Here is a 72,089-nt window from a genome sequence, read left to right on the forward strand (position 1 = left end):
AAAACAGGCTTCTATTTTTCTCCTTTCTTTTCGGTCATCCCTATTGAAATACGCTAATATTTTCATTGTAAGTCCTTTAACTAGTTGAACTGATAGTTTTGTTGACAGGGTGCCTGTCAATGCTTTTCTCAAATTGTTTCATTAAAAATGTGTCGACAATGGAAATGTCAGCGCCTCTTTGCAAAATTCGGTGACAATGGGAATTTCATCTCTCATATGTGCTCTTCTATGCCTAAACATTGATAGGTGCATGATCATTGATAGATAAAGACAATTCACTTTAATAATGAATAATCAAAAACCCAAAAAGGGTTACTAGCTTCCTAACCGAGGGAATTGATCGCTAAAAGAACTTCCACCTTATCCATCCTCTACCTCTTTCTATGTCTGGTTTCCATAGGGATTTTATTTTTAGTTGCCTTAACCTTTGACTTTTTAGAACCTGAATTTTTCCCTTTTTTTTTTATTAGGTCCTCTAATGGGACATTGTCCACATCTATTACTTCCTTGGTGAGGTTAGGATTTTGTTTCAAATTTATCTTCAGCCTCAATTTGTTTAAGGCCATGGTGTGAGGTATTTTACCCTCTTTGAACATTTCAAACAAGGAGGGTTATTCTTCATCATGGGTTTTAGTTTCAACTTTATTTCCTTCAATATTCTTTGGTAGATGATTTTCTGCAGGGGAACTCTCAGTGAGTGGCTTCTCAGCATGAGGGGAATTCATAGTAGGAGGCATATTTTCAGTGGGAGGGTTTTCAGCAGACTATATTTTCCTAAGCCTATCACTTCTTCTAGCATAAACCTTAGGAATTATAGGACCAAAAGAAGAGAGAATGTATTTGTCCTTTTGGATTTGGGTTTGCTCAATGGAGGTGCCCTGAGAGGAGGTACTTGCCCTAGTTTTATAACCCTATTTGGTACCCTTCTTCCTCCATCATTTAGTCTTAGGGGGTTTGGGTTGAAACCCTCCCAGAACTGGAAATGGCTCCACATTTTTCCAGCTTTGGCCAATTTATTTTCAATTAACAACTTAATTAAGGCTTTTTGATAAACAAAATGAGGGGATGGGTCTACCTTGGCCCAAAAATGAGAAACCATGTGCTTCAGACTTTCCAATAAATAAAAGAATATATTCATTCGTTCTTTTTGTTGGCTTGAGGGGGCCTGACCTAGGTTCATCATTAATTATCCAAAAAAATCCCTACACTACTGGCCCTTTTGGCACCAGCCTGCGGAGTGCGGACTGAAGTCTCACCCAAAGCAGTATGGGGGGATGTTGGAACCATGTTTCTGCACCCTGAGATGGTTGTGATGTTGTTTGATTCCATCTATCACTACCTCCATGCAGGTTTCTTCTCTCTAGGGCTTGCAACACGAGCCCTTTATTCCATCCTTTAATACCTCTACGAAAGGGTATGATCAACCTTCGCGTAGCCCTAGCTGCCAACTCAGGTACTTTCGCACTGGTATGGCAGCGTTCCATGCAAATTCCCCAATTATTCTTAGTGATTTGATTATCTTATCAAATAATTAAAGTTAACACCGCGTAAACAGATATCCTTGATCGCGTTCAGTTATCCAATGTATCTGTGTTCATTCGCGCATCATATAAACATAATAAAGGAAATTCATGTATAACATATCAAGATGCATCAACAGAACAAAGACACAGAAATTGCAGAATATATTTCTTTATTAATATCTTTCATGTGTTTACAAACTCCGTCCACCCTACGCACACATCTGCAGGGGTCCGTTCACTCAGCTGCAGAATTCTACCCTAGGCCTCTGCACACTCAGCTGCAGAGCCTCTACCTATGCTACGACCCAAGATTTAGACTTCTTACTTTAGAGCTACGACTCACTTACATTATTCATCATTCTATGTCTCCAAAACTACTTAGAGCTTAGCTCTTTTTATACAATCCCATGGTCCGCAGACCATGGGTAGAACTCTTATAGCCGACTTTACTTTACAAAACTAAGGGAGGACTACCCTTTATGACACATAATAGTACCTTTGCACTCCGCAACCACCAAATGCAGAGAATTTACCATTTTATTACAAAATTTAACTCAAGCATGGGCTTTTAGCCCCAAAAATGCCCTTGGGGGATCCCGCTTCCAATAGGTCCCCAACACAAACATCGTGACTCACCCTCGAGTCACTCGATAGGTGGGGATATCTTTGCATGAAGCCTATCCAGCTCAACCCGTATGACTATAACCGCGGTCATGCACTGAGCTACAGCATGCTTTGCATCTTCCACTATCTTCTCGGTCACTTCTCCTACGTTTTCAGCCTGAAGCTTTTGTTGCATTTCTTGTAGAGTCACAAGCTTGTCTTAAATATTTCCTATGAATATGTAAGCTTCCTCTAGCGAGGGCTTTAGTCATGCCTTTAGCACTGCTTCCTTGTGCAGCGCTGCGTCCACCTGTTCCTTCAGTTGCTTGCCTTCATGTAGCTTGGCTAGCCTCTGTGTCAGCGTGACGATTCACGTTGTGCCCTTGACCTCATCGTAGCACTTTTGTAGCTTGCGCACTTCCATCTCTAGCCTCTTTATATTTGGGTCCTCCTGCAAACTTGTCAGGACCTCAAATGATTGCTCGAACAACTGCGTGGAATCTGCTACTGCACTTTCCACCGCCGCGACTACCTCTGTGATAGCGGTCACCCACTGTTCCTTTACTTCTAGTAGTGTGGAGGGTTGGGCCCTCAACTGTAGTTTGGTAATATACAGTTTCAACTCCAACTGAACTCATGCCATCTCAGTCCAAGTGTCACGCAACCTTGTGGCCAACTTGCGGATGTGGACCTCGACTGGCTCTTCATCTGGAATGGCCAACTCTAGGACCATTCTACATTTTTCCTCAACAACCTGCATAATCTTCTTTCTCTGATCGATCGCCTTGGTCTCAACGACAATGGCAACATTTCTTTGTAGGGCCATATGTTCATTGTTGATCAGTTGTTCACTGATCACTTGGAGGGTACGGTGCTCTTGGGCCCTCATTTTTGCAATTACTCCATCCTGCAAGAGGTTGATTGGTTTGCACGGAAGCGATGCCAGGTTCAACCCAACTCCCTTCAAGGCGCTGACAGTGGGCCTGTCAGCCTCATTGTCCATGGTCAGTGCTCCATCTGGCAACACTATTGCACTGGAAGCCTTCATGTGCAGCATATCGGCAGCCTCTAAAGTGTCGATGGCCAAGCTGGTAGACACCGTACCAGCCTGCGATGCGCTAGTTTCCAACTCTTGCAACCTGGTCTGGATAGCCCCTAGTATGATTTGTTGCTGCTATTCAAATTGTTGCAGGGCCTCCGTGGTGACATCTCTGATTGTGTCACCGATATCATGTAAGTCACCCTCTGTCAATGTGATAGGGTCCAGCGAGGTCTTGGTCACCTTGGATTTCTTTCTGGACCCTCCCTTCTCTAGCTCTCTTGGGCACTTAATGCGGGCGGACGTCTCCTGAGGGTCTACGCCATGTTGTTATGTGTCTTCCTCTTCTATCACAAGCGAAGGTGACTGCGCGCCTTTGTTAGAGCCATGCTTTGTTCCGCTTGTCTACTTACCTGCCTGGTTTTCTGCCTGTTTTGCTTGGGCCTTCTCAGCGGCCTCATTTTTCCTCTTCTTAACCAGCTACACCATCTTCAGCTTGGCCTCCTCCTTCTTCTTCTACACGGCGGACTTGCTTCCACCCACCGCCAAGTCCGTGGTAGTGCGCAACTCCACCGGCCATTGATCAAGCATCGCATCAATGGCGTCATCCATGGACAGATACGGCAAGTTGTACAACTTCTGCGCAGGGTCCTTCCAAGCCCTGATTGATACTACTCGGAGTAGCCTTGCAGATTGGCATACACCATGGGCAATAATTGCAGCTTGCAATTGATGGCCATCCTAACATTCATTTCCATCGAGATCCAGAAGATCTTGTTGTCGCAAACTCGCTGCATGTCCTTGGTCACCCATAGTGAAGAGTACTTCGCTACTTTAGGGATGTCTGGCGTGACCTTTGGGAACTGGCTATCCTTTGGTAGCTCCCACGCTACTGTTATAGGACAAAATGACCTCCTCATCAACTCAGAGGTGAAAGACAAGATGACTGAAGCAAAGACCACAATTGTAGGCCTTGACTCCACACTAACACTCTCTGCACACTGTCAACCTGCTTTATAAAGCTTGTTACCAAGCATAAAAGAGCATTAGTCACCCTACTAACTCATGTTGTTAGACCAGGGGGAGTGTTAGTGAACCTAAGGGATGTTCAAAAGGTCAGACCAATGAATCTGCTCATAACTATCTAGATATTAAATCCCTAAATTTGCTCAAGAAAAGCAAGGAAACTCCAAAAATCAAGATATTTGGAGAAATTCCATTATGAGAATGAAGGAAAATGGGAAAAAGCTTGTAAACAGGGTAGGTTCATGGCTTTTGCCCTAATGAACTCTAGGAGGAGTTTGGTAGCCCTAATTCGATTGCTACATAAGCAGCGAGAGGGCCATTGAAAAAGGGTCAAAAGTATTTGGAAGGATAGCCCATAGAGCTGTTGTGAAATGTCATATTCTTGAAGAAGCTAGCTGAAAGAGGGAGAGAGAGAGAGAGGAAGAAGGGGTAAGGAATGTTGATACAATGGATGGTTGTAATCACTCTTCCATTCTGAATATAGAACTGCAGTTGTGTTCCCTATTCCATAGTGTCAGTAATGTTGTTCATTTATTTGTTCATTCTGATGCTTGTCGAGATGAGTAGTTAAGTTATACACTAATACATGTTTATTGTGCATTCTCACATTAGTTTTCAGAAGCGTATGTTGTGATTAGTTTTCCTTGTCCTTTGTGCAGGAATTGTCTTGGAGCCGGCCTTGAAGGAGTTCTTCTTGCCGCATAGAGAACCCCAAGCAAATCTAGAAGGAGCTAAAGTTGATCCTCTTTCCATACCCTATCAATTTATGTTTGATAAATGAACATGTCTGTAACTTGGTATCTTTTGCAAATAATCTTACAGTCTGTCGAAGGTCCCGGGAAGACCTTTGAGGGTAGTTTTCATCCCGTGCATTTTACCCCATAGCAGAATTGGTGACTCTGTTGGGGACTATACATCTAGTTCCCGGTCAACTTGGATTCCTCTCAGTTCTTCTCTTTCTTCTAAGAGCTTCCTACTTCAAATCCTTTTCTGATCTACCATCTATCTTATTACATCCTTCTAGTTTGCATTCTCCTTAGAAACTAATCCTAAAGGCCCTTTGTTTGAGCTATTTCCCTCACTAACGCAGGTTTCTAGTCTACACGAAGCTTTATAAAGCTCTTTGCCTGTGTACAGGGAGCGTTAGTGGCCCAACTAACTCTCTGTTTACATTTAAACAAAGCTTTAGTCTCCCATTTCCATGTTTTCCAGAAGATTTTGTGGACCAAAAGGTGGGGAAACTTGTCTCAGGGGCTAAAGTAAGATTTGCAACAGTATCATGTTAACAAATTTGGTGTCTTGAAAATTCATTTTTAAGAAGATGTTTTACTTTTTCTCTCTTAAAATACATTTTTTTGAAAGAAACACTGATAAATTGTATTCATCCTTCTGTCGAAATAGTTGTAAGCTGCTTCATTTTGGTTTTCAGTAGTTGTTAGGGAATATTGGGAAAAGGATATTTTTTTATGCAAGTGTTGAATGGATTTAGATGCATGGACTAATCCATGAATATGTGAAAAGATGAATGTGTAGAATAAGACTTGTTTGCATAAGAAATTGAAAAAAAAAAATTAGAGCATTGTTCTACATGGTTTATTGAGTCAAGAGTCTCACCATATTCATATGTCAACACCCATACCGAAGAAAAATAATCAAGTACACTAAAATTTACATTAAAATCAATCAGTTACTCTTTCTTAGCAAACCAACATTAGCTAGATTAGGACCTTGGGATAAGCATGTGAGTGAACTACCCAAGGTTGAAAATCAAAACTAGTGTCATTAACGAGTGAAAAATCCTTCTGCACTCATATTACCAGGACCACTCCACTAACAACGGAGCGAAATACGAGACAACATCAGACTGTAATTGAAGGTAGCCCACCTTCTCTTACAAATCCTTTGGGAATTCTGTGTATTGGGGGTCCCTTTGGGGATTTCGAAACTGAGTCGGGGACTCAGGTATCCTGCCCACACAGTGTGTTGTCTACGACTATGTCCCCCCTGGTAATGTCTGTGATTTGAGGTATCTCTAGTGGCCAAAACTTCTAGGTACTTACACAAGGTGACTAGGACAGGCTGTCTTAGTACCTAAAACGAACGGATCTACTTTGTCCTTAGTTTTTGGGAGGGTGCTCATCTTCATGAGAGTACTTGGCCCCTCAATCTGAGGTTCGGGTGAAGCTCAAAAGTAACCGTAACCGTACATTTGGCCATCCTTCTCTGTTATTCATTGAGAGACTGGGTTTCATCTCCAGTAATCGGTGCTTATCAGACGAGGTTATTTCCCTTTGTTTGCTGATTGATATATTTAGTGTATTTGTTCTTTTTAGGTACCCGAGTGCTATTATTTTCGAGACTTTAAAGAATATCACATTAAAATCTATTTGATAAAACTTAACAGTCACTGTGGCTACATCCGGTCCTCATTGTCAATCCAGACGATTGTTACGACTTCCTCCACTCATTGTGGAGGATCCGCCGAATTCCACTGACTCGGATTCCTTATCCTCGAGGAATTAGTCTCCTAAATCTCACACGGGATCTATGTGGATGACCGACAATTCTAGTTTGCCAGAGGATTTCTTCACGGAAGGATTTCTTCCTCACTTTAACACTCCGCTTACAAATCCATCAGATCTTATCGTTGCTCCCATGGTACCTGTACTTCCTTCTTCAGTAGGTGGAACTTTCCCATCTATCCAGTCGATGCCTCAAGGGTTGTGGAATTATAGAGACACTGTTGGTCCTCTACCACTTCCCCAGTCGACAGTCATCACAACACTGGTAATGTGGAATCCCGCTATCCCGTTTGTCCCAAGTACGGCAACTCACATAACACCCTCTATAAGTGGAACCCAACAGATTCCAGGTTCCACTCCTATGGTGCCACAATGCATACCTTCGAATAGTGCCACATATAGTGCTCCATATAACACTCAATGCGGCACTATGGGTGCGGTTCCAGTTTACCAATAACAAGGTCGGCTACCAATGTACAGTTCCAACCCCCAGATTCAGATATCTGGGGCGGTTCCCAATATGAACATGCTGGTGGGGAATGTCACAGTTCCCCCTCTGTTCTCAAGCATGCATGGACAGTCACTGATTGACATGAGTGTTCCCTCTGTCAATCAAAGCCATATGGTTAGTTCTGTGCCGGTTGGGAATCCACAAGGGATTTTCAACCAATCCATGGGGGCACCCTACTCATAGACTCAAATGAGTCAAGGGGGAACTGCTTATATTGGGGGCAATTTCATACCCCAGTATCAAAATCCTCATGGAAATCCACTCTACAACATCGTACCGCAAAGCAACTGCTACACCACACAACCCATGTACACTATGGGGAACCAAATGATGGGAGGAGCATAGAGCTCCTCAGGTCATCCGTCATCACCATGGTCCGAGTCGGGGCACCCAACAATCTACCGTTTTTTGCAACATTGGATATTCCCGAATTATACAAGTTGACAAATGACCCCATCTACCACAACTTACAATGGGCGTTGATCCCGCATAAAATACTGACGAACATTCCAAACTTCAACGGAAAACAAGGGGAGGATTTGGGCACCCATATCACCACCTACCATCTCTGGTGTGTTTCAAACTCTATGGTGGATGATAGTGTCCAGTTACGTCTTTTTCCCCGCACCCTCACTGGAAATGCTACAAAATGGTATATTGAGTTACCACGTGCGTCAGTGAATACCTTTGACGCTTTAGCGATGGAGTTCCTAAAGCACTTTCGGTTACCTATCCGGTATGAGATAGGGACAGAGTTCCTTACTTCATTTCGTCAGGATACCGCCACCCACATCTCCGATCATATTCATGAATGGAGACATAGGCGGAGGTTAGTTAAAGCTCCCATCCCTTATTTTCTCTTAACGGATTGGTTTTGTAAGTCCTTACTCCCACAAATCGCTAGAGATGTCACTCTAGGTGGTGCAGTCACAGAAGACCAATCCATACGTCGTGCCCAACACTTACATCTGATTTATTCACAGTCTAGCACTCTCTACGACATAATCCCCCATGCTCCTGGTAACCCCAATCCTCCCACCACTCAGCACCCTGGAGCACACGCCGATGGGATTGTTGGCGCAACCTCTAGGATCACTGTAAAACAACTCAATGGTTCCATTGCCAAGTTAGCAGTGGACCCCTCTACCAAAATGACTGCTCTTCCTGCCACTCCGATAAACTCTATGCAGTCTACATAGAAATCCGGTGGCAAGAACAAGAAGAATAAAAACAAGACCACTCCTTCTGAAGAGCAGTCACCTAAGCAGCCCAACCCCAAACAGAAGGCCGTTGCGCCTACTGATGAGGAAAAGGATAAAGGCGCCAAATATTCATGCAAACTCTATCTTGAAGCCCACGTAACCTGGCATTGTCTGCGTCTTCAAGAATGCACAAATTACCTTGCCAAGAGAGATTCTGGTAAGGCACCTACTGTCCTTAGAAATCCTTTTCCTACTCAACAACAACAAAATCTCGTTGCCAACCAACCGCAACCCACATCAGGGGGCAGCAACGGTTCGCAACATCCTTTAGCTGGTGAAGGAAGTTCTACCGTTTACACATTTGAAATGGTAGAACTCACCACAAGAGCCAAATCTTATGGAGCTCCTGTTACTCCGGCAGCAAAACCATCCTCAGGTCAAAACCCATCACCACCCAACGATCTGCATATCGAAAGGCTAGTTGAGGACTTTGTAATTCGACCCCCAAAGGGGGCACTTCGATGCACAATGCACAATACATCTTCATGTGCCACCCAACACTACAACATTGTAGAGGATTTGGCGCAAGCGCTGTCGGCTATGTCGGCACTTGAAGTATTACAAACATGCCCCAGCCAAAGGAAAGCTTTGCTTTCAGCTATCAGGGGTATTGACCCTATGGATTCCATGCTTGCTATTTTTGACATGGACAAGTGTAAACCTCCCCTTTCCCACCAGCTTGCATTTCAAGTGCACATCACTTCGAAAGGTAAAGGTATACACCAAACTATCATCGACGAAAGTGCTTCAACATGCGTCATGTCGGCTTAATGTTGGCTCGCCCTGGGTTCCCCAACCCTATCCTCGTCGTTGAACTCCCTTAAAGCTTTCAACGGCCACACCTTTGTCCCAAAAGGATACCTAGCAAGTTTTCCCTTCACTTTGGCTAGGAAAATAGTAACGGTGGACGTCGAAGTCATGGACAAGAAACTCAACTATAATCTATTGCCGGGTCGCAGTTGGACATATGCCATGATGGTCATCGTATCCACTATCTTTCGTATCATCCTATTTCCATTGGATGGAAAGGTCATTACAGTGGATCATTTGTCTTTCTACACCCCCGATTATTCACCATTACCAAGTGGCTCTGTACCCTTGCTATGTCAGTTTAGGTACTAGTCTGTTGAAGGCTTCCTCCTTATGGGTTGTTTTCCTCTTTAGCCACCGCAAGTTTCACAATCGGTCAACATGCTTTCATCAATTCCTCATGAACTGACTGATCCCTAGATCCTAATGGCACCTTCAGACCTTGACACATTCAAAGACCAGATGCTGTTGTCACCAGCTGAATCGGCCTACCAAGGCATTCAATCTACATCCACATCTCTGGTCATGTTGGCTATCGCTGACGGTACCACCCCCCTTCCCATAACCGCTCCTCCTTTAGATCCATTCAATCAACTCATACCTACAGACGAAGCCGTTCGAGAAATCATGAGTTTTGGAGAGCAACATTGGGAGGATTGGCATCTTTGGGGTCTGACATCTGATTCAGACATGATGCCTCTTCAAGTCATGTCCTCTAACACAAACAAAATCATTTCCCCACCCTATACAAGCATCCAAACTTTTTGGGTGGAGGAAAATATGGGCGACACTTCCAGGTCATTGCCCATAGATATTTTAGTCACGAAAGGCATCGTGGAAGACATCCAGATGTGAGCAGATTGTAGTCTTGAGGAAGTTGCAAGCTCCACCTGCCTACATGAGGAATTCCACAATGAATTTGTTTGTTCTCATGAGGAAATGCCCGACTTTAATCCGTCGTTTTTGGTGCATGAGGTCCAACTTTGCGATGAGGCAAAATGAAATGGGTGGCCAATCCCTTCCCTCGAAATAGCCGTTGAACCCATGCCTGGCCCTACTGCTGAAGAATGGGCTCTACCTAAAGAAGTAGTATGCCTAGTATTGCACTAGGCATATGCTGTGTAATTTTATGCAATAGAGCACTTTTGGAGACATTTTATTTCTCTTTAAAAAATATAAACATCTCCGATTTTTTTGTCGTGGGGCTCATTAAACATATATACCGCGATCAATAGAGCACTTTTGGAGACATTTTATTGCTCTTTACAAAATATAAGCATCTCCAAGTTTTTTGTCGTGGGGCTCGTTAAACATATATACACGATCCATAGAACACTTTTAGGGATATTTATTTCTCTTTAAAAAATATAAACATCTCCAAGTTTTCATCATTGAACTCGTTAAATATATGCGATGATGGTCAGAGAAATTTTTGTGATATTTTATTGCTCTTTCAAAAATAATAAACATCTCCAAGTTTTTCATCATTGCACTCATTAAATATATGCAACGATGCTTTGAGCAACTCTTTTTTGATATTTTTCCAGCTCATAAACTGAAAAAGAGCAAAGGAGCATTCTTTTTAGGCACTTTTTTCTCACTCTTTAAAAACCGACAAAATATCGAGCTATGTCTTGTTGCTCATTAAACTTGCTAAAGATGACCCGAGCATTCTTTTAGGTACTTTTTCTTGCTCATTAAAAACTGAAAAATCCTGAGTTTTGTTACTGGACTCATTAAAAAATCACAACAAAACACGAGTTTAGTCCATCGCCTCGTACTCATAACAAAATGAGGTCGACATCTATTGGAAAAAGGTTTCTCTTTATTTGGGTTCAATAGATTAAAAGATGGAAAAGTAACTGATCCGGGTATACTATTAACCTTTTGTCGCACTCGACTAACAACTATGACAAAGGGACCACCATGGAGTCTCTCTTTACGATCTTTTCAAACTCTCTAAATATGAAAAGACCACCGAGTTGTCTAGTCTGGACTCTTTAAATACATAGACAAGATATAAAGTCGTTCTTTTTACGATACTTTTCAGACTCTTAAAACATGAAAAAATCGATGAGTTTGCTTGTCTAGACTCATTAAACTAATCAGATAGGGAAAAGAGTCATTCTTTTTGCGATCATTTTCAGACTCTTTAAACATGAAAAGATCAATGAGTTTACCCATCTGGACTCATTAAAAAATCAGACGGGGAAAGTGGACAATACAACTGTATTCTGTATTTGAAAGCGTGGTTTGGCAGCAATCGTTCCCTTGAACATGGCACTCCCTTAGATAAACCTTCATTTTGATAGCCTCTCAATATGAATCCTACCAACCTATGAGTTTTTAGCTTGTATACCCTTATGTAATTGCATCTCCGTATCTTAAACACTCTGTAGTGTTCATGAATTTAGAGTTGTTTGGTTAAAATTGTTGTCGTGCCTTCTATTGTTCAAGCGTCCCCATTTGTTTCCTCTATCAACTAATCCTACATATCCTTTCATCATGCCCTTCGTTGTTTAGACCCAAATGCTCAAAATATTCCTCAAAAAACAAAATCATTCTTGTCCGGTTTCGTGTCGACTGATGTAGGACATGTCATTGCCTACCTTTCGACAGGTTTCTTCCTATCGACTTCAACACTCTATCTAGGAAGATAACCCAGAAACAAATTCAGTGCCTTGGTACTTGCAGACATTAGTGTTAGGTTACCTTGTGTTTGATCACGGGTTTTCATTATTGGCTCCTGGTTAAGCGATTCTACGAGTGATTGAAAACAAAGAAATTTTTCACACTCGCTAGTTTGCACTGTGCATCTTGGAGACCATCACCATTATCGGTGGCCTTCCTCGCATCTGTTAACAATCTCCATTATTGACTGGTAATCAGATGATTTCGTGCATGTTCGACGTCAACACATCTTATCACATGTACCGATCTATGTTGTTCGGTGAAGTGGGAATCAAGACCTTGGGTAGAGGCTTACATCATTCAACCTTGTTTCCTCTCCCAAGCTGCGGATATTGTTCTTTGGAGACAGCGATTTCAGGATGATCTATTATGACACTGGATCCACTCTATGCCATATTGGTGGCTAGCATTGTTATATCTTAGATGAGAAAATAACTCTGACATAGCTACTGAGCATGGAATGCCTGACTCAGGACATGATTTTAGCAGTTTATATATATGTATATGTTGTATCAGGCTTTCCTTGCCACCCGAAACTTCTCTCTCTCTCTACAAAAATTTTGACAACAAATTACAGTTTTTTTCATAAAGTATTTCGGCCATCGTCTCTGCCTCTGATCTCATACTTTAGGGGGCATCTGTTATAGGACAAAATGACCTCCTCATCAACTCAGAGGTGAAAGACAATATGACTAAAGCAAAGACCACAACTGCAGGCCTTGACTCCACACTAACGCTCTCTGCACACTGTCAACCTGCTTTATAATGCTTGTTACCAAGCATAAAGGAGTGTTAGTCACCCTACTAACTCATGTTGTTAGACCAGGGGGAGCGTTAGTGAACCTAAGGGATGTTCAGAAGGTCAGGCCAACGAATCTGCTCATAAATATCTAGATATTAAATCCCTAAATTTGCTCAAGAAAAGCAAGGAAACTCCAAAAATCAAGATATTTGGAGAAATTCCATTATGAGAATGAAGGCAAATGGGAAAAAGCTTGTAAACAGGGCAAGTTCATGGCTTTTTCCCTAATGAACTCTAGGAGGAGCTTGGCAGCCCTAATTCGATTGCTACATAAGCAGCGAGAGGGCCATTGCAAAAGGGTCAGAGCATTTGGAAGGATAGCCCATAGAGCTATTGTGAACTATCATATTCTTGAAGAAGCTAGCTGAAAGAGGGAGAGAGAGAGAGAGGAAGAAGGGGTAAGGAAGGCTGATACAACGGATGGTTGTAATCACTCTTCCATTCTAAATATAGAACTGCAGTTGTGTTCCCTACTCCATAGTGTCGGTAATGTTGTTCATTTATTTGTTCATTCTGATGCTTGTCGAGATGAGTAGTTAAGTTATACACTAATACATGTTTATTGTGCATTCTTACATTAGTTTTCAGAAGCATATGCTGTGATTGGTTTGCCTTGTCCTTTGTGCAAGAATTGTCTTGGAGCCGGCCTTGAAGGAGTTCTTCTTGCCGCATAGAGATCCCCAAGCAAATCTAGAAGGATTTAAAGTTGATCCTCTTTCCATACCTTGTCTATTTATGTTTGATAGATGAACATGTGTGTAACTTGGTAGCTTTTGTAGATAATCTTACAATTTGTCGAAGGTCTCAGGAAGACCTTTAAGGGTAGTTTTCATCCCGTGCATTTTACCCCATAGTAGCTACCAGCACAACCGACAGCAAGATCCATGCGTAGTGGAATGTCTTGCTAAGCTCTTATGCTTTGCAACTGTTGGGCAGCAGATCCCCACACAGCAGGTTTTGGGGCTTAAAGCCTAAGTTTTAGTCAATGTAATGTAAGACCCCACAAAATGTGGGCGCGGAGCATGAGAGTCTAGGGTTGTCCGCCCTAAAATAATGTAATTTAATATAGAATGTTTCGGCCTACCCATGGTCCGCGAACCATGGGATTGTATAAATAGAGTGAGGCTCTAAGTGTAAAAGGGAGTCTTGGTCTTAAGTCATATATTCTTTTGGATGAGGAATTCACTCTGAGTCTGTAAGTTTGAGTCTTGGGTTATAGTAGTAGGAAGAGGCTCTACAACTGAGTGCACAGAGGCCTGCTAAAGTCCACAGCTGTGTGCGCGGACCCCTACAGCTAAGTGCACAAGGCGGAGTTGGGATTGTATCTGAACAGAGGGTTGATAAAAGATAAGTTAATTATGGAACATTTTGTGTCTATGCTTCTATTATCTTTATGCATCTCTTTATAGTTTATGATTTCGCACACTTGTTATGAATGTTGAATGATTAATGAGAATATTGGGCCCACACAATTAAGTTAAGATCTATAATAAATGCACAGACAGGAATAAGGATCTAGACCACACACCTTCGTGCTCTTTACAGAGCTACGCGGAAGTAGTTGCACAAGTTGCGAAGGACAGATGGCTACAAGAAGCCACGCAAGCATGCAGGATTGGTTCGCGAACTTCCCAGCCTTCATCAAGACATCCCTAGGGTGTGGAAACCTGGTTCCAGCACCCTCCCATACTACCTCAGGTGAGACCTCAGTCCGTGCACTGCAGACTGTTGCAGAAAGGGCCGGTAGTTTCAGGATTTTTTTGTCTAAATCACTTCTGAACCTAGGTCAGGCCCCAACAAGCCAATAAATGGTTCTATTGTGCCCCAACAAGCCAACAAATGGTTCTATTGTCGGGACCAGGATCTACCTAAGGGATGTCTAATGTCGTGCCACTACAGACTGTTGCAGAAAGGGCCGGTAGTTTCAGGATTTTTTTGTCTAAATCACTTCTGAACCTAGGTCAGGCCCCAACAAGCCAACAAATGGTTCTATTTTCGGGACCAGGATCTACCTAAGGGATGTCTAATGTCGTGCCACTGGAACCCAACAAAGAGGGAGATTGAAGAGTGGTTGGACAAGAAGCTTCACGAGTTCATGACACAGGAAAACATAACTCCGCAGGTATCCAAGAAAAGATGGTTGGATCCCTACATGTATACGGAAATCCACGAGATCCTCTTCGCATCCTTTCCTTTTGAACTATACAAGTGGATTGCGAGGTTAGCCAACAGCCAAGGAAGGTGCAAGCTCGACCAACCAATAGTGTGGACTCCAGAGTCCTCAGGTGAGACCTCAGTCCATGCACTGCAAATTGTTGCAGAAAGGGCCGGTAGTTTCAGGATTTTTTTGTCTAAATCACTTCTGAACCTGGGTCAGGCCCCAACAAGCCAACAAATGGTTCTATTGTTGGGACCAAGATCTGCCTATGGGATGTCTGATGTCATGCCACTGGAACCCAACAAAGAGGGAAATTGAAGAGTGGTTGGACAAGAAGCTTCACGAGTTCGTGACACAGGAAAACATAACTTCGCAGGTATCCGAGAAAAGGTGGCTGGATCGCTACATGTATACAGAAATCCACGAGATCCTCTTCACATCCTTTCCTTTTGAACTATACAAGTGGATTGCGAGGTTAGCCAACAGCCAAGGAAGGTGTAAGCTCGACCAACCGATAGTGTGGACTCCAAAGTTAGTGTATAGACTAGAGGCATTAGAAGCTAAGATCGTGTGAGCTGTGGACCATTGGCTCGATCGAATTATAGGGGGATTATCATTGAGTTCATGGTAGACATGACTGTGAGCTATAGCGAGGCAGAATGATGTTTTCTCAAGGGACCATGAGGTAGGTACATTAAATCCCTGAATACTTGGATTAAGATGTTGTTATGTGAAAAACAGGTGATGTGAATACATTAATGTTTGGAACAATGCGGAGCTGAAGAATCTACAAAGGTAGAGGGAAATTAGGAAATAGTCCCTTGATTTCACCTTCGCAAGAGAGCGAGGAAGAGCTCGCTCAGGTCTCTCTGAGAAGTGCGATCAATTTGATAAGGTAGCACATTGTGCAGTTACCACCTCCACTTATGCCACCACCTGCTTCACCTCCATCTTCACCCACCCCACCTCCACCACCCCCACAGTTCAGCATGGCAAGCACGATCAAGCTGCCCATATTCATGGGAGTAGGGAATGAGGATCTGAACTAGTTCTAGTTTGTGGTAAGAGTAGTGTGGGAAGCACAAGGGGTCACAGATGACAACATTAAGAAGGCCACATTGGTGAGCACACTATAGGATCACACACTGACATGGTATATCAAGCACTCTAATGATCACCCAAATGCAGGAATAGTGGAGATCCAGAATGCGTTGAATAGAGAATTTAGTCGGCCGAAATCAGAGACATAGTCAATCATCGGATTTAAATAAATCATGATGCTTCCAGGCAAGACCCCCTAGGATCTAGATCAGAGGCTGAAGAGTATGATCCGTGAGGCTAATATGATGCTAACGAATGCACAGCACCACGCATGGTTTGTGGCATCTTTGACACCACACCTGAGGATGGCGCTGTCACAACAGAAGCTTTCAACCCAGGCCGAAGCGTTGGAAATGGCGATGAGGTTGCAGGAAACACCGATACAGGATCCGGTGTTGGGATTCCAACAAATCCATGTGCAACTACATAATCTATTCTTAGAGATGCAGAGTTTGAAGCAGGATAGGGTGCCGCGGCTAGAGGTGCGCGAAGAAGTGTGGTGCATAAAATGCAACGACCAGGGCCATGATAAAGACCACTGTCCAGTATTTGCGAACTACTTGGCGGGGGGGGACCAATGCCGTTGAGACCCGAGGCACAGACAGGTCCAAGTGCGGCACCGGTGCTATGGTGCGCAATCTGCCAGATAGGAGGAAAGCACATGACGAATAACTATCACTTGTTGCAGAAGTATACAGACTCCCCAGCAACTGTTTTGTAATTTTTGTAGATCAGTGGGCCATGACGAGCATACTTGTCACAACTACGAGTTAATAATGGAGTGGACCCCAACATATAGAATGCAGATAGAAACACGAGGCCTCGACCCAGCCGCGGGGATGGCGCAAACTAGATTTCAAGGCTGAGGTTGAGGATGAGGAGGAATGGGACCAGGAAGGGACCACGGACAGTTAATCTGTTACAATTGTGGAGGACCAAGGCACTATGCTCGCGATTGTACCAACCCAACGAGAATATCTTGTTCATACTGTGCGTAGTTTGATCATGAAATGGTAGATTGTCCTACATTGATCACACAGATGCGCGAGAAAGGGGTACTACAGCATACTCTGACTCAAAATATCCAAATGATGAGGTCTGAACCGCGCGAAGAAGACCCCAACGTGAACATGATGCTTAGATGTGGCGCGACCATAGGGTAAGGTAAGGGGAAGCAACCCGAGGAAGATACATGGGTTCACAAGGCTCCTACAAAGGAACTTGAGTTTGACTTGGAACACACGAAGGAGACGTTTATGGAAGCTAAGAAGAGCTTCATGGATGCCTCTACTTCAGGATGTAAGGATCAACCAGAGCCAGGAATGGATCCTTCTATGCTTACTACTTTTTCAGAGACATGCATGATGTTGTTGCGTGACAATAGGGTAGTTAAAGGACTACAAGAGTTGATCACTAAGTGCGCAGGGTCGGGTGAATCGTGCGTAGTCCAGAAACTAGGAAAGCATACATTGTGCACAGGGAGGGAAATGAGATTAACGATGCAGATTAGAGAGTATGAAATGGATCAGGTAATCCTAGACCTAGGTTCGGATGTGAACGTGTTACCAAAGAAGACATGGGAACGCATGGGCAGGCCCATGTTACAGTGGTCCCCTATTCAATTATGAATGGCAAAACAACAGAAGATTTTTCCCATGGATAGATTGCAAGGGGTAACAGTTGATATCGAAGGCATGAGCACACATACGGACTTTGAAGTAATAGAGATTTTTGATGACAACAATCCTTATTCTGCGTTGCTAGGAATAGACTGGGCCACTGATATGAATGGAGTCATCAACCTGAAGAAGCAGAAGATGATATTCGAGAAAAAGTCCCTATGCAAAGTAGTTTCGCTAGATCCAGCCGAAGGAGCGCACTACATTGAACCTGTGCACGATGATGACAGCGACGATGAGATAGATTACATTTACCATATAATGGCGCAAGACTAGGATCGGGTGAACCCGACTGCAGATGGGAGAATCTCGTGGGAACGCGTCAGTTCCTGTACTTCAAATTCACATGAAGAAGTAGAACGCTGACAGAACCGGTTGCACAAAGTGACAATGCTCAATTGAAACATGATGATTAGATCACTGCGATGCGTGATGACAGAATCAAGGGAACTTCCAACATATGATGGGGTAACAGCAGTGGATGAATTCTTAGACAAATTTGAAACTGCAGTACCGGAACAGCAGTGGTACGGTGCACTGGAATGGGCGTTGTGCGCGAGACCCACACAATGGTGGAGTACACATCAGAAGACTATTGGAAACTGGCACAAATGTAGAAAATGAATGTGCTTATGGTTTGGAATTCCCCACCGCCGAACAAGAGCTGGGTAGCCAGAACAAAGAAACTTGCATGCCTACCTGCGTTGATGGGTGCAAACGTGTGCTGTGCAAGCACGTCCCAGACTAAGGATCGAAATTTAGAATCAGACGTGGCAGCAAGAAAAGCGACAACAATTCCACACTGAAGCATTCAAAAAGCTATGATGGTTGGTGTCACTGTTCATGACAAGAGGTCCAATTTAAGGCAAAAAGGAGTGGGTAGAGGGCAATTAAGATACGAATTAAGAGCGATATTTGGGACGATCTACCGCCAAAAAGGAATTAATGAGTCAGAAGTGGGGGGAAGGGTCAAATTCAAATTCAAAAGATGCTATAAAACCATCAGGGCTAGCCACAAGGCAACACTTGGTTGTTTGAGAATTGAGCAAGTACAGAGCACTGAGCATCGTCTACTCTTACCACACTCAATTGCAAACACGATGACAGCTACAAGAACAAGAGTGCGATTTGCAGAAGTTACCCCAGAGCCCCATATAGTCTAGGAAGAGCCTGAAGAGGTGGTAGCTACACCATAAGTTCCTAAGTCACCCTACATGCTACGACCACAAAAGGATAAGAAAACAATGGGGCCAGTCTGGGTATCACCATGGAACCCTCGGTTTAGTAAATTATCAATGCCAAAGAAGGGAAAAGCTATCACCCTTGAAACTGAGGAGGAGGAAGAATATTTGCAAGCTCTGATCACCCAAAATGAAGCGCAGGATGATGAGGCAAAGACTGTCTCCCAAGTGCCTTCGGCGATAAAGTTACCCCCCTACATCCCCCCTGGAAGGGGAAAGCCAAGATACCGAAGGACTTGGAGGCCACGAAGAGCGTGCTCCAAACCCCGCTCCTTTCAAATGAAATAAGGTTTAAAGTTCCACAAGTTTGAATACTGGGACCTCACGGACAGTGAGAAGTTCCCACAGTTGGCCGCGGAGAAATTACTACAACAGAAATGGTTACGCGGAGTGGAGAGGGATGAGTTACTCCATCTGTGATGGATACCCAACTACCACCGCGCGCCCATCACAATTTTTGTCATCCGACAGCTGTTGTGCCTAGTACATTATGGGTATCTCTGGTTGGAGGAGTCGATTCCCATCATGGCCAATTTAATTCACTGGATTTTTTGGCTTCCCATCAAAGGAAATGACCCCACAGCCATAGCAGGAAAGAGCAGTGACTTGGCCCTCGCAGAAGCTATGAAGGCAAAATATAAGTTGGAGAAGAGGAAGCGAGGGTACGTAATCGCAAGCATCAAGGACCAAGGGGTACGCGTAGCCACCCAGCTGCTGGTCGGCAAGCTAATGAGGAAATGCCAGGCTAACGAACTGCCAGCATTTGTAATTGTGTTGGCAGAACAGTGTGTAGAGGGGGTCCAGTTCAATTGGGTGCAGTTCCTCTGTGATGAGTTTTTGACAAACTATAGAGAGGCCCAGGAGCAGGGTAAGACCTTCCACTATGCGTGGTTGCTCTTATCCATCTTGTTGGTTGTAGGAGAGCTACTGGAAGACAACCAGTTTCCCATTGTTGAGGGTGACCTACCCAAAGCCACAAGGTACACCTCGTTTTGGGCAACGAAATACATGACGAGGATTCGCGAGATAAAGGTGGTTTGGGTTTTCGTAGAGGCAAGCATACAAACATGGATCAACCATAGGCCGTGCTTGTCCCCTACAGTCCATAACAGCTTACAAAGCACGACAGAGTTCAAGACGGGTATGTATAACCTGTATATCTGGGCGCGCAAAGATCCCACACAAACATGGGTGAAGCTCTCGTTCATCACAATGGATGATGCGATCTTTGTGGTAATGGAGTCCTGGCCTCTAGAGTGGTGCACCCCGGACTTGGTAGAAATGGAAAAGATCGCAACACAGCAGCGAAAGAAGGAAACCAAGTTGCGCATCGCGCAGCTGGCAGAGAGAAAGTGCTAGGGACAAGAAGCAGCCACGTAGTAGAAGGTGGCTGAGGCAGCAATGGCAGTGCAAACAGAAGAAACCACAACCGCGCCCACCAAAGAGACTAAGGAAGGCCAGGAAATGTCCACAAAGTAAGACATACAGGGGGAGGCTGAGACAGAGGAACACACAGACCCTGCACCAAAATCGACCCAACTCAAGAGGCCGCGTGTCCATGAGAAGCCAGCCTCATGGAAAAAGATGAAGGCAACAAAGACCTCCACCAACCCAATCTAGCTCACCAAGGGAGACCTTCTAGACATTGGTGAAATAGTTCTTGATGTCACTAAGGATTCTTTTGAAGAATTAATGGCGGAGAAAACAACTATGTTGGGGTCACTCAAAGCCAGTTGCAGGCATTATAGGTGCAACACCCAAGAATAATGGCACCACACGTTGTGCTATGTACATCCAAAGTTGAGCCGATGTTGTGCACCCGCACCATGAACACTTTTGTATTACCAGAAGGCGCAGTCTTAGCAGCCATCAAGGGCGACGGGGCCACGGCAAGTCAAATGAAGGGCTGGGGGTTGAATTTGGCCACCCTTCCTAGAGAAATCCTATACCAACTATAGGATGGGGTAACTGCTGAGCTTCACGCCAGGGAGGGCCATGCCCTCCAAGTCTTGAGCGAGCAGAAGTTAAATTTAGAACAGCTCAGCCTACAGTGTGACAACCTGGTCGCACAAACCCAGGGATTGGAACAGGCCATGGAGGAGGCCTGTAGCAGCATACCAGAGTTGGCCGTGCTAGCAGTACTCCCAACAGCAGAAAAGATTCACCAACTAGCGTTTGGAGTCCGCAAGGCCCAGGAGGAGGCTGCGAAGGTTTAGTTGGAGCCGAATCTATAGATCGCTAAGCTGTGACTGAAGGCGCAACCCTCTACACCCCCAGAAGTCAGATAGAAGTGCAACCGCACCATTCAATCGGGGTTGGAAGCAATAGAGCACGTCGTATAGGACTGCACGAGATTGTTGGATCAGTCCCTCTTCACGCTCACCTCACTGCAGGAAGATCCAACCATACAACGTCTGGAGATAGAAGCATGACAGTTACAACAGGCATATGACAATATCAGGGGGACCACACAGACGGTCACCCTTACTCAGCGACTTGCCAAGATGAAGGAGGCCCAAGCTCTAAAGGAATAAGTGGACACTACGCACCAGAAAGAAGCAGTGCTTAAAGCACGCATCTAGCCTTGGCTCGAGGAAGCATTCACGGTCACCGCCACGATCAAGGGAAAGCTAGCCCAGATGCAGGGTACATATGCGCTAAGGCAAGAAGGTGCCCATGACAACAATGTATTAGAGATTCGCACACAACTGATACAGCGGACAGCAGAAGAATGTGTTGCAGACGTAAGCAAATCGTAGAAGTTGCTAGATGGACTCCATGCAAATATCACTACACCAGTAGAGTGACTCACGACGAGTCATGATGATTGTGTTGGGGGCCTGTTGGGCAGCAAATCCCCCCATAGTAGGTTTTGGGGCTTAAGGCCCAAGTTTTGGTCAATGTAATGTAAGACCCCGCAAAATGCGGGTGCGAAGCGCGAGAGGCTAGGGTTGTCTGCCTTAAAATAATGTAATTTAATATACAATGTGTCGGCCTACCCATGGTCCGCGGACCATGGGATTGTATAAATAGAGCGAGGCTCTAAGTGTAAAAGGGTGTCTTGGTCTTAAGTCATATATTCTTTTGGATGAGGAATTCACTCTAAGTCTGTAAGTCTGAGTCTTGGGTTGTAGTTGTAGGAAGAGGCTCTGGAGCTGAGTGAGGAGAGGCTTGATAGAGTCCGCAGCTGTGTGCACAGACACCTGCAGCTGAGTGCGCAGGACGGAGTTGGGATTGTATCTGAACAGAGGGTTATTGAAAGATAAGTTAATTGTGGAACATTCTGTGTCTATGCTTCTGTTATCTTTATGCATCTCTTTATAGTTTATGATTTCATGCACTTGTTATGAATGTTGAATGATTAATGAGTATAATGGGCCCACACAATTAAGTTGAGATCTATAATAAATGAATAGACATGAATAAGGATCTAGACCGCACCCCTTTACGCTCTTTATAGAGCTACGCAGAAGCATTTGCACAAGTTGTGAAGGATAGACGGTTGCGCGAAGCCGCGTAAGCGTGTAGGATTGGTTCGCGAACTTCCCAGCCTTCATTAAGACATCCTTAGGGTGCAGAAAACTGGTTCCAGCACCCTCCCATACTACCTCGGGTGAGACCTCAGTCTGCGTACCGCGGACTGTTGCTGAAAGGGCTAGTAATTTCAGGATTTGTTTGGCTAAATCACTTCTAAACCTGGGTCAAGCCCCAACAATCCAACAACGACAGTTCGCCAAGAACTCTCCGTGAAGGTAGTTCAACCAGTTGAACTAGACTCCTTCTGTGCACTGTTGTGCGAGCGCGACAATAGACGCCGACACCTCGTCGATGTGTCACTTCCACATTACCTTCCTTGTAAGGATCTGCGTTGCTACCTTCACAGTGGGGTCGCAGATGCTGGAGATAGTGTACCCACACATCTTCTTCACTAGCTTAAATTTTTCCTTCATTGACTCTACGAGACCCTGCTCGCCACCCTTTCCACCAAATATCATGGCTGGATTCTCACCTATATATAGTAGGCATGTTATGTGGTGAATCAACATATCTGTGATGGGTATCGGCTCCTCCAACCACAGACACCCATCATGCACCAAGAACAATAGCCGCTTGATGACCAAAACTATCATCGGGGTGCAGTTATAGTGTGGCACATAGAGCAAGTTGAGCAATCCTTCCTTTTCTACTCCCTTGAGCCACCTCAGCGACTCCAACAAGGTCATTCTCATATTTTTGTCTATGATGTGGTGCATGAGCTTCTCGATTGCTAGGTACGGGAACTTCTCATGGTCTGCCAAGTCCCAGTCTTCAAGCATCAATATCAACACTCGGGCCAAGCGTGGAGTGTCAAAAGCAATTTTGTCTGGTAGCAGAGGGGTTTGCAGGGGAGTCTCACTCTCATCAATGTCCTTTGGGACCTTGGACTTAGTATTGCATGGAGGGACATACTTCGACAACTGCATAATAGGGTCCACACCCTGGGCTGCAACCTCCTCCACTTCGACTCCCACATTCATATCATCCATCGGGATATATTCAATGTCCTCCTCCTTTGCCTCTAATTTTATGGCCTTGCCTTTCTCTTGTGCAGTGGGTTTTGGTGGGTTTCGCCTTAGCGAGGCACACACTGGTATGGCAGGTTGATTTCCCTTCTTGTCCTTCTCAGCTTCCTTGGTTAGGGTTGGTTTCAGTCTCAATGTTCTCAGTGACTTAGGGACCTCTGCCAATACTTTGGCCACTTCTGGAGTATTTATTTCCGCTTCTATGTCCATTTCCTGTGCCGGCTTGTCTACTACTTGCTCGGTATTTATAACCTCTGGGGGCACGAAGATGATCTTATGCAATAATTCCTATGTTTCCATTGGCAAAGTCTCAAATACCTTAGTAGCTATCAGAAGCTTGTATCTCTCACGATTCATATGCGCTTGAGAACTCAACAACTCAATTCTCAAAATGCCAAATGTTTCTTGCTGGACAACCACTTGTAATTTATAGGTCATTTTGAATTCAAATCCGATCATTCCCCCAAAAATCAGTTCGTTAATTCTAGATTGGCGACATATTTTCAAGGATCTAAGCCATAAATTTCATCTTAAATGTTGGCTGCCTGCTCCATTTGGCCTCACTTCTGCCGTCTTTTCATGAACAGTGATCGTAACAGTCACTTTCCAGCCGACCTGTGCGATTTCTCCCTGAGTAGTGTAGCTCCCTCCGTGCTGTCGCGGACCCAGTGACACTTACTTGCTTGGCACCATTCTCCAATTGTGCAGATCCCCAACGCAGGCAATGTATTTTATAGTCCCACGCCTCCTTTCAGTTGCCTGGAAAACTAAGACTGTGCTACCTTCATTTAGTCACGTGGCTAGATCACCAGTGTAAGGCTTCAAGCGGCTACCATTCACCTTTCTGGGGAAGGGTTCTCCATTCAATTTGACCAGCTGTACCACTCCTCCATTGGTAATATCCTTAATAACATAAGGCCCTAACCAGTGCATCTTGAACTTCCTTGGAAATTTATCAAACTTACTATTATATAACAAAACCACAACATTTAACTTAAATGTGTGCAGCTTGATATGTTGATCATCCCATGCCTTTTCGCACTGATTTTGGACCTGTTGGGGGAATCCAGCTAAAAATGTTTCCTCCTCGAGCTCGTCTAATTGTGCGAGCCTTTCCTCCAGGGCTCCATGATCCTTCATACCTACAAGCACTGTTATGCGTAGAATAGGCACAATATATTCCATATGCATTACCGCTTCAACCCTATAGACGAGCCTAAAGGGGGTTTGTCCAGTAAACTTTTTACATGTCGTTCAATAAGCCCATAATACTACAGGTATGCGTATGTCCCAATCACTTTGTTGAGCATTGCAAACCTTGGTCAACACATTTTCAAGTACTTTATTAAATGCCTCCACTGTCCCGTTAGCCTGCGAGTGATAAGGTGTGCTCTTCTGGTGGCATACCTGAAATTCCTCTGTCAGGGCGCTGATTGTCTTGTTCAGGAAGTGCGTACCACGATCACTCATCAAGATCTTCGGACACCCAAATCGCGTCAATACATGCTTAAAGAGGAACTTTGTAGTGGTCTCACCTGTGTAATCCTTCACAAGCTATGCCTCTGCCCAACAAGCCAAATACTCCATCACGATGATAATGTACCTCACTCCCATCTTTCCTTGGGGCTGAATGGGGCCCACAAAGTCTATCGCCCATTTCTCAAAGGGTTGCAACATCATCTGTGGATTCAAAGGCATGTCATCCTTCCATGATGGCCTGCCAGTCCTTTGACACACATCACACGCCCTACAATACGCTTGTGAGTCCTGATGGAGGGTTGGCCACCACAACCCTGTGCGTAGAATCTTCTGCGCATTTCTCTCCCTACATAATGTCATCATGTGGTGCCCCCATGAGTCTCCACGTGGATGATGCTTCTTTCGAACTCACGTACATATCATCGCAATATCTCATCAGTCCCCATTTTATACAGATGCCCAGCAGTGACAAAGAAATCTGCCACGCACACCACTTATTCCTTATTCTGCTGGATAATGTAGCCATCCTGTGCGGTACTTGTCATTAGGAATTATATTATATCCTCAAAATGACCATCCGTGACACGCATTGCAAATAGTTGCGCATCAGGCAATCCCTACTCCAAATTAGTGGGCTCTTCCCCTGTTTCGATGTGCAACAGATGGTCTGGTCCTGCATTCAGTTGTCCAGGCCTCACAATAACTTCAAAATCATACTCCTAGAACAATAAGAGCCACCTATTGATCCTGCCCCCAAACACAGGCTTATTGACTAGGTACTTCAGTGTGGAGTGATCTGTATACATCTTAAAATGGCCTCCCAGAAAGTAGTGGCTATACTTCTAGAGCGCATACATCATGGCTAGCCCTTCGCACTCGGTGGTGAAATAGTTCTTCTCCACTTTGGATAATCTTCAGCTTGTGAACGCGATAGGATGATCCAAGCCTTCTCCACTATCATGTGTCAGTACTGCTCCCAGCGCAATACATGACATGTTGACATGTACATGAAACTCTTTCTTCCAACCCGGGAAGACTAGAATTGACGCAACGACCATCTTTCCTTTCAATATATCCAAGCTCTTCTTACTGCCATCGTTCCAACAGAATGTGACATCCTTATTGAATAATTTCTCCATAGGCGCAATGATCTGGGCATAGCCTTTGATAAACTTTCTCTAATATCCTATATGTCCCAGGGTAGTGTGCAACTGTTTCACACTCCTCGGTGCTTCCAAGTTCAGTATCACAAAGATCTTTGCGGGGTCTACCATCAGTCCCTGTCTACAAACCACATGCCCCAACAGGTTCCCAAAAGGAACACAAAACAGACACTTCTTGAGACTGAGCACGATCTGGTATCTTCGATAAGTATCCAACATCAGGCATAAGCTTGCTACATTGTTATAGACATTTTTGTGCCTTACAGCATGAAGCATGAAATGTCCATAATCTAAGGGATCCAAAGTCCCTAAACATGTTGTTCCTACCCCTAGAGGAACAAGGTTAGCAAACCACAGCACTGAATAACAGTTCTCCACCTGAAAACACTCAAAAACAAGGCAATTCTGGATCATGTCAACTGCTCTACTGAGCATCTGCGCTGAATGTCAAGAGCTCCACTGTCTACCTGCGTTGAATGTCAACTGCAAAGAAGGCTACCTGCACTAGGCGAGTTGGGACATGTGGCACAGTCATTCCTCAAGGTGTCAATGCCCAAGAAGCTTCCAAAATGACACTTGGATCAAGGAATTCGACTGGTGATGAGTAAGAGGGTCTAGATCTCCAAGTGGAAGCAAGAACCTCCAAGTGGACTCAAGAACTGAAGAATAACTGAAGTGAGAGAGGACACTAGTCAGCTTCATGCCAGCCTCAAGCTGACTCATCCTTTCTCCAAAACTCCTATATATAGATCTCTCTCATGAGGTCTAGGTAGGCGGGAATCTTGTGAATGTAAGGAAGTGTTGTTGGTTTGAGTTTGGAACTATTGGGTGATTTGCTTTGAAGGAGGTGAAGAGGAGATTTCTTTCTGCTGGGACGGTGATGCTGGATTGGGCCTCTTATGGTTGTATCACTTCCTGAACTTTACTTCTTCCGTTAATAAAGCATTTGAGGTTCTTCTATATGCATGTATCTCAATGATGTATTGTTATGCTTGTGTATTTGATTTATTCTAATCCTTGAATCGATTATGAATGTATGCTTCTTGTAGTTTCCCACTCTTGCCATTTTGTAGGATCTTGGTGTAGCTGGGCCAGTGAAAGAGCAAGGAGCTGGGAGCAAGCAGCAAGGAGAGAAGATTGGATCAACCATTAGCGAAAGACATCGGTTAGTGGATCTCTTTCTCCCCTATTTTACTTTCATAAAGAAGAAATTGTAGATAGCTTTGCTTCGATTGTTGCTGAGGTACTATCACCCTTAGAGTGGGATAGGGTCATTCCATATTGGATACTTTTCCCAACAACAAATTGGCGACTCCACTGGGGATCGTATCTTGTTGGTTGTTTGTGTTTTTGCTATTCATTTCCTAAACACAGGGAGTACCGAATCGAACTGCATTTGGATCTTTCAAATGCAAAGTAGAGGGCAGCTACTCTAGCTCAGTTTCTGGGCATGTTTATGATTTGAAGAGCTGATCCACAAGGACTCTGAACAGCTCTTAGTGATAGCTTTTCATCCTCCTAATTACCCTTTAGTGTGTACTTGATTGATAGCTTTTGATTTGTCCAAAAACTGTGAATTTTTGAGCAATCTGTAACCAGAAAACCAAGAGAAACGAGAGTTTCTCTCTTCATTGCAGGCACTGTGAAGGCAGTCTGCATTTCATCGCAGGTCCTGAAGGGGCTACCTGCGCTGAATGTCAAACTGACAGTGTACTACCTACGTTGAACCAGTTTTGCCTTGTGCAACTGGGGTTCCCTGCTGTTTATTGCCCTGTTTTCATCCTTGTTTTTGCAGCCTGTTATCAGTCAATGTACCTATCTGAAACCACCTTTCCTTGCCACTATTCCGCCTCAGTTGTATAAAGAAATTGTATTTGTTCTTTTTGTATTTCTTACATCATTTGCAGTTTCCCATAACGAAAGTGAACTAGTCTTGTTGTGGCCTCTTAGATCTAGACCTGTGATAAGTGTCGTTTTGATCTTAAGAGTTAGTTTGTTTGCTGTTCATAGCTGATTGAGCATTTTCTTTCGTCATATGGTTTGAATTTATGTATTTCTAGTGTCGAAACAAGTAAATCTTAAGGTGTCTTTTGATTTTGGACAAAAGCTTGTTTGCTTTCACTTGAAATTGAATTCAAAGTTATACAACAGCTTTCTTTTTGTAGTACATCAACATTAAGAAAGAGAAAAAGAAATACCTGCATTGTGCATGTGCATTTTGACAGCTTGTATGTTGATTTAGGGAAAAGTGCATTAGTGTGTGCTCTATGATCTGTGTGAAAAGATGATGTCTTTCTTTTCCCTCAGTGGTTAAGATTTTCAAAGTTGAAAGATTGAAAAGCTTGCTTATCATCTTAGACTGCATTTAGGAGTTGTACCATACATCTCATGGTGATCCATAAAGGCAAACTGCTAAACAAGATCAACTTAAAATAAATTGAATTTACATAACAACGCATTGAAACATAACGCAAACACATAGAGGTCTAAGCTAGAGACGTGTTCCGACGTCGTTAAACGTGATATCTTAGCGTTGAGTGGTTGGGTGATTCCTCCACGGTGAAGCGATAAGTATCAATACGGACTTGTGCTCCCACGTACCGTCGCGTATATATTGGGAGACCCCTATAGGAACAAAGCCTTTATCCATAGGAAGCCGTGTCGACCGCCCTACTGATCGCAATGCAGTGAACACAGCATTCACGAAGATTGACCACCTGTACCGTAAAACGTATTCTGTGGTTTTGCGAAAAGTTTGGCACACCCTCTGCCTAGAACTCCAGAGTAGTTTCTTTTGGCCTTTTTCAAACTCTATAACTGAAAAATTCCATCCGAGCATTTGTCACTTCGGGCTCGTTAAAACATCGAAGGAGACTAGAGTCATCTTTAGCTTTTTCTCGACTCTTAAAAAGTGAAAAAGCAAGTTGTGTCTAAAGCGTCGTTATAAAATTTATTTTAAACGGAACATAATCACCTCCTATTCCTGCGTTAATCTGTAGGTTGAGAACATGGAACGCCCCAACCAAGGAATTCCACATGATGGAAATCCTAGTCCTTTCTCCTCTTGGGGAGAAGTTGGTGCGCCCCACATGGCCACATTGTCGCTTCCAGGACTGACAATTGGCCTGCCAATATGGTTGTTCTCAACCAATGTAGTTCAGAACATCATGGTTCCTGAACAGTCGAGTCAACAGTTAGATCAGTCTAGAGCTGCCCACTAGCCTTCTACTTCCTATAACTCTTCCTCCAATCCCTCATCTTCGCAAGGTAGAGCCGGCAAAAGCCAAGCTCCCATGGAGAAGAAGGAGAAGAAGAAGAGAGAGGAGAAGAAGAAGGAGCCTAAGGCGACTGGGGGCAAGCAAAAGAGATCTGACGAAGATCCACACACAGCACAGACCGGGCCTAAATCGCCATGTGTCATATGTAGAGGAGACCACTTCCATAGAGATTGTCCCTGTATTCCCCGGATACTAAGGGACTGGTCCCCTCGTTTGCACAATTCGGGAGCATCAACCTCTGATAGTCATGTTGAATGCTTACTGTCAACCAGCGAAAGTGAAGGTTCAAGACAAAGAGGGGGAGCAAGATCCCCCTGCAGACTGTGTGAAGGCGATCACGCCATCCACCGTTGTCCCTTCTTAGACGAAGCGAAGAGAGTTTTGGAAGATCATCCGGTTTCACCGTTGAGACTTCCTCCTGGATACAAAAAACTCGTGCCAAGTCCTTCGTTGGTTGAGAATACAGCTGGCCCGCTCAAGTGGTCAGCTGAAGCGTCAGTCACTGAAAATGAACCTACTGAATCCAGACCGGACGAAAGTCCAAAGGTATAAACGGCAGTTGACCCGGTTCTCCCTTCAGAAGTTTCATCTTCAAATGACACCGTCACTGAAGATTCATCTTCAAATGACACCCTCACTGAAGAGAATAAGGATGACACCATCCAGATTCTTTTCATCAACACAGACTCTGACGAGCGTCAGGGCAATGCGCCCATTCCTTTATCGCAGGAAGGAACATCGTCAGGGTCGTATCCGGCCGTGTATTCGGTCCCACCACCAAGCAACCTGGTTGTGTCCTTTGATTGGAACCAACTAGGCAGACCCCGGTTGCCAGCCAGTGTACCATTCATAATTATAGTCCAAATATACAGAATGGTAATGGCTGGAACTATCATTGATGAGGGGGCATCTGTGAGTATCCTTTCCTCTATTGCTTGGAAAGCACTGGGTTCCCCGGCGCTTTTGCCTGAGATAAGAAATCTCTCGGGTTTTGATAAAGGAACCAGTCGACCATTAGGGATCCTCCCCAATGTGCCTGTTACATTGAAAGGGAAGACCGTTCAAATGAACGTGATGGTCGTTCAAGGACCCTTGGATTATAACCTACTCCTTGGACGAGACTATATATATTGCATGGGGGCAATAGTCTCCTCACTCTTTAGAGTAATGTGTTTTCCACACGAAGGAAGAATGGTCAAGCTCGTAGACCAACTTTCATTTCCGGGATCACGCATCGCAAATAGTCACATACCAACCCTGAATGGTCTATTCAATCAAGAAATGTCTCCACTCCCAGTCCTCCTTCCCGATGAGTGCGAGTGATTCGGAAAGATGGGACTGGAACCCAGGGGGCATGCATCCTGGTCTGCTTCGGGCAGAGAAAACCTTGGGTGTAAGGTAGAATTTCTGCGGGAGAATATGACTAGTCCGTACCCCGTCCGTGGATGGAAGAGGGGTTGTTCTGGAATAAGATTCTTTTGTCAAAGTTACGTGATTGACAAAGGTCATTCACCCTTGTCTATTTCGGTAGACATTGCCGAGGAAGTGTTTTGTTGAAAAAATAACAAGACAATCTTTGGGTAACCTGAAAGAGGTAAGCCTCTCTCGATTAAAACAAATGTTTTGGAGGAAGAGAAAGTAGAGGTAACCTTGAAACTCTGTTTTATACTTGGGGGCATGCAACCTTTTGGAGTGCAAGCAAGGGGCGACTATTTATTTTTTTAAATTTTTAGGTCCTCCCTTTAAACCTGTAGGTCTAACCCTTTAAACTCGTAGGATTAGCCGTTTCCGAACTTCCATAAAGAAAGGATGAGAGGGAGCATAGCTTTGGTAAGGCGCAAGCTCTATAAAAAAATGGAATCTTTCAGGAGACATTCTTATCTTATGACTGGTAAATCGAGCAGTTTTAGCATAAAGTTCATGCTCGTTAAAAAATAAACGCAAGATCCGAGCAGTTTTAACGCGATCTTCATGCTCGTTAAAAAATAAATAAAAGCAGTGAGCAATGTTTCCCCCAGAGTTTAAGCTCATTTTTAAATAAAAAATGAACCTATTCCGGTAAATAACCCCTGTGATCGTAAATTTATCAGCCATAAAAAGCCTTGGTCATGTTTGCACCTGCCACCTCCACCGTCATTTGGCCGATCGTTCACCTCCATATGATTGTTTACCCATTTTGAGGAACAGCTGCGAAGAGTGATTTCACCTAGCCATCCTTGTGACACTGTCGTGATTGGAAAATTCCAACCTGTACCTGGAATCTGCTGCTATCCCTGTTTATCACTCGTTCCTCAAAAGACGAGTCTTCTTTGAGCTCTTTTCAACTAACTCGTAAAATATGAAAAGATTGCCGAGTTTTGGCCTTCCAGCTCATTAAAAGGACCGGAAGAGCTATCCCTCCTCTAGAGTTTAATCTTTTTGGACCTGAGGGATTATTGCACAAAAAGGTCGAGCGCTTGTTTTATTCGGCTCGTTAAAGTTATCGAAAACTCATCCCTTCTGTATTGTTTTATACTTTTTCGGACTTAAGGGATTAGATGACGAAAAAGGAATTTTGGAGTTAACTTTCTGTACCTTTTCAGACTCTCTAAAAATGAAAAGGACCGAGTTTTCCTTGTCGTTAGACTCGTTAAAATGATTAAATAGCGACAAACTTGTCTTTAGACGAGAACGAGTTTCCCTATCGCTAGGCTCGTTAAAACATAGCGATGGGCTTGCCCGAAGGGCAGGTTATAGAACAAGCATATGTTATCCTCCTCAAGCTTGACAAAAATAAAGAGGTACTGGTCAGAAATGACTGGGGAAAAATTGGGAGAACCTCAAATCTTTAATGGTAGCAAAGTCGCTCTTGAACATGACACTTTTCCTCCGTACCACATCGGGTTGGGTTGTTTCATTCACCGGTCTCATCACCATGGTCTCGCCAAACCATCCACATTTGGGGTAATGCTACCGATCCATCGCATCAGTGTCGTTATATGTTCAAGAGATGTTGTTCAGAAAGAGTCAACCGTGTCCCATCCACTGCCATACATTATCCTTCATCCATTCATGACCGCCACCCTGAATCATATGTCACAGATTGTTTTCACCTCCATTAAAATCATTAGCTCCGTTCCGTGTCACTGATGTGGGATTCATTAAGGCCCTCCTTTGACAGACCGCTTCTTGTCGACTTCAGCTCAGTATCCAAGAAGTTGATCTAGGAACACCCCCCTCAGTACTTTGAAGCTTGCATGCCTCAATGGCAAGTTTCTCACTTCCGGCGACAGGTATACATCAATGACCTTCAACCAAAAGATTTTGCGTGGTGTTCGACGCCAAGTCCTTTATTCACACCACGTGAATTGTACTGCAGTACCTTGAGGGTCATTATCATTATCGGTGATTCCTCTCGCGCTTGTTAACGGTTTACATCATTGGCTGGTAATCAAGCGATGTCTTTCCATGTTCGACTTCAGCGCAATTCTCACATGGATCGACTTGTACTTAGGGTGAAGATCGAACGAGTTTGAAGACCCCGGATCTAGTTTCATCCATCTGGGCTGCGATATATATTCAGGAAATATAAAGACATTTGACATGTACATCATTACAGCAAATGATCATCCTACTCAAAGGATGATAATTTCAGCAGAGAATTATCAGTCTACCATCAGACGATCGTCTGTTCTATGTACCAAAATGAATTTATAAAGCTGAGCATGGGAATGCCCGCCTCAGCTAGATCATGAAAGCAGAATGAAAAATAATGTATTGTATTGTATTTTATTACAGGTCACCTCTCAGCGATTGAATGAACTTCGGATCCTCCTGATAAAGCATTTCACCCGATAAACGACCTCATACTTTAGGGGGCAACTGTTATAGACATTTTTGTGCCTTACAGCATGAAGCATGAAATGTCCATAATCTAAGGGATCCAAAGTCCCTAAACATGTTGTTCCTACCCCTAGAGGAACAAGGTCAGCAAACCACAGCACTGAATAACAGTTCTCCACCTGAAAACACTCAAAAACAAGGCAATTCTGGATCATGTCAACTGCTCCACTGAGCATCTGCGCTGAATGTCAAGAGCTCCACTGTCTACCTGCGTTGAATGTCAACTGCAAAGAAGGCTACCTGCGCTGGGCGAGTTGGGACATGTGGCACAATCATTCCTCAAGGTGTCAATGCCCAAGAAGCTTCCAAAATGACACTTGGATCAAGGAATTCGACTGGTGATGAGTAAGAGGGTATAGATCTCCAAGTGGAAGCAAGAACCTCCAAGTGGACTCAAGAACTGAAGAATAACTGAAGTGAGAGAGGACACTAGTCAGCTTCATGCCAGCCTCAAGATGACTCCTCCTTTCTCCAAAACTCCTATATATAGATCTCTCTCATGAGGTCTAGGGAGGCGGGAATCTTGTGAATGTAAGGAAGTGTTGTTGGTTTGAGTTTGGAACTATTGGGTGATTTGCTTTGAAGGAGGTGAAGAGGAGATTTCTTTCTGCTGGGAAGGTGATGCTGGATTGGGCCTCTTATGGTTGTATCACTTCCTGAACTTTACTTCTTCCGTTAATAAAGCATTTTAGGTTCTTCTATATGCATGTATCTCAATGATGTATTGTTATGCTTGTGTATTTGATTTATTCTAAACCTTGAATCGATTATGAATGTATGCTTCTTGTAGTTTCCCTCTCTTGCCATTTTGCAGGATCTTGGTGTAGCTGGGCCAGTGAAAGAGCAAGGAGCTGGGAGCAAGCAGTAAGGAGAGAAGATTGGATCAACCATTAGCGAAAGACATCGGTTAGTGGATCTCTTTCTCCCCTATTTTACTTTCATAAAGAAGAAATCTTAGATAGCTTTGCTTCGATTGTTGCTGAGGCACTATCACCCTTAGAGTGGGATAGGGTCATTCTGTATTGGATACTTTTCCCAACAACATACATGGCACTTAACCAGCCCAAACACAGTCCAGTCATCAAAATATACCTCCAGGAACTTATGTATAAATTCTTTGAACGCAGCAACAACTACACGCGAGAATATTGCAGGTGCATTCTTCAATCCAAATGGCATTATGGTGTACTGAAAACAACCCCACTCAGTAGCGAAGGTTGTCTTGCTCCTGTACTCTGACGCGATTTTGATCTAGTGGTACCCAGAGAACCCATTAGTGAAGGAATATGCATCCTGGCCACCTATATTGTCCAACACTTCATCAGTGAATGGAGTCGGGAAAGGATCATGCACACAAGCATCATTAAGCTTTATGAGATCCACGCATATCCTTATTTCATCCTTCTGCTTCTTTTCTTGTACCACCATTGGACTTACCCAGTCATATTCTTCCACAGGCTCAATGATGCTTGCCGTGAGCATCTTGTCCAGCTCTAAGCAGACCTTTTCCTTATATTTCGGATTGAGACGGTAAGGCCTTTTCTTAAACGGCTTCGCGTCAGGTTTTAATGTAATCTTGATCATTCCTAGGTCCTTGATTATCACTTTTAGATCTGTAAACTTGGTAGGGAATAAATCTTGGTATTCACGGAGCAATTCAGTGACCTTATCCACCTTCGCATCATCCCAGTAGTCTCCAATCTTCGCAAATTTTGGTTTTGCCTCCGTACCAATGTTTACTTGTTTTGTTATCAACGACGCAGTTATATCAGGGTTCTCATTTTGTGGTCCTTCATCCTCGTGGTGACCTTCTATTTCTAGAATGTTAATCTTTTTTCAGTCCTCGTCGTCTTCTTCAATAGTTACATTATAACATTCTAGCGCGTGACTCAGCTGAGCAGCCCATTCAAGCTAAATCAGGTCTAAAGGATCCCGCGGTATCATAAAGATTGTTGCTTTCACCTCTTGTAGTGCTTCATCAATACTGTCAAACCCATCCTCAAAGTTGAATGTCATCATGAATCCCTTACACAGGATATCCCATTCACCTGTTCCATGACAAAGCTCTGTTTCTATATACCAGTTCAACGGGACAATATCCAGGGTATGACAGAACAAGTGCACCCATTCAGGTTGGGGCTTTTCTCCATAAGCCTGGGTCCATTTGGCCAAATGTGTGCGTGGATCATCCTACCCATCATACTTATCTGGCATTCTCATCTTAGGCTTCCCAAATCATGTCCTCATCATCCTCCTACATTCGTGCCAATCATCAAAGCTTCCCTTATGCGTACCCCACCATCTTATGGGCGTAGTGCTCAGTGACCAGTCCAACTCCTGGAAGCGCTGACTTTCTGGTACCTCCCTTTCAAATGCATCCAAAAAGATATATACCTCATTCACGCTATCATAAGTAGGCATATTTCTTACCTCCGAGGACACACAACGCAGTGATTAGGTCATCAGGTTGTAGTTTAGCATTGTCACTTCATGTAACCGATTCTGCCAGCGCTCTAACTCTTCATCGGAGTTCGAAGTGCAGGAACTCTCGCAATCCCATGTGATTCTTCCATCTGTGATGGGATTCATCCAATCTTGGTATCGTGCTATTATCTTATAGATATAGTCCAAATCGTCATCACTCTCATAATCACATACTGGTTCAGTATAGTGTGATCCCTCAGCGGGATCTAGAGGTACTATTACGCGTAGCGATTTCTTCTCAAAGATCATATTCTGCTTCTTTAGATTGATTGCCCCGTTCATATCAGTGGCCCAATCAATTCCTAGGATCACAGGATATGGATTGCTATCATCCACTATATCTATTACTTCAAAATCAGCAAGCGCGCTCACTCCCTCAATATCCACAATCACCCCCTGTAGCCGCCCCATGGGGATGATCTTCTGTTGATTGGCCATCCTTAACTGAATCAGAGACCATTGCAGTGTGGGTCTCCCCATTCATTCCCAAGTCTCCTTCGATAGGGCATTCACGTCTGACTCCAGGTCCAAAATAACCTGATCCATCTCATACTCTCCTATCTTGGCGGTGAGTCTCATCACCCGTCCTGTCCTTGTTTTATGCTTGCCAATATTTCGTACTACGCGTGGCTCACCTAGCACGGTTCCAGCGCATCTATTGATGATCTCTTCTAACCCTTTCACAACCTTAATATCACGCAGTAACTTCATACAAGTCTCCAGGAAAGTTGTAAGCATAGAGGGGTCCATCTCCTACTCAGGCTTATCCTTGCTTCCTAAGGTTGAGGCCTCAACGAAGCTCTTCTTAGCTTCCATGAAGGTTTCATGTGCATGCTCCAAATCAAACTCAGCCTCCTTCGTTAGAGCTTTGCAAACCCATGTACTATCTTCTGGTTATTTCCCCTTGTCATCTCCTGTCGTGATTCCACTTCTGAGCACTATATTTACATTTGGATCCTCTACACGCGGCTCAGACCTCAGCATCTGCAGGTTCTGAGTCGGCGGAGGTGGCAGTGCCCCTTTATCATGTATCCTATCTATCAACATAGGACAGTCTTCCATTTCATGATCAAACAGCATGCAATACTTGCACAACGGACGTGTTGGGATGGTGCAATCATGCACATAGTGTCCTGGTCCTCTGAAATTGTAGCAAATCAGTTATCCCCGACCTCTTCCAGGTCCTCCTTTGCCTCAGCCTCGTCCACGCCATCCCTGCGCTCTGGTCAGGGGGTCGTGTTTCAGCCTAAACCCTATAGGCGGGACTTCTATCCATGATCAATTCATAGCTCCTGCAAGTACACTCATCATGTCCTACCGACCTACAAAAGTTGTAGAACAACTATTGTGGTGTCTATACAAACTTTTGTAACAAGTGACAGTTATCTGTGGCATGTTTTCCTGCTACCTAATAGATAGCGCACCATAATGCAGGCCCTGCGCTAGGTCCTGCTTGAGCTTCTGGCCTTAAAGGCATCGGTCCCCCTCTTGCAATATAGTTCGCAAAGACCAGGCAATGGTCCTTGTCATGCCCCTGACTCTTGCATTTCAAGCACCATACCTCCTCGCACACCTTTAGTCGAACCATCCTGTCCTCCTTAAGACTTTGCATCTCAAGGCACAGATTCTTCAAATGCACATGGATCTACTGAACTCCTAGATTTGGATCTTGCATTGGAGTTTCATGTAGTCTCATGGAAATCTCCAAGGCCTCCGCCTGAGTGGTTATCTTCTACTGCGACAATGCAGCCCTTAAGTGTGGCAGGAGCGAAGCAACAAACCACTCGTGATGTTGTCCGTCTGTTAGGTTCATGTTGGCTTCGCAGATTGTACATTTCAACCTTTGATCTAGTTCCCAAGGCATATCACCTAGTTTCATCACGATTTCTTTGAATCCCAAAATCAACTGCACCTCAGATTTAGGTCTACTGAATTCTCTATTCACTACTGTCTGGATGTCTGCCACTCTAGCATTCGGGTTATCATTAGAATACTTAATATACCAGGTTAGTGCACGATCTTGTAGATAACTAACCAATGTTGCCTTCTTTATATCATCATCCATAACACCTTGAGCTTCCCACACAGCCCTCACTACGAACCAGAATTGGTCTGGATCCTCATTTCCCGAACCTTTGAATAAAGGAAGCTTCACTGTATTTTCCATATTGAACTATGGTGGAGGTGGAGGTGGTACGAGTGAAGTTGGAGGCAATGGTGGTGAGGTTGGAGGAGGTGTGGGTGGGGGTGGTATTCGCAGGAATCCTTGTCTTATTAACTAAATAACACTTCGCGAATACGACATCGCACATCTCTTATGCAGATTCTGGTCCCAACAACAGAACCATTTGTTGGCTTAAGGGGGCCTGACCTAGGTTCAGCGTCAATTAGCCAAACAAATCCCTACACTACTGGCCCTTTTGGCATCAGCCCGCGGAGCGCGGACCGAAGTCTCACCTAAAGCAATATGGGGGGATGCTTGAACCAAGTTTCCACATCCTGAGATGGTTGTGATGTCGTTTGATTCCCTCTATCCCTGCATTCGTACAGGTCGCTTCGCTCTACGACTTGCAAGACAATCCCTTTATTCTGTCCTTTAATACCTCCACAAAAGGGTATGATCAACCTTCGGGCAGCCCTAGCCAGCTGCTCAGGTACTTTCACGCTACTATGGCAGCGTGCTGTTAAGATTCCCCAGTTAGTCTAAGTGATTTGCTTATCTTATCAGATAATTAAAGTTAACAACATGTAAACATATCCTTGATCACGTTCAGTTATCCAATGTATTTGTATTCATTCACACATCATATAAACATAATAAAGGAAATTCATATATAACATATCAAGATGCATCAACAGAACAAAGACACAGAAATTGCATAATATCTTTCTTTATTAATATCTTCCAAGTGTTTAAAAACTCTGTCCACCCTGCGCACACAGCTGCAGGGGTCCACGCACTCAGTTGTGGACTTCTACCCTAGGCCTTTGCGCACTCATCTACAGAGCCTCTACCTATGCTACAACCCAAAACTTAGACTTCTTACTTCAAAGCTATGACTCTCTTACATTACTCATCATTCTATGTCTCCAAAACTACTTATATCTTAGCTCTTTTTATACAATCCCATGGTCCACGGACCACAGGTAGAACTCCTACAGCCAAATTTACTTTACAAAACTAAGGGCAGACTACCCTTTATGACACATAACACCTTCGCGCATCGCAACCACCAAATGCAAAGACTTTACCATTTTATTACAAAATTTAACTCAAACATGGGCTTTTAGCCCCAAAACTGCCCTTGGTGATCTCGCTCCCAACACTTGTCATGCTAGATGAGACAAGAAATGGAAGTGGTATCAGTTTACCTAGTTAAAATGCCTTTCACATGTGAAATATGACTAGGTAATGCATAGCATCCCATATTATTTTTCTTCCAGCTAGGATCTTTGCATCCCTTCCTTCCAATTTCTGTCTTTGAACTCGACTTTTAGCAAAAATGGGATATCAATCCCAGCTAGAACGTGACTTCTAGTAGATCTTTAACCTCTGCAATTATTTCCTCTATGACCAAGAGTGAAACCCCTCCTACCTCCACACATTGACCATAAAAACCCTAGGTGAATGCTAGATCCACATCGTCATGGTAATCGATGCACCCTTGGAAAAATTCCTTCCACCAATCCCACTAAAATTGTTGTTGAATACTTGGGTAAATATCTAGGAGGTCGGGACTTTTCGATTCATTTCTATTAACCTTCCCGCTTTTCCACATTATCTTCACAGTCCAACGATTACACAGATGAGAGACTAGGATCTGATGTTGTATCTTCGTGGAGTAGTTTGAACCGAACAACTTTTGAACAATAAAGCTAACAAAACTTACAAATGAAATGGTGAAAATTCTATGGAGAAAAAACAGTGAGGTTTTTAGGCAGAATAATTGATTAATAGGTGAAATAATGATTTAACCCTTCGATAATTACAAAACCACATCATACCTGTTTAGCTGTGGAAAACCTTATTTTCAACACATACCTTTCACCTTTAGATTTATCGTGGCATGACCAAGCAATGATTATTTTGTTGCTGACGTGAAATGTATCAACACGTTTCAAAAATTGATATTGAAATTGAAATTTTGTCGTTGATACTCCCATTATCAGGAAATACTTGATAATGGTGACATCCCCATCGTCAGTGTATTCCGCTAATAACCTTTTGAACTCAAAAAGTGTTGATAGTCCCATTATCAACATTTTTCTTGTTTATTACAAATATTTTCGCTGAAACTAAAATTGTCAGCGTTTCTTAAAAAAATTCAAACTCAAAATAAAATGTGATAACATGTTCTACCCTATGCTTTGGGCATTGTGGACTCTTCTAATGATCATATGATCATCTTTAATGTCGATAAGATTGAATCTCTTTGTCTCCACCCATGCTTTCCAAGTCTTAATGTCCATCAAGAATGTAACAATTATTAAGTGGTGGATCACTAATGAAGAAGCATCCACATTCATGATGTCCACCAAAGTCTAGATAAAGCTTGGATCACCTTACCACCTAGAATCACATTATGAGCATATGATGGTCACCCATTGTAGCCAAAAGGCTTGTATAAGAGCTTCCCTTGGGAGGGGAGGATTTCCTTAGGCTATTAAGCCTATTAAAAAATGAATTAATTATTTAATAAAATTTATTGCATACATTTAATATATTAAATTATTCAATGAGTTTGTGAAATTTCTCTTCCTGAGTTGCAGGGAAAATTTTAAGGATGGAAAATTATCTTGAAGCTCAAAAACATTGTTGAATCTCACTAGTCCCTAATATGAAAACTATAAAATGTTTATTGGTATATTTGTAAAAGTATTCAAATTTATAATGATTTTATATATAATCTCTATATACTGTTGGAAATTTTTAAGGTAAAATAATTTTATACTATAAAAGTTGGGCCAATCATTTTTAGAAAAAATGGAAATTGGTGAATCTTGTTTTTGGAAAAATCAGGGAAAATTAACCCACCACCGAATATTAGCCCCTAAAATTTTTCATTGTGAGTTGAATATAGAATTACATAAGAGGGCATATTTGAATAAAGAAATTAGTCAAGGTAGACTTTACTAGGTTGATGTGGATATCTAGATTATGAAGTCCCCACTATATAAAAGATCAAGAAATGGAGTATTCCCTTGGATTCATAAATTGTAAAAAAATGAAATTTTAGATGGATTCATATTGGATTATTTGACCTATGTTTATATATAAATGCACTACTAAAATGGTGAAAACCAAATGACCAAGTGCATGTACATGAATAAGTCTAGTCGTTGATTGGATTATTGTAGCACATGTTTTTCATTGGTTAAACTAACAAATAATTTGTGACTAAATTTTTGAATAGGAAAAGATGCATATTTTTATCAAGTATCTGATATTAATTATCCTTTACAAATGGAATTTGAGGCAATGGAAGTGCCTTCAAATACTGAAAAGAGCCTTGAGGGCAATGAAAAGAGGATTCTTGTCAATAACTTAGAGAGAGAGTCATGAGAATTCCTTGAAAGTCATTAACTGGGTATGAATGGTGGTGGTATTCACATAGGTATGGAAAATTACCATGTTAATTAAAAAATGTGTGTTAAGGAATTGGGTAAGAATTCATTTACATAGAATTGTATTTTTATGATATGTTTTCATTTGGATGGATGAATTGCATGGATACATATGCCAGGTATGGTCAAGGAAGGAAGTTTCCAATGCATAAATATTTATAAAAATATTAGTGATATGTGCATTTGTTGAGTTACCATGATGGAAAAAAATAAAATAAGGCACAAACAGGTTAAATCTTTATGTTGGATACTACATTGAGGGAATGCAAGGACTTGAGATGCATGAAATGAATGTAAGGCATGCCTTGTAGGCATGAGGCTATGAGTATTGGTCGAAGAGATTTTAAATATGAATTAAATTATCTCATCATGTAGTGACGAGTGTTATAAAGTGATATCATGAACATGAAGTTTTATTGTTCTCAACTAATATGTATAGCCATAGAAATTTTGATGCTAAGTGTTATCACAATCTAGTTTCAAAGGGGTTAGTGGTTTTAATAAAAAAAATTAAAATTTAGGCGTGTTGATAGTTGGATTGTGAATTCCAATTCAAAAATGGAAAAATCATGAACAAAAAAATAACCCTCTAGCAGATTTAACCATTTATCGACGGCATCTACATCTATCTAACCCTCGAATATGGGGATTTCAAAATTAACTTGTACCTTAAACGGAGTGGCATTTCTAGAGTAGCTATTGGAAGCCGACGCGTTGCCCCTGGGTAGCCTCTAAAGGATCTGGGCAAAGTTGTCCATCATCACGTTCCTTTTTCGCTCGAGGGCTTCTTCGAGTGAGATTTTGATAGCATCTCCTACCCCCTCGTCTTTCTTTTCATCCGCCATGGGAGGTCATCGGGATTTGCGAGGCTGGTCTTGCAAAGGTTCGACCAACTCAAACCCTAACTCCTTATATCCCAACCTTGTTGGAGACATGCAAAGGAAAATAAAGAAAAAACAGACGGCTCTGATACCACTGATCTGGATTTAAACAGGAATGCAACAAATTACAGAGATAACCATAAACACAAAGATGCAGCGGAAATAATACTTCATTTCATTAATGTAAAATACTGAAATATGCCTACAAACATAAATGGAAATAAACCAGCTAGGGCGATGGTAGCTTATCTCTGAGAATAGATGTGGTGGCTACATGCCCCTGAATTATGTTACAATGAGGCTCGAAGGCCTATTTATTATTGAGAAACAATGGAAAACCATAAACATCCAAAAACCTAACCCTAGAAGATGAAACGCCAAACCGTGGGCCCCGTTTGGGTAAATTGGTACATCAACTTCCCGGGGTCGTAACTTTGGAATACAATCTATGTTTGACGCGCACAATACCTCGTTAGAAATAACTACCCGAGGGCTACAACTTTGGGAAGAGAAACATTTGTCCATAAAACCATGTTGCTCCCAATTTTCCCAAAAAACGTTGTTTAGGGCCTCAAAACGGCTCTAGAAGTTCACGACCCGAAAAATTGCTAAAAATAGTAAATTGTGCTACAATTAAGGAAACTAAAAAGCTAAAAGAAACAATGGTGGGGGTCCAAGTGGACTTGGAGGGTGGCCACCAATATCCACCTGGATCACCTGTGCTTACCATGATACCAACTTCCATATACCCCATTAGTTCTTTCCTCCTTCCCATGGTTGATCCTAAGTGGTCCCTATCTCTGCAATTCTGACAAACTCTGAAGAATGACTGCATTAACTTCTTCTTGTTTCTCTTGGGCCTACATGATTATGTCATTATCAACATTGCAACTTCTTATTTTTTCCTTCAAGCTTCTTAATGTGTCTTCTATATCAGAAGAGTGCCCAACACCACACTCATCTAATCCATTAGGAGAGTCTCATGAACTATAGCCTACCATCTTGCTAGTCATCTTTGATATTGTTCCTGCAGCCATACCATTTTAGCTTAAACCAAAACATAACAAAATCAACATACCTTGGTATAGCTCAGGGGAGGATATATTGTCTGCAAGATCAACCAGATTAGCACAATACATGTATAATGATAATCATATCAATACATAACAACATTTCAACTATCAACCAGTTATGATGCGTGACAATACCAACCACATACCATGATCTCATGCATGACAACTATAACCATGTCAATTTATGCATAACAACCTATAAGCACTAACATGCATAACTAACATACACGCGTGATGACCACATCCAACAACAACACCATCAACGTTCACATGGTGACACAACTACAACCATGACCACCACCATGAATACACAACAAACACATAACACACAAGCATAAGGAACACATATGCAACCAATATTATTGCATGTCCAACGCACACCGCCAATCCAATCCAAGGGGTGAGCCATGCTCTGATACCACTCTACAGCACCCTCCTCCCACATTTACACAAGTTAACTGATATGTTGGGTTATACATGTGACAAGAGGCTACTATAATGTAATTCAACTCCCCATATACACTTAAGGAAGTGGAACCAATAAAACAAAACCATTCTAACCTTCTACACATGCTACAGAACCTTTAGGAACCAACCAACCTATCCAGGTGACCAACCCCTTAGATAACTTGACATTGATCTAGAGCATCATTCACTCCCATGATAAGCCATACTTGTGACTAAGGTCTTCTAATCATTCCCAGAGCAAGGCATGGCAACGATTGCGGAATTTTTCAGCTAGTTCTGAGTCAACAACCTCGGATTTTGTGCCACTTTTTAGGTCCAGGACTCTGGGCATTGCCTAGAACTTCATGAAACTTTCATAAATGATAAATAACAATGGAATAAGGCTACTAATGAAATCATTGGTACAAGTACTTGATCTAACCCCTACTAGCCATGACAAACATTTCATCAAACATGTCACAAATATGTAATCCATAGGTCATAAAAACATATCTGAGCATATGGTTCTCATACTTATCAAGTATTCTTAAAGATGCATTGTTTCTCTATCACAATAGCTGCATTATAATATATTAGGTCATATATTCATTGTACATTCATTTGCATATCAAAACATGATGAGATCCATACATCAAGTATGTTACAAAGCATACGTAGAACCAACATATAACCAACAAAAATAATAAGGATATAATAGCCATAAGAATCACATATACACTAGTATATTTATGCATGAAACACCAAGGAGAAAGAGCTCTTATTAATGAATGCATAAGCCAACAAAGTCTGGGAATTCCATGAACCACCTGACCATAGATTGGCTGAACCAAATCTTTCTTTTATCCAATCACCCTGGTGCCATATTCCAAGTATGAATGTGGGACTCACAACAAAACCAATCCAAGTTTCCTCAGGCATTACCGCAATCCCCACTGGATCATTAAGCCCTAAACAAGCATGGATGCCACCAGAGTTCTCCACCTACACTGTAAGGAATTTTTCTTTCTCCTAGTCTCTATGCTTTACCATATATCCCTCCATTCACTGGTCGAGGATTCCAAGGCCTAATCGAGACTCCACCCTCCAATATTTATCGTGTATCCCTCCATTCATCAATCGAGGATTCCTAGGCATGATCGAGGGCACAAACCTCTGGGATTCACCATATCTCCCGCCATTCACTTGTCGAGGATTCCTAGGCCCGCCGAGGTACACAAAATATGGCTTTAGCGCAATCCCACCTTCTCCGGTCCAGGGATTTCTAGGCCTTGTGTTTTTCTTCAGATACCACCTCACTCAGTTTCGAAACCATCTAACAATCCATCTTAACCAAATAAAAGAGAGCCCATCACACCATGGCTATCCAGAAATGGAAAGGCAAGGCTGAAAAACAATGTCACACCTGGAAAAAACCATGCCATTGACAACAAGAGAACCAAATACTCACATGCATGCCAAAAATATAGCAAGGAAATCACACATGCAAATCGATACCTGCAAGTAATCCCACTGTAGCTACTTGATCCTGCTCTTCCTTGCTTGATCTTTGCTTCCCTTTGCCTTCTTTTTCCTTCCTTTTCTTTCCTTGATCCAATGTTAGAGTGCTCCAAGAATGCTCTAAGTGTCCAAGAGTCAGAGAGAGAGAGAGAATAGAGAGAGAGTTCTAAAACTAAACTGGCAAAAGGTAAACTAAAAAAAAGTACCAACTGATCCTCAAAATCCTTTTTATTGGTGAGGCCTCTATTTTCTTCAATTTTCCATTATTTTCCTTCATTTTCCTCCTCACATGCAATGTGTGACCTTTCACCTTATTTTTCTCCTAATTTCCATTATTTTCATAAATAAAATACTAATTAATGCCTCATGTCTTTCCAAAGCCTTTGTCAATTTCGTTTAGCCATAATAAACCAAATGAACAACCACTAGGATGTTTTTCCCACCATTTAGCTTGGAATATGTGTCCCATGACCTTGGTTATTATTTTTCCTTTATTAAATTTATTACATGGAATTTTGACCAAGGTTGTTACATTATCATTGAGGCCTCTACTTTCTTTATTTTCGTCTATTTTCTCTTCAATTTCTTCCTCATGCAAATTTGTGACTCTTCAACTCCATTTTCTTCTATTTTCCTTTACTTTCATAAATAAATGTCAATTAATCTCTCTTTTCCTTTGCCAATGCCTTTTCCAATAGCCACTAATTAATCACAAGTGATACGCATCACTATGTTTTGCCTAACATTTAGCTTGGAATATGTGTCCCATGACCTTGGTTTTATTTTATTTACATCGAAAACCAACCAAGGTGTTATGCTCTTAACCTGCAAAGTAATACCCAAACACATAATATGCGAAGAAAAGATACCCAGAACACAGAATATGCGAAGAAAAGATACCCAGAACACAGAATAGCAATGATTTTATTATTCAGAGAGAAATGTTCACAGGCCTCTTCGAGGGGGCAACCTCCAATAGAGCAGAGCTCGATTACAAAAACAAGACACGATACTCCTCGCAGGAAGTCTCTATCCTTTATATATGACTCATACATGCAATACCACGGGCCAATACCATGGGTTTTATTAATACCATCTATCTAATACTACCGCCCATTTACCATCTATCTAATACTACCGCCCATTTGCAACTAATTGTGGTCCCGTCATTAATTGCGAGTTAACCACTTACAAATATTAATATGGGCTTTATTGACTCTTGACTATGACGTGATCCCATGACATAAATAAGGGGGTTAGGGTGGGACCCTAACACAAGGGCTATCACACAATATTTTGGGTAGGTTGATTCTGGTGGTGGTTATTTCCTCTTCTTCTTTTCACTTATTGCCATTGCTCATTCTGATCTCCCTGTTGCTCTTAGCCTACTTGCAATTTGGGGCATCCTTTTGCAAAATGCCCGTATTCATGACAAATTTTGCATCTAAAAGGAAGTTGGGCATATTCAAATTCTTGAACATGAGATCAGTTATCCATGCAAAGATTTATCGCATTCGGTAGTCCTTTGTATACATCTACCTCCACACAGATATGTGCACAAGAGAATCATTCGTCTTTAGGCTCAGCACAATCAATATAGCTACCCAAGGAATTTTCAATCAATCTGAAGGTTGCATCATTCTAGTAATGCAAGGGAAAATAGGGAAGATTTACCTAGGCTGGGATAGTCGTGGGGATATTGTAGTCTGGGTTGAAGTTAAGGTTCCAACAATCTAGATAAAGACCCTAGGCTCCCATGAAATAAGGACCGCTCCTAAATATTAGATCTCGATCTAATTTGTTCTCAAAGTAAAAGATGTAGAAACCCTTATCGCAGAAGGAGGACGCCACTTATCCGTTGATTAAGGGTTTCCATTTCTTCTCAATCCATGTCTTAATTGAGCGAGGGGAGGGCCAAAGACCCAGAACTGACTAATAAGACCCTGGTCTGCCAATTGCAGGGCTCAAATCCATGATTGAGGAATCTTGATCTCAATCTTCGAGATTTCATCAAGCTTTTTCACAAAGAGAGATGATCCAGATCTCTGAAACTTAGGGCCAGAGGCCACAAGGGAGTTGAAGGCAGCAATCTCCCTCGAGAGGCCCGAGTCATGCATCGGCTCAGCCATGATTGGTTGTTCGACCAACAAAGAGTTGAGCACATCACTCAGTGAATCAGCAAAAACTGTGAAGATGAAAGAAAGGAGAAAATCGAAAAACACAGGAGCCGACAACCCGATCTAGCAGCGATTGGGCTTGCAGGGCCAAGGAGCAGGCCAGTCGCAGGCACTCATTGTTCTACTCGCCTTGTTTTGATAATGACAAATCACTTTTAAAGAACATTGTAAATTTAGTTAATTCGTATAACTTTTTTTTTATTTAGCAACTTAATATGTACGTTGAAGTAAGTGTTTCAATGTTTATTATGGATTGATGCCTATCAGCATTTACCAACCATTTAATTTAGGCATACTCTAATTAATAGATGAAATGGTTTTCTTGATCAGAATTTGACAATATAATTTGTTGTGAGATTATAATTTCTTGTTATGTAAAACATACTTTTGAATGCATAAATAGATTCAACAACCTGAAAAACCCTTAAGGAACTTGATCTTTGTAGATTGAACAACTTAAACTTATATTTTAAAAAAATTTAAACTTATATATTTAAAATTTTCATATATATTTATATATATATATTTGTTTTTATAATTAATTGTATGATTATTAAAAAAATTTTAAATGAATAAAATTAAAATAATAATATTATTGAATTTTTTATATTATTACTGTTAAAATTATTATATCAAAGTGAAATAAATATAAAAAATAGCTTTTAACATTTTTAGTATAAATATATATATGGTGAAATTAGTTTTAAAAGTTATCACTAATAAAATAAATTCTATATCTTATTTGGTTGCTGTTTGATTTTAAAAATATCTTTAATATAATGTTGATAACCTGGGAATATCTTTAATATGATGTTGACAACCCTTGGAATATATTAGAAAAATTACACGTGGACTCCAGTTGCCCACTACCTGTCAAGCACCGATGATTCTCAATTCTCAATTGGATTCGCTGCTGAAACAAAGTCAAGCAAAAGAAGAAAATAAAATTGCTGAGCACGACTTGACCTGGCCTCCACTCCACTTGCTTCCCAACAGTTTAATAGAAAAGACATTCTTGATGTGGAGTCAACATCTTGCCAGCTGTCCACTATGAATGGCCCTCTCTTGATTTACGACTTCATTGTTGAAGCAGTGTGAAAGCAGAGCAAGAATTTAGAAAATAAAAGTCACCAGTTGTTCGACCAACAAAGAACCGAGCGCAGCACTCAGTGAATCAACAGAAACCAAAAGACGAAGGAAGGAGAAAATGGAAAAACACAAGAGTCGACAACTTGATCTAGCATCGATTGGACTTGTAGGCCTGGGAAGCAGGCGAGTCGCAGGCACTCATTGTTCTACCTGCCTTGTTTTGATAACGATAGATCATTTTTAAAGAATATTGTAAATTTAGTTAATTTTTATAATTTTTTTTATTTTAGCAACTTAAGATGTAAGTTGAAGTAAGTGTTTCAATGTTTATTATGGATTTATGCCTATCAACATTTACTCAACATCTAATTTAGGCATAGCCTAACTAATAGATGAAATAACTTTCTTGATCACAATCTAGCAATACAATTTGTTGCGAGATTATGATTTCTTGTTATGTAAAATATACTTTTGAATGCATACATCGATTTAACACCCTCAAAAACCCCTATGGAACTTGATCTTTGTAGATTAAACAAGTTAAACTTATGTTTTTTTAAATCTGTACAGGATTTTGGACGAAATTGACCAGGAAAAATGATCGAGAAATGGTCATTCCATCTATTAGTTGGACTAATATTTTAATTTATATGGTTGGACTATTTAATAACAAGTCTACTTTTCCATCATTTTTAGATAAATATAGATACTTTAATGTAAAAAATAAATAAATAAAAATATAATGCAAAATATGAAATGAAATGTAAACATTGAGAAACATTGAACTTGTTAGGTAGGTTTGGAGAAAATAGAAGAACAAACAAAATATGCATGTTCATTTTGGAGTTGAGTTTTCATGATTTTATTTAATTATCAATCATTTTTATGATAGGGATTTAACCAAATATTCTTAGTAGTATACATTAATAAAAGGTTGAGATTTAACTCAAAGTAGTTATGCCTTTTTTTTTCTTTTAATAAAATTGATTAATTAAAAAAATTATCATATGAATGAGTGGCATATGAAGTGAGTAGTTTTTTGGACATGTGGTAGTGATAAACCATGGTATTGGCTCATGGTATTGTAACAAAGTCTATTTACAAATTAAGAATCTCCAAAATAAAATGGAGATAAATATATATGGATAAGAATCTTGTTTTTTTTCAAATAAATAAATAAATAAATAAATATATATATATATATATATATATTAATTCTTTAATAATAATAATAATTTAAATTAGAGTAATAATTTAATTTTTTAAATTTTAACCCTATGAAATGTTTTAATACTTATTATGAATTAACATTTAAGTAAATTTAATTTATATAATTGTACAAATAATAATTATTTTTTAATTTCTTTATATAATAATTTATTTTAAAATTATTATTATTATTATTTATAATTTATAATTTAGTAATTTTATTTAATTTAAATTTCATAGGTTTATATATATGTTTTTATAATTAATTACATTATTACTAATTTTTTTTGATAAATAATTTATGTAAAAATTAAAATAATAATATTAATCAATATTTTATATTATTACTGTGAAAATTATTATATCTCAGTAAAATAAATATGAAAAATAACTTTAACATTTTTAATATAAATCTTTAATAGAAAAGACTTGACCCGGCCTCACTCCACTTGCTTCCCAACAGTTTAATAGAAAAGACATTGTTGAGTGGAGCAAAAGAAGAAAATAAAATTGCTGAGCACGACTTGACCCCGCCTCCACCCCACTTGCTTCCCAACAGTTTAATAGAAAAGACATTCTTGATATTGAGTCAACATCTTGCCAGCTGTCCACTATGAACGGCCCTCTCTTGATTTACGACTTCATTGTTGAAGCAGTGTGAAAGCAGAGCAATAATTTAGAAAATAAAATTGTTGAGCACGACTTGACCCGGCCTCCACTCCACTTGCTTCCCAACAGTTACGTCCAGCTGTCCACTATGAATGGCCTCTCTTGATGCGACGTAAAGTTGCTCATTATTGTTGAAGAGTGTGAAAGCAGAGCAAGGACATAGAGTAACAACGGTGGTTTTCGGCGCAAAGTGTGACACCGGATTTAGAAAATAAAAGTGATGGCGGATTTGTTTTCTCTTTTTCTTTGTTTCCCACTTATTTAGTATCAAAATCATGTTTGCTTTCCAACGGTTGAATACGACGGACACTGTTGCCGTCGAGTCAACATCTTTCCAGCTGTCAATCATTCATTCTCTCCATGTGACGGAAATTGAAAATGTAATTTTTGAAATAGCAGCGAAGGTGTTTATACTTTTCTCTTTAGAAGTTATTATTTTTTTAATTTAATTTTTTAAATATACATTTTAATGAGAACTCTAAAATTATTGAAATGATTTTAACTTGCTCTGACATTTTCGCATTTTATAATTTTTTAAATATACATTTTAATGAGAAATAAAAAATTATTCAAATGATTTTAACTTGCTGTGACATTTTTACATTTTATTTTAAATTTCGTTTGTCATACTAATAAACTATTTTCTTTAACCCGTTGAAAGGGTTTTCATTCACACTGGCGGTTCTTTATTTAGGGTATTATAATTTGGGTATTTTAAATAAGTAATATGATTTAAGCATCTTAAATTTTACTAGAGTAATTATTTTTTTTAACTATTTTTTGGTTTTCAAAAAAATTTGATATTCATATTAATAAAAAAAAATGTTGATATTCATATTAATGAAAACCAATATATAATTATATTTAATCTTGAATGTTTATCATCAATTATAAAAATTACAATTTAAAGAACTACTACAATTAAGTTATAACATAGTTATAATATCCACTAATAAATTATTTATTCTCTTGTAAAAGTGCATGAACCCTAAAAATTGATGTCACTCTTCCATCATTTAATAATAGATAGAGTCCATAGAACTAAAATCAAACAACAACTGAAACATTAAGGATAAAAAATCTAAGTGTGCCAAGAAAGATGAGTTGAAACTTAACCAAATGGAATGGAACCAACCTCCATCCTCTCACCACTCTACAGGGACTAGAAACATATGTGACCATGTGTGGCCGAATGACCTCTCTTTGATAAAGAGTTTGCAGTAACATTTTGTTCACGATAGATCTGAGTGAAGGTGATACAACTAAATAAGGTTTTTAGGTTCCTGATGCAATCCATCCAGGATGACAACATCGAAGCATCGGGTTTGGCTCTACCATTTACCCATTTGATTACTATCTTTACATCGCCACATATGTTGATATGCTCCAAATTGATCTACCTAACAACGAACAACACGCTCCATAATCCAATAATTTCGCCCTAGTATTGGTGCCCTCATTGCCATACCAAAAAAGGTGGAATTATTCATTTGAATTTTTAATGATCACCGTGCCACACCCACAACAACCCAATTTTGCAGCTCCATCAAAAACTCTACTCTATTATTCAAACATTAGAGGGCCTCTAGGTGGCCTTTGAGGTTTTCGCTTTGTTTCCCTCGGTCCAGTTTCTCCGTAACATGCACATATCTTTGAAGAAATTCACCCGACACCAAACTACTTATTTGCAAATATCAACACATTTTTAGCTCTCCAAATACCCCAAATAGTCAACTAGGGTAAGATTATGTGATTCCTATGCCTACTCAGCCACCATATGAAACAAAATTCCAAAGTAGGGAAGCACCACCCCAAGGATAAATTTTGTGACTACAAAACCTGCAGCCAAATAACAACAACAAAAGGACATTGTAAAAATAAATGCAACACAATTTCATTTGTCTCCCTACACATAAGAAAAACTCTATAGCCACATTGTCCCCTCCTACACAAATTGTCCTAGGTTAAAATGCATTTTTTCCAAACCAACCATCAGAATAGTACAATCTTTGTGGGAAAATAACATCTCCAAAACCACATGAACCAACAACTTCTTAAACTGTGACCAAGCCTCTGTGATAGGAAATCATATAAATGTTAACTACTAAGTCATAACAACAAGTATAAAAATCCATTTTTAGTCAAAATGCTTTGATTTTTATTTCTAACAAAAAAATATTGTCTCATGTGTTTCAAATGTTTTGTAATATTTTTTTCATAAAAAGTTAATTTTTTGAAATTCAAAAATATTTTAATTTTTTTTTTAATTAGTAAATTGTGATTAAATTAGTTACAAAGGTTGATTGGACTAATTACCTGTGATTAGATATGACATTTGTTTAAAAAACTTAAAAATAAAATGAGATATTAGTAAACTATTTTCTGATTGGCTATGACATTTCTTAAAAAAATTAAAAATAAAATGACATAGAATTTTAACATATAATACATTAACTAGTTGTCTTTAGTGAGACTTTTTGGAAGTTTTTCTAGTGGGTTTTTTCGAGTCTAATTTCTCTAAAATCCGACAGGAATTTATTGAAATCACAATCTTGATGGGTAACCCCTACATAATTGAAGTGCCCTAAGGGTTTTTCAGGGTGCTGAATCCATATATACAGTCAAAAAACAATTTTAAATAACACAAATCAAGATTTTACCTCAAAGTTTTCTGTTGGATTCTGACACCGGAAAGTCAAAAAAGTCGCACTAAAGACAACTCCATACATTAATCTCTTGTCTAAAAATAACACCTAATCCCTGCATTGATTGATGGCATTGAATATTGAGCGTGCACCCATCAAATCATTAGTACAAATTAGAGTTTGGGAAAGAGGTTATGATTCAAATGTATGACCTCTTGAAGAGCATTTATTTTTTAATCTATATTTTCCCTTGTAATATGTCAATGATGATTTTTCAAGAGCAATGGTCATTTCATTGTATTCTTTCAACTCTGCATCTAGTGTTTCGTTCTTTTGTTTTGGGACTTCAACATTTTTAAGTTTTCATTCATAATTTGTGAGTAGCTATATCAAATTTGTTTTTAGTAAGATTTTTTGGGATCTTTAGGTATATCTCTATTTCTAGGTTATTATTAACATTCATATATGTTTTCTATAAGAAACATTTCATTATATTTGAGTTCTTATGGTTTCTGGGCTAACTTTTATCATATCTTGTAACTCTTTGTTCGATGCATGTTTTCCTATTAAAAAATACATAACTTACCTTTTTGAAGGTTTTATGTTCCTAGAAGTTGTTGGTCATTGTCTGTATTTGAGCCATGAGTTTTAAATATCATGTAGGGTAGAGAGGGGATTTTCATTTTCTGGCAAAGTTATGTACTGTCGATTTCTTTATGTTGTAAATTATGTTAGGTTTTATACGATGTCTATATTTTTTCTGCTAATGTGCTTTGATGATTTTCAGGTATATCTAAGAGTATTAGGGGATTTACTGATGCCAAGCATCCTGTGATGACTCTTGTTCTGCAAATACACCAGTGTGTTGCATGCTTCGGCGCAAAAGTGTAGTGTTGTAGTGTTTTCTTCTCAAAGATGTACGAAAAGAACCCACTTAAGATTGTGGATGACAAACAATCTCAACAATATAAATGACTGCTAAACATTGTAGATCTGCAGCAACTGATAGAAACAAAACCTACCAAATTTTTTATCTATCCACAATCATAGTTAAACAACAAAAAGAAATAGTAATAACTTCAATCATCCAATGGAAACCAGATATACAAAGAATACTTTTATTATAACACCTGTGAAGGGAACAAATAAATGTTATCAGTCCCCCTCTATGGGATGGGTTCTTGGCTATCCTCAAACGTCTTCAGCTTGTGTAGAGTCTCTCTCCTCTATAATGTGTAAAGTCAGCAAAATATGGTGTGCGACAATGAAAATAATTAGAGTTAGAACAATGAGTGCAACAATGAAAATAATCAAAAGTGAATAATGAATGGAAAACCCTTCTATTTATAACAAAATATTGAGTTATCCTCGAATAATGAGGAATAATAAAATATTATTAACCCCATTCTTGGGATAACTACTTGGAATATTTTATTATATTTAGTTAGGAGGGAAAAAGTATTTAAACTTTTATTTAGAAATAATAAATAAATAAATGATTTATTTATCATCTCAAGGAATTGGTTAAGGAATAATAAATAAATAAGGATTTATTTAATTATTCCTAAGAGATTTAGTCAAATTTGACAAAGAATAATAATTAATTAGTGATTAATTAATTATTCTTAGAGAAAAATAAGATAATTTATAATTTATCTATTAATTTTTCATGATTGGGTCAAATATGACAAGGAATAATAATTGAACAATGGTTTAATTAATTATTCCTCGAATAAAATCAAATAAATAGTGATTTATTTAATTATTCTTCATGGGTTTAACTATAAATTACTTAACAAAGGTGGTTTATTAAGTAATTTCTCATAGTGAAAGCAATTTTATTATGGTAAAATTGGCTTTAGATGGTGTACTTCGATCCATCTAGTAAATTAGGCTAGATGATCATTTTTGTATGAGTGTTAGGAGCCAAACGTATGACCAAAGTAAATTGTAAAGACACAATCATTAAACAACACAGGGTAGTTAGTGAGAGAGAGAGAGAGAGAGAGACTAATAAAGCTGATGTGAAAGAGGATAGGGACAGAGGGGGCGAGAGTAATGCGAGTCTCTTTTTATGTTGTGGTACCAGACCTCATTGAGGCGGGGGAGGCATACCCATACCCGCCAAGATAACTTAGTGCAAAAAATACTGGTGCGCCCATAAACATAAAACTGAGCAATGAAGTACATGTTGAATGGTACATGACATGCTGGCATAACAGAGCCAGAAAATAAGACAATGTATCCCATATACATAATGCACTTGGAAAAAACATGAGCCAGGACTGAATACAATAATATATAAGTACATGAGATATAATGGCCCTTCCCTCGAAAAAAGGGTGGGAGGGAGGGTAGAACAACCAGAGAAGCCTTGCTGAACAGGGAAGGGCTCAGCCAAACTCAATGGATCATCTGAAGGAGACGTGCATGCTATGAACACTTCGATCCATAGGAACCAAACCCATCAACACTGCGAGACTGCATCTGAGGTTGTAGCATAATAGGAATGCGTCCGGACATGTGGGGGACTACCTGAAGGGCCACCCCCTCATGAGGTCTTAAATGTCTCACACACACCCAAGAATCACTGGTACAATTTGTTACATCACTGGACCATCAAGTGTATGGATCACGAACATGAAACGACAAATTCAAAGGGCAATGATGAGTCCCTTTGCTCAATCTAAGGTACCAAACAATAATGGAAGCTAGAACCGAGATACACTGCTCTCTAGGTCGTTCTTCTGGAATAAGTGAGCTGATGTCGACAAAATAGGGCCCGCGATAGGTGAGGCAATGAGGATCCTCAACTAAGGCATGAGGGAAAATAGTAATGTTACTGATGGACTGACACCAGGGATAATGGGAAAAGTCGTACTAAGAGACAAACAGACGACTTACCTTATCAAAGCATAAAGTGTATGGATGGCCTGGCAGCCACTAACTCAACTCTGGAGGGGATGGGGACACTATGACTGGAGGCCAAAATGGGAAACACGGGATGAAAAGTATGAAAATATGGATGGAATGCTATGACATGATATAATGGTACATGAAATAGACTCCATGGATGCAACTGTGACTCATCACAGATGCTTTGAATAACGTTGACTCGATGACGCTGCCACACAGAATAGGCCCAGTGGGAACCATCAAAACATGAGTAAATGATGGTTACTCGTGATGAAGATCGACACATGGTACGACAAGTATTAAGAGGAGGTGGACCTCAAAGTGCAAGTGTCACTTTATGAAGAAATTCGATTTTGAGAAGCGACAAAGTGACCCTTCTTGGAAAAATGACTTCCCGGTGAAGTGTCAAATCATCAAAAACTGAGGAAGACCCATTATAGTACTCGATGAGAGATTTCCAATGATGTTAACAGTTCATCAAATGGAGCTACGTTCTGATCGCAATGTGCGACATAAAAACGATCTATTTTCTTATAAAAGGGTGTTTTCCCTCCAATTGGAGAGGAGGAGAAGGCCCTGAATCTTGTGGAGATCGTAGCGGGAAAACCAACCATTAGAATTGGTATCTACAACTTTCAAGCAAGTGGCCTTACTTGTCTAAAGATGGCCTTAATGCTTCTTGGAATGATGATTCCTGGTGAAGAATTAAGGGAAGAGGAAAACGAGAATGAACTACTAGAGGAGATCTAGAATCATCCTCACCCATGAAGTCAAACATGGGGACTATGTGGACATAGAATAGAATATTTGAAGATATGGTATCAGACGTCTACGATATGCGATGTGCATATGGCTCAACGAAGAGGCCGGTAGGATAAACTATCCAAGGAATGGGAGGATAATCGACCATACCTAGATCCAGTGGGATCTAGGCTGAGACTTATGTTAATCAATTGATAATATGGCCAGGGGAAACCAGCATGCCCACAAGCATGGGATACTGCTCGCAAACATATGTGATGGAGGGGACTGATCTGGTATGCAAAGGTGGGAATGATGCCCCCTAGCAGGAGGAGTTTGTGGAGCGCCATTGTGTTCCGAGTGCTCTGAAAGGGGATTCAAGCATCTCGGCCCAACTTGGCATGAGATCCTCTAAAGGATGATAAGGAGATGTAGGGGCCTATGTGCCCCCCAGTATCATATGGGCACACTGGATGTATTTATAATGGTAGACTCCAAACACTTATATGATACATAATATGATTATGCATTTTGTATGACGATGATGGTTCGCCATGTGTTTTGTTTATGGTTGTCTTTTGTGGTATACATGTGATAAATTCCAATCTAGAATGTTAATTTCAATGGTATCTACATAGTTATTTTGGGCTCTAGGAACATGACTAAAAGTAATGGTTTCAAATTCACGTACCAATAAATTAACTTGTAGATATTTTCTGAATAGGATTTGGTTATGCACATGATACACACCATTCAATTGCATGACAAGTAGCAAGGAATCTAAACGAACATGAACATGAAGGATGCGATGAGCAAGGGCATCGACTAACAAACCTATCACTACATCATATTCGACTTGATTATTGGTGGCAGATCCAATGCACAGACCTTTTGAAAGGACTAACGTATGTAACAGGGTGAAAATGGCCCAAGCTGTCGAGGCTAGATTCCGGGAGAAGCGACTTGCACCATCGGCATGACCGATATACGGTGTGGATGATGGATCCATCTGAAAGGTTCAAAAGACGACGGATGATATGATGCAATGTACCTAACTTCATGGCAGAAATAAATACACGCAAATCAAATGGATATGCTATGAGAAACATTTCTTGAGGTAGAGGTCACTTGGAGAATTAGGAAGGAAATGGCCTTCAAAATCCTCCAAAAACTATGCCCCCTTGCCTAATTGCAAGGGTAATCAGGGGTAGACATAGCTTCCATGATTTCCTCATCAGACTGGAAGATGGGCGGATGGGAGGAACACTGGCTACATGATGCAGCGACGTTACCTAGTTCATCAACCTGAGAAATAAGGCTCACATATCATCTTGAATGGTAGACGACGAGCTAGTAGAGGGAGGATCTACAGATGTTGAGACCTGGGATTCTGTCGAAAGAGGTTCGATAGAAGTGCGCACAGAAACCTCAGAAATGTTTTCCTGCGAGGAACTCAAGGATGACGACAGGTAAAGGACATGGCCTGTGGTGTCCGTCATCTCGACATTGGGGGGAGGGATCACAATGGTGGGACCAGAGTCCCCCTATTTTGGTTGACTAGTGGTACCAGAATCCATGGGTAGAGGAGTAGATGATCCACTACGAGTGGCCTCGTATTTGCGAAGCGCCTCAAGGCAATCGCGAAATTCATCAAGACAAGGGAAATAATGGGAATAGTGACCATGATGATCACATGGGGCACAAGGGTGATTTGTGCGCAACTTTCTGAGTTTCTTGGGTGGACCTGCTAAGTTAACATGGACTTCAAGGATATTTTACTCGGGGAACGTTTCATGAACCAAAGGTTTGAGATGAGGAAGCTTGGGAAAATTATTGGTGGTGTGCCCAACAACTTTACACAAAGCGCACGGAGGTGACGACTTTGGGGCCTTGGGAGCTGGAGGAGCTTGGGGAGCCTTGTCCTTAGGTTATTTCCTCATAGCTTTACCCCCCTGTCCAAATGCTTTTGCAATAGGAGTGGGATCATGTTGAGGTTGTGATGGAACTGAAGCAGTGGCAGGGACTTGTTGAACCAAGGTCAAAGCATGATAAGGTCTTAGCTCACCAGGCAGAATGCTTGCAGCGAGATCGATGTACCATATTGGGATTCCCAAAGTCATTTTAGGAAGGACCAGCGAATCTGTGACAGGGACAGAAAATACTCCCAAAGGGGGGAATAAGAAAGGTATCTGGCCTGTAGGGTAATGTCCCAGCAGAATAGCTCCTGGATGGTTGAGACCTGGAGGAACAGTTCCTGGTGGAAAAATAAACAGAGTTACAACAGTGAGTGCAACAATCAAAATAATCAAAAGTGAATAATGAATGGAAAACCCTTCTATTTATAGCAAAATATTGAGTTATCCTTGAATAATGAGCAATAATAAAATATTATTAACCCCATTCTTGGAATAACTACTCGAAATATTTTATTATATTTGGTTAGGAGGGAAAAAATATTTAAACTTTTATTTAGAAATAGTAAATAAATAAATGATTTATTTATCATCTCAAGGAATTGGTTAAGGAATAATAAATAAATAAGGATTTATTTAATTATTCCTAATAGATCTAGTCAAATTTGGCAAAGAATAATAATTAATTAGTGATTAACTAATTATTCTTAAAGAAAAATAAGATAATTAATGATTTATCTATTAATTTTTCATGATTGGGTCAAATATGACAAGGAATAATAATTGAACAAAGGTTTAATTAATTATTCTAAGAAGAAAATCAAATAAATAGTGATTTATTTAATTATTCTTCATGGGTTTAACTATAAATTACTTAACAAAAGTGGTTTATTAAGTAATTTCTCATAGTGAAAGCAATTTTACTATGGTAAAATTGGATTTAGATGGTGTACTTCGATCCATCTAGTAAATTAGGCTGGATGATCATTTTTTTGGTGATAACATGCAATGGTAGGCCTTGGTCATGCAAAATTGCCCTAGCTACTGCCACAATACTTCTATTCTTCATCTCAGACACCCCATTTCGTTATGGGTTATGGGGTGTTGTCAACTCCCGTTGAATGCCTTCCTTTGCATAGAATTTTTTAGCACAATACATGTATAATGATAATCATATCAATACATAACAACATTTCAACTATCAGCCAGTTATGAAGCATGACAATACCAACCACATACCATGATCTCATGCACGACAACTATAACCATGTCAATTTATGCATAACAACATATAAGCACTAACATGCATAACTGAAATACACGCATGATGACCACATTCAACAACAACACCATCAACGTTCACATGGTGACACAACTGCAACCATGACCACCGCCATGAATACACAACAAACACATAACCCACAAGCATAAGGAACATATATGCAACCAATATTATTGCATGTCCAACACACACCACCCATCCAGTCCAAGGGGTGAGCCATGCTCTGATACCACTCTGCAGCACCCTCCTCCCACATTTACGCAAGCTAACCAATATGTTGAGTTATACATGTGATGAGAGGCTACTATGATGCAATTCAACTCCCCATGTACACTTAAGGAAGTGGAACCGATAAAACAAAACCATTTTGACCTTCTACACATGCTACAGAACCTTTAGGAACCAACCAACCTTTCTAGGTCACCAACCCCTCAGATAATTTGACATTTCATTGATATGGACCCTCATTCACTCCCATGATAAGCCATACTTGTGACTAAGGTCTTCTAATCATTCCCAGAGCAAGGCATGGCAATGATTGTAGAATTTTTCAGCTAGTTCTGAGTCAACGACCTCGGATTTTGTGCCACTGTTTCAGGTCTAAGGCATTGGTCATTGCCTAGAACTTCATGAAACTTTCATAAATGATAAATAAAAAAGGAATAAGGCTACTAATGAAATAATTGGCACCAGTACTTGATCTGACCCCTACTAGCCATGACAAACATTTCATCAAACATGTCACAACTATGTAATCCACAGGTCATAAAAACATATCTGAGCATATGGTTCTCATACTTATCGAGTATTCTTAAAGAGGCAGTGTTTCTCTATCACAATAGCTACATTATCATCTATTAGGTCATATATTCATTGTACATTCATTTCCATATCAAAACATGATGAGATCCATACATCAAGTATGTTACAAAGCATATGTATAACCAACATATAACCAACAAAAATAATAAGGATATAATAGCCATAAGAATCACATATACACCAGTATATTTATGCATGAAATACCAAGGAGAAAGAGATCTTATTAATGAATGCATAATCCAACTGGGTCTGGGACTTCCATGAACCACCTGACCATAAATTGGCTTAAGCAAATCTTTCTTTCATCCAATCACCCTGGTGCCATATTCCAAGTATGAATGTGGGACTCACAGCAAAACCAGTCCAGGTTTCCTTTGGCATTACCGCAATCCCCACTAGATCATTAGGCCCTAAACAAGCATGGATGCCACCAGAGTTCTCCACCTACACTATAAGGAATTTTTCTTCCTCCTAGTCTTTATGCTTTACCGTATATCCCTCCATTCACTGGTCAAGGATTCCAAGGCCTAATCGAGACTCCACCCACCAATATTTATCGTGTATCCCTACATTCGTCGATCGAGGATTCTTAGGCCCGCCGAGGTACACAAAATCTGGCTTTAGTGCAATCCCGCCTTCTCCCGTCCAGGGATTTCTATGCCTCGTGTTTTTCTTCAGATACCACCTCACTCAATTTTGAAACCATATAACAATCCATCTTAACCAAATAAAAGAGAGACCATCACACCATCGCTATCCGAAAATGGAAAGGCAAGGCTAAAAAACAATGTCACACTTGGAAAAACCCATGCCAATGACAACAAGAGAACCAAATACTCACATGCATGTACCATGCATGCCAAAAATATAGCAAGGAAATCACACATGGAAATCGATACCTGCAAGTAATCCCACTGTAGCTGCTTGATCCTGCTCTTCCTTGCTTGATCTTTGCTTCCCTTTGCCTTATTTTTCCTTCCTTTTCTTTCCTTGATCCAATGCTAGAGTGCTCCAAGAATTCTCTAAGTGTCCAAGAGTCAGAGAGAGAGAGAGTAGAGAGAGAGCTCTAAAACTAAACTGGCAAAAGGTAAGCTGAAAAAGGTACCAACTGATCCTCAAAAGCCTTTTTATTGATGAGGCCTCTATTTTCTTCAATTTTCCATTATTTTCCTTCATTTTCCTCCTCACATGCAATGTGTGACCTTTCACCTTCTTTTTCTCCTAATTTCCATTATTTTCATATATAAAATACTAATTAATGCCTCATGCGTTTCCAAAGCCTTTGCCAATTTCGTTTAGCCATAATAAACCAAATGAACACCCACTAGGATGTTTTGCCAACCATTTAGCTTGGAATATGTGTCTCATGACCTTGGTTATTATTTTGCCTTTATTAAATTTATTACATGGAATTTTGACCAGGGTTGTTACATTATCATTGAGGCCTATACTTTCTTTATTTTTGTCTATTTTCTCTTCAATTTCTTCCTCATGCAAATTTGTGACCCTTCAACTCCATTTTCTCCTATTTTCCTTTATTTTCATAAATAAATGTCAATTAATGTCTCTTTTCCTTTGCCAATGCCTTTTCCAATAGCCACTAATTAATCACAAGTGATACCCATCACTATGTTTTTCCCAACATTTAGCTTGAAATATGTGTCCCATGACCTTGGTTTTATTTTATTTACATGGAAAATAAAACAAGGGCTATCACACAATATTTTGGGTAGGTTGATTCTGGTGGTGGTTATTTCCTCTTCTTCTTTTCACTTATTGCCATTGCTCATTCTGATCTCCTTGTTTCTCTTGGCATACTTGCGATTTGGGGCATCCTTTTGCAAAATTCCCGTATTCATGACAAATTTTGCGTCTAAAAGGAAGTTGGTCATATTCAAATTCTTGAACAAGAGATCAGTTATCCATGCAAATATTTTTCGTATTTGGTAGTCCTTTGTATATATCTACCTCCACACAGATATGTGCACAGGAGAATCGTTCGTCTTTAGGCTCGTCACAATTGATATAGCTACCCGAGGAATTTTCAATCAATCTGAAGGTTGCATCAGTCTAGCAATGCAAGGGAAAATAGGAAGATTTCCCCAGACTAGGATAGTCTTGGGGATATTGCAGTCTGGGTTGAAGTTAGGGTTCCAACAATCTAGATAAAGACCCTAGGCTCCCATGAAATAAGGACCGCTCCTAAATATTAGATCTCGATCTAATTTGTTCTCATAGTAAAAGGTGTAGAAACCCTTATCACAGAAGGAGGACTCCACTTATCCCTTGATGAGGGGTTTCCAGTTCTTCCCATGTCTTAATTGAGCGAGGGGAGGGCCAAAGACCCATAACTGACTAATAAGACCCTGATCTACCAACTGCAGGGCTTAAATCCATGCTTGAGGAGTCTTGATCTCAATCTTCGGGATTTCATCAAGCTTTTTCACAAAGAGAGATGATCCAGTTGCAGACATTCATTGTTCTACTTGCATTGTTTTGATAAAGTTAGTTAATTCGTATAATTTATTTTTTATTTTAGCAACTTAATATGTACGTTGAAGTAAGTGTTTCAATGTTTTTTATGGATTGATGCCTGTGAGCATTTACCAATCATTTAATTTAGGCATACTCTAACTAATAGATGAAATGACTTTCTTTATCAGAATCTGACAATACAATTTGTTGCGAGATTATGATTTCTTGTTATGTAAAATATATTTTTGAATGCATAAATAGATTCAACAACCTGAAAAACACGTAAAAAACTTTATCTTTGTAAATTAAACAACTTAAACTTATGTTTTTTTTTTTTAATTTTAAACTTATGTATTTAAAAATTTCATATATTTTTAAATATATATATTTGTTTTTATAATTAATTGTATGATTGTTAAAAAAAAATTGAAATGAATAATTCACGTAAAAGTTAAAGTAATAATATTATTGAATTTTTTATATTGTTATTGTGAAAATTATTATATCAAAGTGAAATAAATATGAAAAATAACTTTTACCATTTTTAATATAAATCTTTATGATTAATAATTTATATATAGGGCATAAAAGGTGAAATTAGTTTTAAAAGTTATCACTAATAAAATAATAAATTAAATTCTATATCTTATTTGGTTGATTTTAAGAATATCTTTAATATAATGTTGATAACCCTTGGAATATCTTTAATATGATGTTGATAACCCTCGGAATATATTAGAAAAGTTACGCGTGATTATTATCTTTTTGTTCTTTGAAGGATGGCCCTTTGAGACCGCGTGACACGTGGACTCCAGTTGCCCACTACCTGTCAAGCACCGATGATTCTCAATTGGATTCGCTGCTGAAACAAAGTCAAGCAAAACAAGAAAATAAAGTTACTGAGCATGACTTGACCCCGCCTCCACTCCACTTGCTTCCCAACAGTTGAATAGAAAAGAAAATACATTGATGACGTTGAGTCAGCATCTTTCCTATGAATGGCCCTCTCTTGATGCGACGTAAAGTTGCTCATTGTTGAAGCAGCGTAAGAAAATAGAAAATAAAAGTGATGGCGCTGTCAGTCACCAATGACCATGAAAGTGGGCTCAGGAAATAGTGAAATTTTCATATTGGTTCTTTATTTAGGGTATTATAATTTGGCTATGATTTAAGGATTTTAAATTTTACTATAGTTATTAATTTTTTTTAGGTTCCGGATGCAATCCATCCAGGATGACAACATCGAAGCAGCGGGTCAGGCTCTACCATTTATCCATTTGATTATTATCTTTATATCACCACATATGTTGATATGCTCCAAATTAATCTACCTAACAAAGAACAACATGCTCCATAATCCAATAATTTCGCCCTAGTATCGGTGCCTTCATTGCCATACCAAAAAAGGCGGAATTTTTCATTTGAATTTTTAATGATCATTGTGCCACACCCACAACAACCCAATTTTGCAGCTCCATCAAAAACTCTACTCTAGTATTCAAATGTTAGAGGGCCTCCAGGTGGCCTTTGTGGTTTTCGCTTTGTTTCCCTCAGTCCAATTTCTCTATAACATGCACATATCTTTGAAGAAATTCACCCCACACCAAACTACTTATTTTCAAATATCAACGCATTTTTAGCTCTTCAAATACCCCAAATACTCAACTAGGGTAAGATTATGTGATTCCTATGCCTACTCAACCACCTTACGAAGCAAAATTCCAAAGTAGGGAAGCACCACCCCAAGGATAAATTTTGTGACTGCAAAACCTGTAGCCAAATAACAACAACAAAAGGACGTTGTAAAAATAAATGCAACGCAGTTTCATTTGTCTCCCTACACATAAGAAAAACTCTATAGCCACATTCTCCCCTCCTACACAAATTGTCTTAGGTTAAAATGCATTTTTTTCCAAACCAACCATCAGAATAGTACAATATTTGTGGGAAAATAACATCTCCAAAACCGCATGAACCAACAACTTGATGGCCCAACCCTTCCAACGTGGCGGCGCTGTTGGAAGAATCACCGCACCTCTATAGAATCCGTAATTTCCACCCTGGGGATCCTAGTTATTGGCTTGTAATGTTTACCAACACCTGCGGGTTTTGGTGTAACGGCAAACCTCCACATGGTATCAGAGCTTGGACCCAGGTTCGATTCCCCCAAATTGCGTTTGAGGGGGGGTGTTGGAAGAATCACCGCACCTCTATAGAATCCGTAATTTCCACCCTGGGGATCCTAGTTATTGGCTTGTAATGTTTACCAACACCTGCGGCTTTTGGTGTAACGGCAAACCTCCACATCGCTGTGTCCACTGTGCGAGAATTAATGTGAATGAACGTTGGAGTTAACGCAAATGTACAGGATCTGGATATTTCGGAAGGTTAACCGGTGGTACAGGTTACCAAACTCCACCCGTCGGTTCCTTACCTCAAACTACTCCCGCCTTTTGACAACCAATCCTTGTTTACTGGTCATTTCATTGTTCACTGTGTAAAGTCTCTAGCTCTGCTCTGTGGAGGGTTCTTTGCACCTCCGGCTACTCGTTCCGGCGTTGGGTTCCTCTGGTGCCTCCGGCCTCCTGCTATTCTGTGCGTTGGATTTCTTGTGAGGGCGACATGTTGCTAGTTCCCTGCACTGTAACGCGCTATATTTGTTGTTCCTTTGATTGTTTTTCCATTGAAATGGGTTCGTTCCACGCACTGTTAACTTATGTTTGATACTATGGCAGGTTTCCTTCAGTCCCGTGCTTCAGCTAATCGTTTCGCTTCAACCCGGTCTCAGAGGTAAGCTCTGGTTCGATGTTAAACCCTGTCTTCACACCTTTTACAGAGTTTAACAAGCTCGCCCCTTGTTCTTCAGGTTATGGGTGTCGGGTTGTTTGCAGTGCCGCCTGTCCAACTTCAGGTGAGAACCCAATGCGGTTGTGTCCGCTCGTTTACAGGTGCTTTTAATTGTTTTCTTGCCTCAGGTGCTAACCCGCATCTATTTTTGTTGTTGCAGGTTGCTCGGGTGGCTGGCCGCCATGGGCTTATGCTCTCTGCGCGTTCTGGAGACAACCCAAAACCCTCCCAACCATATGTAATGGGTAGGGTCTTTCCAGCTTGGCTCCGTTTGTTTGGTTATAAAGCGGTTGTAGTTTTTGTATTTAGTATTCACAGCCACCTGGGTTGTAAACGAACTGTGTTCACCTCTGTCTTTAAGTTCTGGTCTGTAGATAATCACTGTCGCTTGGGCTGTAATAGAACTGGTTTGTCCTTTGTCACTTATGGGACCTTTAGCCTGTTCGGTTGCTTTTAGTTTCTTGAAATGGCTTTGTTTGTAAGGGGACCGTGGTTGGTGAGCGTTCTATGCTCAGAGAAACTTGTTGTGCGCCTTATTTGTAATGGTTAAATTAAATGAAACTTCTGTACATTTCATTTCCAGCATTTACATATCTTGCGAAAGGTATTTAAGCTAGTATGTTTGTTACCTGGTTTCTTATGTCGATGACGGTTGTCAATCCTCTCTTCTGTATGGGATAGCTTTCTGTAGCAGCGCCTTCTCTTCTCATTGCGGTTTACTGTCTTTAACTTCAAACATGTGCTCAGTGTTTCGTATTTTCACTCGTGTGCTTACTGTACTTTATTTGCAATGGATGTTAAGAAAAAACAATATCAACCGAGTAACTTTTGTATGCTTGTTGTATTCTATGTGCAATGGATGTTAATGCAGAAACAATATCAATGAATTAATTTGACAGTCGTTCTTAAAACAAACAGTTTGCTTCTTTTACAGAGGAATGTATCTGTCTCTTTCTCTTTGAGGGGAATTTTTTTTCATTATCCGTCTCCCTCTGTTTTTACATCTAGGTAGCGTAACTGCTCCCACTTTCAGTTGAACTGTTTACCAGAATCATTCCAACTGTGTACCAGTTTCTTGTACTAAATACTAATTTACTGCTAACTAATTTCTAAATTTAAAACAAAACACAGTTTTCAATTACCATGGTCTCTAAATGACCTTCTAGGAAATAAAACAAATAATAAAGGAAATTAAAATAAATGTCAAGTTTGTTAACCTGCCCAGCTATGCACGTGTGCTCTGCTTGTTCCTGTTCTCTCCATGAGACAGTTAACGACCTTCTGTCTCCTCAGAGCTGGATGCTCCTGCATCAGGCTCCCGGGGTGGCAAAAAGTCATGGCTCCGTTCCATGAGGTCGTCAACGGAATAGCCTGCTTTCTGTATCTATGTTGCATTAAGCCAAGAACTGTCCTCTATCGGACGGTACTTCCACTTGACTAAATACTGCAGATATTCCTTCCTGCGTGTGCGCCTGGCTACCCGTGTGTCCAGAATTCCTTCGATCTCAAGGGGTGGTGCTACTGGTATCTGCCTCATCCACGAACTTTCCTCACAACTGGTGTCCCGCGGTGGCTCTGCTGCTGTATCATCTTTCGGATCAGCGACATAAGGGAACAGATCTGCCACGTTAAAAATGGTAGAAATACCAATCCCTGGTGGCAACTGTAACTCATAGGTGTTCGCCGAAAATTTGCGAATGACTTTACAGGGACCGATCTTCTTGAATTTTAACTTGTTGTACTCCCGTTTTGGAAACCGCTCCTGACGTAAATACGCGAGGACTTCATCCCCAACGTTGAACTGAACCTCCCGGCGCTTGGAATCTGCCCGCTGTTTATATTTTTGACTGTTGTCTTGTAATTTCAGCTTGACCTGCTCATGTAGATTACTCATTGCTTGAGCGAAATCTTCTCCATCAGCACTTCGTTTTTCGAGCTTCCCCAAATCCCGTAACTCATGCACGCCTCGTGGATGCATGCCGTACAAAATCTGGAAAGGACTATAACCAGTACTACGATTAGGTGAATCGTTATATGCGAATTCCGCCTGAGCTAGTACACGGTCCCACGTCCGGGAATTCTCACCTGTTAAACTCCGAAGCAAGTTCCCCAAACTCCGGTTTACAACCTCCGTTTGGCCATCGGTCTGCGGATGATAAGCGGAGCTGAACTGTAACTGAGTGTTCAACTTTTTCCACAAGGTTCGCCAAAAATGACCGGTGAATTTTACGTCCCTGTCGGAGATGATGGACCTTGGAAGTCCATGTAGTCGAACAATCTCATTGAAAAATAGATGTGCTACATAAGTAGCATCGTTGGTCTTCCTGCAAGGTACAAAGTGCGCCATCTTTGAAAATCGATCTACCACAACCATTACTGAATCGAAACCCCGCTGTGTCTTAGGCAAGCCCAAAACAAAATCTAAACTGACGGAGTCCCATGGTCGGTTCGGAACGGGTAATGGTAAGTACAAACCTGTATTCTGACTGTGTCCCTTTGCCAGTTGGCAAACCTTGCACCTACTCACGTACCTTTGTACATCCCGCTGTAGTTTTGGCCAAAAATAAAAATGTCGTACCTGTGCTACTGTCTTATCTATACTGAAGTGTCCAGCTAAACCTCCACTATGTTTCTCCTGAATAATGTTTTCTCTCATAGAGCAGTTGGGAATAAACAGCTGTCCTCCCTTAAACAGCAATCCCTCTTGTAAATTATAGTCCAACCACAGACTGCTGTTTCTCAACAGAGGGTTCTGACAAGCCTCATAGGCCTCCTTAAAATCAGCATCTGTCTGATACAGCTCTTTTAGGTGTTCAAAGCCTAAAACCTACAACGTACCTTCCTGTAAGAGTAGAATTCTTCTACTCAGCGCATCTGCCACCTTGTTTGCTTGCCCACTAATATGTTTCAGTACAAACGTGAAATTCTGTAAATACTCCACCCATGCTGCATGTTTATGATTCAATTTATGTTGTTGCATAATGTACTGTAATGCAGAGTTATCCGTGAACAGGACAAACTCATTACCCAACAGATCGTGTCTCCAATGTTTTAACGCTTGGACAATTGCATAGAATTCCTTGTCATAGGTTGAGTATTTCTGTCTACTCTCGTTCAGCTTTTCACTGAAATATGCGACTGGTCTATCCTCCTGACTTAGTACTGCCCCAATGGTTGTATTACTGGCATCACAACGAACCTGAAAGGGTTTGTTGAAGTCAGGCAGCCTCAATATCGGCCTTTCAGTAATCTTCCTTTTCAAAATCTGAAAACCTCTTTCCGCTGCTTCAGTCCAGTGAAAAGGCTGATTTGTCTTCTTAATCGTATCCAGCATAGGTGCGCAGATCTCACTGAAATTCCTGATGAATTTCCTGTAGAAACTCGCTAATCCGTGGAAACTGCGGACTTCAAATAAACTTCCCGGTGAAGGCCAGCTAACTATAGCTGCCACCTTTTCTGGGTCCATCTTTAATTCGTTTTCTGCAATTACAAAGCCCAGATACACTAACTCCCGCTGAAAAAAAGTACACTTTTTCAGATTGATCAGCAATTTATTTTGCTGCAGCTTCCTCAACACATTGCGAACATGCCTGAAATGTTCTTCCTCAGTTTCACTAAAAATCAAGATGTCGTCCAAGTAAACTATTACAAATTTCCCAATAAATTCCTTCAGTACCTCATTCATCAAGCGCATGAACGTACTGGGAGCATTGCTCAACCCAAATGGCATCACCAGCCATTCATATAAGCCTTCATTCGTTTTGAAAGCTGTCTTCCACTCATCTCCTTCCCGAATTCGGATCTGGTGATATCCACTTTTCAAATCAATTTTTGAGAAATAAGCCGCCCCACTCAAACAGTCCATCATATCGTCCATTCTTGGTAAGGGAAACCTGTACCTAACCGTAATTTTGTTAATGGCTCTAGAGTCCGTACACATTCGCCACTCTCCTCCTTTCTTTGGAGCCAAGACGGTTGGTACTGCACAGGGGCTCATGCTCTCCCTAATCAACCCTTTGTCTAACAACTCCTGGACCTATTTCCTGATTTCTTCATGGTCCTTAGGACTCATCCGATAAGCTGCTTTATTTGGCAGACTTGCCCCTGGTATAAAGTCAATGCAGTGACTAATACCTCTCCTGGGTGGAAGTTCATCCGGAAGGTCATCCACCACAATGTCTCCAAACTCCTGCAGCATCCTTTGGATTTCCTCGGGCAAATCTGAAATCTGTGTATGCAATATCACTGCTTTTGGTCTTCTTATGACAGCGAAATTTACTTCACTATCCTCAATCTGTTTCATAAATTCTTTTCCGCCCATCAGCAATGCCTTCACTCCACTGGCTTCTGCTGTACTTTCCTCTTTGATGGGTACAAGCGTGTGCTTGATCCCGTCGTTGACAAATTTGTAACAATTCTTTTTCCCGTCATGAACTGCACTTCTGTCAAACTGCCAGGGTCGTCCTAGCAATATATGACAGACATCCATCGGCATAACATCGCAGATAATTTTTTCTTTATACCTGCCTATCTGAAACTCCACCTCACACTGTTCATCCACTAACAGTTGGTGTCCCTTCTGCAGCCATGACACCTTATATGGAGTGGGATGTTTCAGCTTTTTCAATCCCAGTTTCTCCACCATCTCTACTGCTACCAAATTGTCGGTACTTCCACTATCAATGATCAACTTACAGCACTTACCCTGTGCCTTGCAAACAGTCCGGAACAAAGCCTTTCGCTGATCAAGCTCTGCAACTTCTTTTGCTGGTTTTAACAGCACCTTATTCAACACCAAAGCTTCACCTGTCTCTGGTGCATTCTCTACTTCTTGAGGTGTTGTCTCAGCATCCTCTGGCTGAGCAACATAAGCTCCTCTCCCACCTCCAGGTTCTCCCTCAGGACAGTCATACGACTTGTGTCCTAACTTGTGGCAACGATAACACTGGACAGTTCCCCTGCCCCGACCATTTCCCCATCCTCGCTGAGCTGGTCGTCCTCCTCTAGTGCTATTGTCCTTTTTTGCTGTACCAGCAGACTTAGAACTACTGCCTTCCTCATTTGAACCTGCACTTTTACCTCTACCAAAAACCTTACCTTTTCCTCTGCCAGTTCCGCCTCCTCTCCTGGCATTCTGTTTTCTGTTAATTTTCTCCTCTGCCCTCAGTGCAAACTGGTATGCTTCATCCAAAGTTCTGGGTGAGAGGATACCGATTTCATCTAGTATTTCCCCCCTCAAACCATTCACATATCTGGCTATTTTTTTTGGGGTATCTTCCACATACCCTGCCCGCAAATTCAACTTATAAAATTCCTCTATAAATTCCTTAACAGTCATTCCTCTTTGTTTCAAGTTCTGCACCTGTCTATACAACATAATCTGATAATCTTTTGGCAGAAACTTTTCCTTCAGTTTTGCCTCCATTCTGGCCCATTTTTTTATAGGCTGTTTGTGTTGCCTCTTTATTTCCGCCTGAACGCTGTCCCACCACAAGGATGCATGTCCTTTCAGCTTGGTGGCGGCGAACTTCACCTGTTTGTCCTCGCTAGTTTCCTCAAATTCAAAATATTTGTTTACTTCACTCAACCAATCCAATAACACGTCTGCAGACAGACTTTTGTCATAAGTGGGTAGCTCGTGCTTTGGCTTATGACTAGACAGCAAAACTGACTTTAACAACCGAAATTCCGGTGTCACCCCTTCAAACTCATCTTCTGGTTCTGCCACATCTTCGTCACTATCCTCTGCTGGGTCTCGCCTTCCCCCAGCTTCCACCACTGCCAATCTTTCACGCAAAGCGCAAATCTCCTCACGGAGTTCCTCTTCTGCTATCCTCCGGACCGCTCTTCCTCTTCCTCTTCCTCATCTGCCAACCTCCATTTTCTCCTACTCAACAACCTGCTCTGATACCACTTTTGATGGCCCAGCCCTTCCAACGTGGCG

Source organism: Pinus tabuliformis, chromosome 5_2, assembly GCF_031772625.1.
Source record: "Pinus tabuliformis cultivar Carrire ecotype Pingquan chromosome 5_2, CPIR1, whole genome shotgun sequence".
Lineage (NCBI taxonomy): Eukaryota > Viridiplantae > Streptophyta > Pinopsida > Pinales > Pinaceae > Pinus > Pinus tabuliformis.